Genomic DNA, 72,089 nt, shown 5'->3' with positions numbered 1-72,089 from the left:
AGCCGTGACTCTCTATAACATCATTTGATCTCCAAAAAGGAAGAATTCAACGTACCAACTGCTGACCATAGACAAATAAAATTCACAAAACCTAAAAATTACATAAGCTAAAACTACTACAATTAACATCCTAATAACTATGTGTACAAAAAACCAACAGACTAAAGCAAGTACAAACCATGTAACAAGAGGCTCTACCCACTGCCCATTGGGGACACTTACATATCCCAAAAACACCTTCGTATCTCCTTCCAGCTTGAGCCTCATCCCAGACTCAGGCCAAAAAAGGAGAAGAAGAAATAAAAAAAATTAAAATGGAAATTAAAAATACACACTCTACCCATCCCCAAATATACATTATCACTCATTAATATCAGGGAAATAAAAGTTCAGCAACATCTTCTTAAAAAAAGGGGAAAGAAGAAAAAGAAAAAAAAGCAACACTATTGTCCACATCCTTTAAGCCATCTGATCTATTTAAAGTATCCAAAACATTATTCACTTTTTTCTGAAGAGTCAAAAGAATGCACAGACCCATCACACATAAAGAGAAACATTACCGAGTACCTTAGGGAATACTGGATACCAAGGTCTCTCAATCTGCTCTTGCCTTTATCAAGGGTCTTCCTTTTATGAATTACAGTTGCAGGGAAGTCCTGGAAGGACTTAAGCTTAGAACTTTGATAAGTTAAGGTCTGTGGATCCTGTCCCTTTATTCTGCAGGACTCCATAACTTTAACGTTGTCCCTGTAGCTGTGGAGTTGCATTCGGACCACATGAGGGCATTGGTCTGAGCCAGGCTTGCGCATCAAGATTTGATGGGCCCTTTCAACTTTCACTTGGTCTGATGTGGTCTCCAGGCCCAGAAATCGTGGCAGCCAGCTTTCAATGAAGGTCTCTGGCTGGTCACCTTCTACTGTCTCTGGAACCCCACCACACAAACGTTCACCCGCTTACGTCTGTTTTCAAGGTCATTGACGTGCTCCTGTAAGGTAAGTACCTGCTTCTCCAGTACTCAAATTCACTCTTATAAGGAATCGATCTTGGTTTCCAAAACCACGGACCTCCTCTCAACTCGGCGTCCAAAGCCTTCCAGCTGCTCTTTGTGCTTGTAGAGCATGGCTGTGACTGGGTCCTGTCTGGTGCAGAACTTTTCTTCAATCGAAGACTCAATCATCTCTCGGAGTTTTGCAAACTCTGCAGGCAGGGCCTGGTGAGTGAATGACTCCGATGGGCTAGTAGAGGGAGCTGCAGCTGCAGCCGCGGAAGTCTCTGGCTGCTCAGGTGAGTGTCCCGGGTGTTGAGTCTTGCTGGAGCCTTTACCTTTTGTCGTATTTCCTTAATCAAGCAGACTTTATAACAGCATTTGAATAAGTCCAAAAGCTCTTTAAGTACCGAATTTTCATACAAGTAATTTATTTGGGGAGATGAGAGTGTGACTTTGCCTAAACCGAGATGCAGAGTTCAGCAAAGCAGACCTCTCAGATCGCCACCATCTTAGATTCCCACCACCGACAGAAGAATTGACAGAGAAGGCATTTTCCTGACAGAAGAATTGACAGAAAAGACGCAGAACATTCCAGATGACATGTAACCTGGCTGTAATTTCGAGAGACTAAATCCTGTTTCTATGTATGAGTGGGATTCATATTAATTGGAACAGCATATCATTAGAATCTTGCTTTTCTTCAGGAATAGTTAGTAGTTGGAAGGGATTTATTTGCTTTTTTAATAGTTTAGTTAATTTGTTCATTGTTAAGAGTTAGAGAAATAAATAGTTACTTGTTGATTTTAAAGTGAGTGTCAGGAATTTATGTTATTTAACCACTAGAAGTTGCTGAAAAGCAGGTTACACGATTATTCACACTCCTTTGGCAGATTATAGGGTGAGGTGCTCCTGGTTGGGTGTTTCGGTTTTAGTTCTCAGAAGGAGGTCAATCTCTACTTTATAACAACATATTCGATGTTATTCATTAGGTTGAGTGTACAGAAAATAAACAAAAGAATGCAGTCTTATGGGGGAAATAAAAATTATGGATTTTGTTTGAACATCTCATCAAATCCCCATCCAAAGAGGAAAAAGATAAAGTTTGCTCAGTGGAGGAAATGGTCAATTTGATGCCAACACGGTGGCTGGAGTAGGTTCCACACTCATCAAATTATCCTTCAAATTTCAGGTTACTGGAGAACGCCGAACAGGGTGGAAAGGAAGTGCTGTCACGGACAGATTGGACCAACTTGACATTTTTTTGCAGGATTGTATGTTCCATTGAAGCAGTTAGGCTGTGGCAGATATACACCGAGCAAAAAATTATCACAGTATTGTTCTGCTTCATAAGATGGCCATTCAGCCCAACAGGTTCTCCAAAGGGCATTATGATTTTGCCTTTGCTGTTGTTTCTATTTAAGCAATTATCTCATCTTGAGTGCCTCAATTGACTCTTTCACCCTTATACTTCTCAGCAGTGCACTCAATATCTGAATCACTCATGTGTGAAATTTTTTTTCTCACATCACATTTGCTTCTTTTGTCAATCACTTTAAATCTGTGCCCTCATTATCATTCCTGAAGACATTTTGTAAATCTATCCTATATTCTTTCCTATGCATTACAGCCTTTCAGCGCTGCGCACAATACTGCAGCTGCAGTCTAACAAATATATTGTGTACGTTCAGCATAGCTTCCTTGCTGTTTGTTTCCATTATCATTAAAACTTAGCTAAAAATCACACAACACCAGGGTATAGTCCAATAGGTTTATTTGGAAGCACTAGCTTTCTGAGCGCTGCTCCTTCATCAGGTGGTTGTGGAGGTTAAGCTGATAAGACACAGAATTTGTAGCAAAAGTTTAGAGTGTGATGCAACTGAAATTATATATTGAAAAAGACCAGGGTTATTTGTTAAGTCCAGGTCTTTTTCAATATTTAATTTCAGTTGCATCACTCTGTCAGCTTTTGCTATAAATTCTGTGACTTACAATCTTATACTTCACAACCTACTGATGAAGGAGCAGCGCTCCGAAAGCTAGTGCTTCCAAATAAACCTGTTGGACTATAACCTGGTGTTGTGTGATTTTTAACTTTGTGCACCCCAGTCCAACACTGGCTCCTCCAAATCATTAAAACCTAGGACACTTTATGCTTTATTAATTTCTTTCTCCACCAGTCTTGTCTCCTTCAGCGACCTATGCATGTGTACACCCAGATCTCTCTGCTTCTGCACACTGTTAAGTAATGTATTCCCCATGTTATATTGTCTGCTCATGCTTTTCTTATCAAAACCCATCACCGGCTTCTGGAGCTAGAAACTAAGAGTTCAACTTCCACACCGGAACTTGATGACCAAACAACCTGCACACTTGATGTGGCCAAACAGTTTGAGTATTTTCCCACATGTGCCAATAGCAGATGGTAAGGATGGGAGAGATTCTTGGTCGACCAGGTCCTAGAAAGAACATTGAAGCTTCTATTGTCAACTTCCATAGCTCCAGATTGCAACAGCAACTCAGACTCAGTGATCAATAACACACCACTACCAATGAGTTTGTGGCATTGAATTGTTTCAATTTTTACCAAAAGCAATACCATCCATGTTCTGCTCAATACCTGGTTATTGGCATGTGTCAAATGGGACATCTTTTTACTAGACATCCAGTAACAGCACTGAACTCACTCAAGTATAAAATATCAGATGTTCATTCAGAATAAAATTTCCTGTGGCCTGTCTAAATTACTCTATAAAAGATGCACCACTGTGACAGTTATCACTTCTTACACCAGGCATCCTTGTAACCCTTGTGTTAAACTGACAATTTAATTTCTCCACATGCTGTAAGATGTAATGTGAAAAAATGCACAGTCCAAAACTTAACAGAAACAAATACTGCCCTGATTATGATCTCTACTCCACTCCTCAGGATAATATTAGTTAGTATTAGCTTGTGTTTGCTAATCACTCGATATAATTTTCCTTTATGAATGCCGGACCAAAGCTTGAATTGTTTTGAATTTGAAGAAATAATGTACTTTGAGCCCCACTAGGGATTAGAATCAAATAGAGTGGTTAGAGCTCAGAAGGAGGTCATTCAGCCTGTTGGGTCTGTACTGGCTCTCTGCAAGTACCACTCACTTCGTTTCATTCTTTTCCCATAGACCTGCAAAACCTTTTCTTTTCAGTCAACTACCCATTTCTCTTTCAAAAGATAGACTCTGCCTCCAGGTCCTAAACATTTGCTATGTAATGACTTTCTTCCTCATGTTACCAATAATACTTTTGCCAATCACCTTAAATCTGTATCTGCTCATTTTCATTACTTCCACCAATTGGAACAGTGTGCCCCTATCCAATCTGTCCTGACATATAATTTTGAGGTATCTCAATGAACCTCTTAAGCGTCTCTTCTCCATGACAAAAAACCCCAGCATGACCAATCTGTGCACAAAAATTAAAGCTCCTCATCTCTGAATGTACTCTCTGAATCTTTTCTGCTTTCACATCATTTCTGAAGTGTCATTCCCCGAACTGAGTACAGTAGCCTCGAACTGCCAAGAGGAAGACAGTTACTATATTAGTGCAGAGGAGAGTTGCACATAGGAGCTATGCTGCAGTTATGATGCAGCCGACTCTGGGGCAACTATCCTGGCATTGAAACTTCTAATGGACAGTTATCCAATACTTAGATACCTTCAAACAAAGTCTCAACCTTCTGAGTTTGAGTCAGAGACTTCAGAGGGTTCTGACTGACCTAACTTAAAGTTTAGAGTTGAAACATGTGGCACTGGAAAAGCACAGCAGGTCAGGCAGCATCCGAGGAGCAGGAATGTCGATGTTCCGGGCATAAGCCCTTCATCAATCTGCAGTTCTCATTTTCTGGATTAGAGTGGTTCTGGAAAAGCACAGCAGGTCAGGCAGCATCTGAAGAGCAGGAAAATCGATGTTTTGGGCAAAAGCCATTCATCAGGAATACCTAGTCCTCATTTTCTCCTAACTTATAGTTTGCCCAAAAGAAGTTATAGGAATTAAAACCTGCTCTAACTCTTGGCTAACTATTAAACTGATCACCTGCCCCTGACTCACCATGTCTCCCCTCTTTTGACTCCCATAATCGGGCAGCCCTCAGTTAGAGCCAACCTAGACTCCCCACCCACCATGTCAAGTTCATTTGACCTCAGCACCACCTACAATTACCCCTTTATACCATATCAAAGCCAATATCTGATTTCCCCTGAGCACTGCCATACATGACACTGCCCCCAGGGAAGTCTCTCCTCAGTACTTCACAAGGGCATTAAAAAAGAAATGTAGGAACATAGAAACTAAGATCAGGAGTTGGCTATTCAGCCCGACAAGCCTGCTCCACAATGCAAGATGATCTTGGCTGATCCTCTACCTCAATGCCATATTCCTGCATTCTCCTCATAGCCCTTGATGACTTTAAAATCTAAAAATGTTTCTATCTCTATCTTGAATTTAGTCAGTGACTTGACCTCCACTTTAATCTTGCATCATATTAACCATTATCTCAACATACTCTACTACCTTTGTAGACTTGTGCAAATATATAACCAGCGCCCTCTGCTTTTGTACCCTCTTTACAATTGTACCCTTTGTTTAATCTGCCTCACTTCATGCTGCTCTGCATTAAATTTCATCTGTTATTTCTGTCTATTCTACGAGTCCCTGTGCTTTGAAATTCCAAACTATTCGCCCCACACTTAAAAGTTTTGTGTCATCCATTTCAAATTTGAGATTTCAACTTTGATCACCCAAGTCTAGATTGTTAATATATATCTAGGAAAGGCAGGGGCCCCAACACTAATACTTGGCAAACCTCACCATAAATCATCTGCTATTTAAAAAGCAACTATTCATATTACTCTCTGCTCCTTGTCATTTAGCCAATATTGTATTTAGAATGTCACTATCCCTTTCATCCAAGAGCCCTAACTTTGCTCACAAGCTTGTCATGTGTCACTTTATCAAATGTCCTTGCAAGGTTCAGGTACACTACATCAACCATATTACCATCATCTATCCACTCAGGTGCCTCTGCAATAAAACCTCAAACAAGTTACTTAAGCAGTCCGTGTTGATTTTCCTTAAAATCTGATTGAAGATTTGTAGCTCAGGTATCTGTTGTTGTGGTTCTGCTCGCCGAGCTGGAAGTTTTTGCTGCAAACGTTTCGTTCCCTGGCTAGGGAACATCATCAGTGCTGTTGGAGCCTCGTGTGAAGCGCTGCTTCAGAGAACAGCCAAAGAATTCCTAGAAGCATGGCATTCATCCCCAAACTCCATCAACAGACACATTGACCTGGACACCATATACAAACCACTACAGCTGAAACTGACACCCGGAAACGGCAAGAACATCCATCAACAGACACATCGACCTGGACCCCACATACAAATCACTGCAGCTGAAACTGACACCCGGAAGCGGCAAGAAAAAACCAATATAAATACCGGAAGAAACATCAAAGCAGCGCTTCACACGAGGCTCCAACAGCACTGATGATGTTCCCTAGCCAGGGAACGAAACGTTTGCAGCAAAAACTTCCAGCTCGGCGAGCAGAACCACAACAACATGATTTTCCTTAATTAATCTACATTACCCCAAGCAACTATTAATTAGAACTGTGGAAGAGTTACTGGACCCAAAATGTTAACTGTTTTCTCCTCTCAGATGCTGAGTTTCTCCAGCAATTTCTGTTTTTGTTTCACATCTCCAGCATCCACAGTTCTTTTTCACAACCATTAAAACTATTGGCCTGAAGTGGGCTTTCCCTTATGCCTTTTTTTTGAACAAGTCTGAAGATTTGCAACTCTCCAATCCTCTGGCACTACTCCCGTATCTAAGAAGGATCGGAAAATTACAATCAATGTAGCTGCAATTTCTGCCCTAATTTCCCTCAGTTTTATTTTGTGTATCTCACCAATCTCCTTGTCTTATCCAACTTTAAGTACAACCATCTTCTTTTGCTGTGACCTCGGCAGAATCATCTTTCTTTCTCCTGTACTACCTCAACCATGCCTTCTGTGTAAATGCACTTGGTGGACATCAAGAGTGGAGGGGTGCAATGTCAATCTTGTCTAGTCCACAGTCGCAGCAAAAAAATTAAAAAATATATATTTTTTTCAATTACCAAGATAACCAATTAAATACATTATTTGTGCCCAGTTATACAAAGGATAGTAGTAAGCTGGAGAAGGTTCTGGATATGGAAGGTTTGGATAGGCTGGAATTTCTTTCACTGGAGCATGGGAAGCTGACAGGTGACCTTTCACAGTATATAATACAGTGAGTGGTATTGATAGAGCTAATGGTGGTTGTCTTTTACCTAGGATACGGGATTTCAAGAGTAGAGGGGCACATTTTTAAGGAAGGGGGAGAGAGATTTAAAAAAGACATGAGGGGCAAAGTTTTGACACAGAGGTTGGTTCATGTGTGGAATGAACTTCCTGAGGAAGTGGTGGATGTGCGTACGATTACAATGTTTAAAAGACATGTGGATAAGTGCATGAATAGGAAAGGTTTGGAGGGATATGGGCCAGGAGCAGGCAGGTGGGACCAGTTTAGTTTGCGATTATGGTCAGCGTGGTCTGGTTGGACTGCAAGGTCTATTTCCATGCCATATGATTCTATGACTCAATGTTTTAAAGAATAAAATCTATCAACTTAATTTCTTAATTAGTTTATTAGTTACCATCAAATCAAATCTTATTCAATGAAAACACAGTTATTAGTTAGCATACACAGTCTGTAATGCAGAAAAAGAAATGCTTATCCCACTAAATAGCTCTAAGACATACAGGCAAGCCTCTTCACAAGAAAGGAAAGAAAAGAAATTAGCAGTCTCTGCAGAGATTGATTCTCTGAAACAAAACATTTTGACTAAAAGAGTTATTCAGGAAGGAAAAAGGATAAAATGTTAGGGTTAGGATTAAAATGTTGGTTGCTCTGATGTTGTGGTACTTGCATTCAAGGCATATACACAACTGCCTCTGGATTCTTGCAGATACAGATTCAGGAAACACAATATTGACATGTTCCTTCAATCACTCCTTCAATGGAGCAAATGGATTTCATCAGACAACAAAAGTGTATTCTTTACAAAAATACAACAGCAGCTGGAAAGATTGTTCTTAGCAGGCTTTCCTCAAACTGAATTAGATAAAATAAGAACCTCTCTCAGCTAGTTACTGTTCAAACAACTCCAGCAGGGATCTACAGCAAATCAAGCAGGTATCATCAGTCAACATGATCTCAAAGAAGCCTTGTTAAAACAAAAGCTTCAATGTCCACAATAATCTAATTTTAAAAAACCAGTCCACATATTTCTATAAAACTAGAAATAAATCAAATTAATGCTTAGGTCTTCCAAGCAATTTAACTATGAATGGACAACTTCATAACAATGTTTAGTTCCCTAACAGGGGTGACATGGTGGCTCAGTGGTTAGTACTGCTGCCACACAACTCCAGGGACCTGGGTTCAAATCCACTCTCGGATGAATGTCTGCGGAGTTTGCACGTTCTCCCTGTGGATTTCTTCCCATAGTCCAAAGATAAGATTTATGAGGATGTTGCCAGGGTTGGAGGATTTGAGCTACAGGGAGAGGCTGAATAGGTTGGGGCTGTTTTTCCTGGAGCATTGGAGGCTGAGGGGTGACCTTATAGAGGTTTACAACATCATGACAAATAGGATAAATAGACAAGGTCTTTTTCCCTAGGGTGGGGGAGTCCAGAACTAGAAGGCATAGGTTTAGGGTGAGAGATGAAAAATTTAAAAGAGACGTAAGGGCAACTTTTCATGCAGAGGATGGTGCGTGTATGGAATAAACTGCCAGATGAAGTGGTGGTGGCTGGAACAAATTTCAAAGGCATCTGGATGGGTATGTGAATGCGATGGGTTTAGAGGGAAATGCAGGGTTATCTGGATTGGTCTGCGTGGAATGCTCTTTGGAGGGTCAGTGTGGACTCAAAGGGCTGAATGGCTTGTTTCCACACTGCTGGGGTTCTATGATAATCATCACTCCTCATTTTCCAGCTTTTTACTACTGATATGCCTGCTGAAGACTTGTGGACACCTTTTTATGTTAACCGTACTCTCTCTTCACTTCTCTAATTTGTTTTTATATTTCTCCGCTGAATCATCCAATGGCTCTCAATGGTATTATCCAATTGTCATAAATCATATACATCTTTCTCGGCTTCAACTCACTTTTTAGCTTTTTTTGGATCCAAGGAGCTCTAGGTTTTTTGCCCAACCTTTCCTCCTCATGATAATGCATCTCTTCCTGAAAGGAAGTACATTATCCTATCATAATTTTGTCTGCCAATCTTAGATTGCATCTTGTCTGAGCCAGATCCCTTCTCTCCCAATGATATTTGCCCTCCCCAGTTTTCTTGCTCTGGATTGGTCCACATCCTTTTCCATGATAAATATAAACCTTATGGTGCAATTGCCACTATTTCCTAAATATTCTCTCACTTTTATGTTGCTCTAATATTTATAATGCAATCAACTCCTTGTAGTTCTGCTATTTGCCGCATTAAACAAAAGAGTATTTTAAATTAACCAATGCAAATAATGCTAAGTAAGGATTTACTGCCAAAATGTCTAATAATTCAAGCAATATAACTTCAAATTAACAGAGGCAGATTAACAATAAATTTGAAGTGCAAATTACCTTTCCTTTCAAAGTAATGAAAAATTGCTGTTTTATATTTTATGAAATCTTGTTGAGTTACGTGATTAATTGGAATGGAATTAAAAAGAGTTATATGTAATTAAAGTTTTCTTAAAATGATCTTAAGTATTTAATTTTGTTCCTTTGAAGGGGTGTTACAATGTGACTCACAAAAATGTTATGGAAGCATATACAACCATTGGAATGAAACCGTACCTAGTAGCCAACAGCTTTTTGGAATTGAGCAAGAAGCCTTAAGAAACTGATCCTTCATCTTGCTCATTACAATTGTCACAAGCTCATACATGATTAACTTTCTTCCACATACATTTGAAGGGTTAAAAATAGCAAGCTCACACCACACGATCTTATGGCAACTGCTGAATCACCATTGTTCAGAACCTCCTATACTCCAGTACGGAAAGTATCAGCCTATCCAGCCTATCCTTATAACTCAAATCCTGCAGTCCCAGCAATTTAATAATATTCTTCCTGTAGCAGGGCAAGTAGAACTGTACACAGTACTCCAAAAGAGGCCTCGCTCATGTCCCGTGCAACCTCAGGATGGTGTCCTGGCTTCTATACTCAATGGTCTGGGCAATGAAGGCAAGCGTGCTAAACATATTCTTAACTACCCTGCCTCCCTGTAACGCAACTTTCAGAGAACTACGTACCCGAACCCTTAGATCTCTCTGTTCGACAACACCACCCAGAGTTCTACCAATAATTGTGTAAGTCATGCCCTTGTTCACTTTATCAAAGTGCAACATCTTGCATTTATGCAAATTAAACTCCATCTGGCGCTCCTCGGCCCATTCACCCAATTGATCAAGATCCCCATGTAGTCTTAGATGACCTCCTTCACTGTTGACTCTACCACCAATTTTGGTGCCATCTGCAAACTTACAAACCACACCTCCTAAATTCTCATCCAAATCGTTTATATGAATGACAAACTACAATGGACCCAGGAACACTCACATGCCAAACAGCATAAGCATCAAGTGATTGACAGAGTTAAGCAATTCCATAACCAACTGATCAGATCTAAATGCTGCAGTCTTGCCATGTCCGGTTGTGAATGGTGGTGAACAGCTAAACAACTCATTGGAGGAGGAGGAGGATCTACAAATATTCCTATGCTCAATGATGGAGGTATCCAGCACGGCAGTGCAAAAGATATGACTGAAGCAAATGTGACAATCTTCAGCCAGAAATGTCAAGTGGATGATCCAATCCAGTACCCTTTGAACGCCCCCAGCACCACAAATGCCAATCTTCCGCCAATTCAATACATTCCAATTAACATCAAGAAATGGCTGAAGGTGCTGGACAATGCAAACGTTATGAGTCCTGATGACATTCTGGCAGTAGGACTGAAATATGGTTTGAATGTTCCATGATCCTAGCCAAGTTGTTTGAATACAGCAACAACATTGGCATCTACCTGACAACATGGAAAATTGCCCAGGTACGTCCTGTACACAAAAAGCAGGATAAGCTCAATCTAGCTAATTACCAACCTGTCTCTCGATCATCAGCATTGTGATAGGAGAGGGCATCAACAATACAATCACACAGCACTTGTTTAACAAACTCCTGCCTCGTGATGCTCAGTTTAGGTTCAGCAGGGGCCAGTCAACTCCTGACCTCATTACAGCTTTGGCTCAAGCATCAACTCACATTTGACAGGGGTAACATAAGACCATAAGACTTAGGGGCAAAAGTACATCATTCAGTGCACTGAGTCTGCTTCACCATTCAAGGACGCCATGACTGATCTGATCATTCTTGACCTCACTTTCTTACTATTCTCTATTGACCTTGATTCCCTTACTGATCAACTATCTGCCCATCTCAGCTTTCAAATACTTATTTACCAAGCCTCAAACGTCCTCTATGGTAATTATACTATTATTATTATTATTATTAGATTCATTATACTATGAGAATTGAATTTCCTCTTTGCCTCTGTTTTAGTTGCATGACCCATTATTCTGAGAGAAGGGTTTCAAAGAGCCCTAGCAAAATTAGGGTCAATAGGAATGGGGGGGGGGGGGGGGGGGTAAACTCTGACTGGAGACATACCTCGCAAAACGGAAGGCAGTTGTGATTATTAGAAGTTCATCATCTCAGGCCAGGAGCATCACTGCAAGAGTTCCTCAGAGTTGTGTCCTAGGCCCAACCATCTTTGGCTGCTTCATCAATGACCTTCCCTCCATCACAAAGTCAGAAATAGAGATGTTCACTGATGATCGCACAATATTCATCACTATTCTTGACTCCTCAGATACTGAAGCAGTCCATGCCCAAATGCAGAAAGACTTGGATGATGTCCAGCTTGGAACGACAAGTGGCAAGTACCATCCATAGCACGAGTGCCACACAATGACCATCTCCCTTAAGAGAGATGTAACTATTGTTCCTTGACATTCAATGGCATCAATATAAATGAATCTCTATTATCAGCATTCTGCAATTACCACTAACCAGAAACAGAACTGGACTATCCATTGTCATGCCTCAGTGAGATAGTATGCTGGAAATCAAGACTCACTATTCCCTGGGCCATCAAAACAGAGAAAAGACTTAGTCTTAGTATCCAATGTCTCAAATTTACCTGACTGATGAACTCACGTTAAAAGGAAACACTCACCAGGTTTCTGAACTTAACAAGAAATATGACTGTTTATTGTGAACAAGATATTGTAAACCAATGGCAATAAGGAAGTTTGAATTGCTAACATTTAACTTTATAACTCAAGTTCTACCCACTTTAAATTCCCTTCTTCACAAACAGACTGAAAGACAGACTAGGTTATTAAGTATGGAAAAAGAAAGCAATATTAAGGAAACACAGTTTGATAGCACCAGACTGGAATACAGGATTCAATGAGTTATTTTCTTTCTTTTTCTTTCAATTCTTTCAAGTTAACAGAAGGTTGTTTACACTCTAATGTTCAGTCTTACACTCACAGTTTCTGAAGGTGATTTTTCCCTTTCTCAATGGGAGATTTACATGGAAAGGTGAGTGGAAGATAGCCAACTGTTACTGCACGTTTTCTGGCACCTCTGCACTGAAATAAGAGACACAAAGACAAATTTCTTTTGATGCTTATACTTTGCAGGTTAAGTGGCTCTTTGCTGCATTGCTTCCACACAAGCTATGGTCAGCTGGTCAGGATCTAATCAGAATCTTGTTGTGAAGCAGTTGTCCCTTGGTTCCATGATGTCTCCTTTTGCTATCATTGTTGCATTGAAATTACACTGTATTCCAATAAACATAAACATCTTTTTGTGCAGTCTCCTTGGTTTAAACCATTATTTTCCTTTCTTAGTCCACGGTTCAAAACCAAAGGATATAAAAGTGCATGCTTTTTACAACATATAAGTTCAGTTTTTACACAAGTAGGCCAAAGGCTTGGAATCCTGCAGTGATGAATGCAACTCTTGACTCCTTAATGTCTGTCCACCATCAGGTATACCTACACTCAGATTGACTGCAGTGGTTCAAGAAGGTAGCTCATCACCACTTTCTCAATGGCATTTAGGGACAGGCAATAAATGCTGGTCCAATCAGTGAATCCCACATCCCAGAATAATATTTTTAAAACCATCTGTGACTCACAGGTGAGAGTGCGACAGAGTGAGCCATAGTTAACATGCCACTGTGTCAAACCGCACGCAAATTTGGCCTGATTGTTTACTGTTTGCTGAAAGAGTGGACAGCAGCCGAGAAAGTGTCAGGGAGTTCTCATCCCCTCCTCCAAATGAACCTCCACTGATTGTCTCACTGACTCTGCACTTTATGGACTGAGCTGTTACATCTCCCTGTGCACCTGAGACCGGCTGAGTGCCTGTGGCCAGTCACTCGTAGGCATTTTCTGTAAGTCTGTGATGTCATTACACAGTTCCATAGCAGGTGGGAGTTGAACCCAGGTGAATAGCAGGTGACTTTCACTGGGGTTCCACTTTCAAGACAAGGGGACATATTTTTAAGGTGAGAGAATTAAGATTTTAGAAAGACGTAATGGGCATTTTTTATTTTACACAGAGTGGTTTGTGCGTAGAATGAACTGCCAGAGGAAGTGATGGATGCAGGTCCAGTTACAATGTTTAAAGGACATCTGGATAAATACATGAAGAAGGAAGTTTTGGAAGGAACTTGAGATTACGGTCAGCGTGGACTGAAGGGTCTGTTTCTGTACTATATGACACCTGGCTCAGATGTAGGGATACAATAACAAGAGCCCCAGAGCAGATGGGGTTTGAACCTGGGTCTCCTAGCTCAGAGGAGAAAGTGAGGACTGTAGATGCTGGAGATCAGAGCTAAAAATGTGTTGCTGGAAAAGCGCAGCAGGAATCCTGAAGAAGGGCTTATGCCCGAAACGTTGATTCTCCTGCTCTTTGGATGCTGCCTGACCTGCTGCGCTTTTCCAGCAACACATTTTCGTCTCCTAGCTCAGAGGTAGGGGCACTATCACAAAGCCTAGAGCAGGCGGGACTTGAATAAGGTTTCTTGGCTCAGAGGTAGGGACAGTACCACAAAACCCTCAAGCAGTGGTACTTCTGTTTCCCAGTTACCCAGTGCCAAGGTAAATTAATCTCCAGCAGCAGCTGTCTTTTATATCCGCTGACAGTTGCCCATTCTGGCTAAAGTTGCTGAATCTTTGAATGTGCCTCTCCAGTTACCGAAAGGAAACCCTTTTTCCATTTCCTTGTGATTTGGCATTATTTGTAATGTGGCCGCGTTCTGTTGCTATGGGAGCAGATGTTGCTTTGGTTCCAAAGCCCTTTCATTCTATTGTGTCTCCTGCTTGCTGCCTCCAGGTCGGTGCTGTAGCTCCGGGGCACATTCCCCAACGAGCGCCCCTTTCAGGATTCCGGCATCCCCCACCCCCACATCCTCCTGTGTGTCTCTGGCAACTGCGGGACACCAGTAAGCGTTTCAATCTCCAGTTTCCACCACCGTCTCTCTCACTGGAGTTTCACTGCCGACCGGGTATGTTGCGTTCTAAAGACAGTTGAGAGACTCGGGATGAGGGCAAATTCTCCCTGAGCGGAGGCGAAAGCATTTGGAAAGTATGTAGCAAGTTATTTAAAGACAATGTAGCAAGTTGTTTAAACAAAATGTAGCAAGTTATTTAAAGTCAAAAGCAACATGCAAAGACTTTTTCTTTGGTGCTGGAAAGGGATACTGTTTCATTGCAACCTCTCAATGTTACATTGTTTCATTTTAAGTTTGTGTCCAGGAGGGACGTTGCAATGGCGAGATGACAAACATTGCAGAAGGACGCCTCCAGATCCTGCAGGTTTACAAACTCATCCAGTACGTCCGGCAGCGGAACAAAGCCGAGATCGAGAAGCTGCTGACCGTGGGGGTGCCGCACTTGGTGAACCTGAGTGAGCCCAGCCAGGGGGAATATGCCCTGCACTTGGCCGCGCTGGCCAACGATGTGGAGATCTGTAGGCTGCTGCTCTCCCTGGGGGCTGAGCCGAACGTGGTGGATAAGGATGGCCGCACCGCCGCGATGATCGCCGCTGAAGCCGGCCACGACAATGTCCTGGAGGTACTGGCTGACGCCAACACGGACATGACCATCGTAGACAAGAAGGGCAAAGGTAAAGTGTGGCCGCTAATACCCCTATGCCTCTGTTAAAACACAAAACATGCATTTATAAAATGAAAACCAGCAGGTTTGGGTCCAATTAGGTTCTCTCTCTCTATATATATATATATCACACATATATATGTTTATATATAAATATCTGTCTGTGTATATCTTGCAGTATATATAATTAGGTGCAATATACAGATCACATATAATTTATATATACATATATCTGTGTGTATATGGTGCAGCATATATAATTAGATGCTATACGTATTACACATATGTAGGTTTATATATATCCATACCCGTGTATCTACCTTGCAGTATATATAATTAGAGCTGAAAATGTGTTGCTGGTCAAAGCACAGCAGGTCAGGCAGCATCTCAGGAATAGGGAATTCGACGTTTCGAGCATAAGCCCTTCATCAGGAGTGTATATTTTATATATATATAATATATTATATATATATAATTAGATGCAAGATGTTTATATGTACATACATATCTGTGTGTATATCTCTTGCAGCATATAAATCACACACATATATTTATATAGATATATATCTGTGTGTACATTATAGTATAAATAGGTGCTGTATGTGTATATGTATCACCTATATATGTTTATATAGACATAAACATCCCTGTGTGTACATCTTGCATTGTATATAATTACATGCAATGTATATATACATATATATATTACACATACATATCTGTACCTGTATATCTTGCAGTATTTAAAATTAAGTGCTATATATCAGGTGACAAAGGTGCAGCGCTCCGAAAGCTTGTGATTTTAACTATAACCTGGTGTTGTGGGACTTCTGACTTTGTCCAGCCCAGTCCAGCACTGGAACCTCCTTATCATGGCTATCATACTTGTCTGATAGCAAACCTGAACTTAGTGGATCTTCAGTGTATAAGTACTGTACATGGCTGAACAAAAACCAAGTCACCATAGTCCCACTCTCTCACTAGGGAGAGAGCGAGACAAAGGACTGGAGGTGAATTTAATCTCAGGGTCACCCCACACCTCAAAGCAAGGGGAATCATAGAATCAGAGATTGCAGAAGAGACCTCTCAGCCCATCAAGTTAATATTGTATAAGCTACCCTAGTCTACACTAATTCCACCGTCCACCAATAAATTTTAGATTAGATTACTTACAGTGTGGAAACAGGCCCTTCGGCCCAACAAGTCCACTCCGACCCGCCGAAGTGCAACCCACCCATACCCCTACATTTACCCCTTACCTAACACTATGGGCAATTTAGCATGGCCAATTCACCTAACCTGCACATCTTTGGACTGTGGGAGGAAACCCATGCAGACACGGGGAGAACGTGCAAACTCCACACAGTCAGTCGCCTGAGTCGGGAATTGAACCCGGGTCTCAGGCGCTGTGAGGCAGGAGTGCTAACCACTGTGCCACCGTGCCGCCCAGCAAGGAGGTGTTGAGAAGGCAGGATCTTCATGGTTACCTCATCTGGTGTAGGAATTGAACCCACACTGCTGGCATCACTCTGCATGGCTTTCTGGTTCTCAGGAACAGCTTTGAAATGTTCCCTTCTAAAACATATTGGTAACACTTTAGTTCTAATGTCTACTGTATAACTATATCGAAAGCTATATATATATATATATATAGAGAGAGAGAGAGAGATAGCAAAAACACCACAGAAGCATATTTATACTTATTGAAGGTCTGGAATAAGCCATATGGTCATCTGCCCTATTATATTAAATTGGTGTGTTGCCATTTCTACAGTAACAACTTTAGATAGCAAGCTTCCTAACAGAAGTTTATGGGATCCCCAAATTTATTTTTTGGTTCCTCATGCATATGGAGGACTTCATGTAAACTAAGCTCATACCCTATCCATTTTTAGCTAGGATCATTTTTTTCTCTTGCTGCTGGTGCCATAAGTAGCTGTTCCCTCTCTGAGTCAGAAAACTCGGGGTTCAAGTCTGCCTCCAGACATGTAAGCACAAAATGCAGTTGAGTACAGACAAATGGGTGGCAGATGAATGGCTTATCTTGCAAAGAAATATTGGACATATTGGACCTATATCCATTGGTATTTGGAAGAATGAGAGATGGTCTTATTGAAACATGTTAGATTCTGAGGAGAGAGGATGGTGTGGATACTCAAAGATGATCCCCTTTGTAGGGGAGACTAGAACTAGGAGACACACTGAGAATATGAGCACATGCTGACTTTGTCTAGCACTTCCTATTAATATTTCAGGACTGATTAGCATTTCATTGACAATTATCATATCGTAAAGAAGCTACTTAATAAACATGACTTTCCACAACAAGATTACTGATCAACAAATGTACCAATCTAGCAAGATCTTTTAAGTAGAGCCATAGAGTCATAGAGATGTACAGCATGAAAACAGACCCTTCAGTCCAACCCGTCCATGCCGACCAGATATCCCAACCCAATCTAATCCCACCTGCCAGCATCCGGCCCATATCCCTCCAAACCCTTCCTATTCCTTTACCCATCCAAATACCTCTTAAATGTTGCAATTGTACCAGCCTCCATCACTTCCTCTGGCAGCTAATTCCATATACGTACCACCCTCTGTGTGAAAAAGTTGCCCCTTAAGCCTCTTTTATATCTTTCCCCTCTCACCCTAAACTTATGCCCTCTAGTGCTGGACTCCCCGATCCCAGGGAAAAGACTTTGTCTATTTATCCTGTCCATGCCCCTCACAATTTTGTAAACCTCTTTAAGGTCACCCCTCAGCCTCCAACACTCCTGGGAAAACAGCCCCAGCCTGTTCAGCCTCTCCCTATAGCTCAAATCCTCCAACCCTGGCAACATCCTTGCAAATCTTTTCTGAACCCTTTCAAGTTTCACAACATCTTTCCAATAGGAAGGAGACCAGAATTGCATGCAATATTCCAACAGTGGCCTAACCAATTTTCTGTACAGCCACAACATGACCTCCCAACTCCAGTACTCAATACTTGAATTAAACTCCATCTGCCACTTCTCAGCCCATTGGCCCATCTGGTCCAGATCCTGTTGTAATCTGAGGTAACCCACTTCGCTGTCCACTGCACCTCCAATTTTGGTATCATCTGCAAACTTACTAACTGTACCTCTTATGCCCATATCTAAATCATTTATGTAAGTGACAAAAAGTAGAGGTCCCAGCACCGATCCTTGTGGCACTCCACTGGTCACAGGCCTCCAGTCTGAAGAATAACCTTGAACCTTCACCCTCTGTCTTCTACCTTTGAGCCAGTTCTGTAAGCAAATGACTAGTTCTCCCTGTATTCCATGAGATCTAACCTTGCTAATCAGTCTCCCACGGGGAACCTTGTTGAACAATTTGGAGGCAAAGGGTAAGATTCCAATGTGCAAATTCTGGCCCATACCGCTGGGTGAATTGGAACCCCCAAAGTAATTTCCATATCAGATGAAATGTGAAAATATAAAATAAAGCTCAAATTTGACTCCATCTCACTCACTTCCAATTTTAACAAACCTGGGACAAGGAGGCAGGAAGTCAGCCTGCTCTAAGGATTCACTTTTTTTTATTATTAATTCACAAGATATGGGCATCACTGGCCAGGCCCACATTTATTGCCCATTCATAATTGGCAAGAGGGTAGTTAAGAGTCAATCACATTGCTGTTGGTCTGGGGTCACAAGCTGGCCAGACCATGCAATGATGGCAGATTTTCCCTGAAGGCCATCAGTGAGCCAGATAGGTTTTTTTTCCCCCTGACTGTTAACAGACTCTTAATTCCAGATTATGAATTGAATCCAAATTCCACTCTCTGCTGGGGCAGGATTTGAGCCAAGGTTCCCAAAGCATTATCAGGGATCTCTGGATTAAGAGTCCAGTGATAATACCACTAGGCTATTGCCTCCCATTGATTACATACCAGGCAATGTACCAGGCAAAGTGTCAGATCTCTCAGTGGGAGAGCATTTCAGTGATAGTGATCACAACTCCCTGACCTTTACTATAGTCATTGAGGGGGATAGGAGCAGACAGTATGGGAAACTAGGCAGAGGTGGGTACAGCAGGTGCTGGAGATTAGAGTCAAGATTAAAGTGGCGCTGGAAAAGCGCAGTAAGTCAGGCAGCATCTGAGAAGCAGGAAAATTTTTGTTTCGGGCAAAAACCCTTCATCAGGAATGAGCCTGGGAACCTCGGGGTTGGAGAGATAAATGGGAGGGGGTGGGGCTGGGAAGAAGGTAGCTGAGAGTGCAATAGGTGGATGGAGGTGAGGATAAAGGTGATAAGTCAGAGAGAAGGGTGGAGCAGATAGGGGGAAGAAAGATTAACAGGTGGGACAGGTCATGAGGATGGTGCTGAGCTGGAAGGTTGGAACTGGGGTAAGGTGGGGGAGAGGGGAAATGAGGAAACTAGTGAAGTCCACATTGATGTCATATTGAAGGGTTCCGAGGCAGAAGATGTGGCATTCTTGGTCAAGGCATCGGGTGGTGAGGGAGTGGCAGTGGAGGAGGCCCAGGACCTGCATGTCCTCGGCAGAGTGGGAGGGGTGTTGAAATGTTTGGCCATGGGGCAGTGGGGTTGATTGGTGCGGGTGTCCCAGAGATGTTCTCTGAAGCGTTCTGCGAGAAAGCATCCGGTCTCCACATCAGGAGACCACATCAGGAGCAACAGATACAATAAATGACATGTTTGGAAGTGCAGGTGAAACCTTGATGGATGTGGAAGGCTCCTTTGGGGCCTTGGATGGAGGTGAGGGAGGAGGTGTGGGTGCAGGTTTTAATTTGGGAAGGAGGAATAACAGTGCTGTTAGGCAGGAACTGTGGGGCATAAATTGGGAACAGATATTCTCAGGGAAATGTATGACTGAAATGTGGAGGTTATTTAGGGAGCACTTGCTGCAAGTGCTGAATAGGTTTGTCCCACTGAGGAAAGGAAAGGATGGTAGGGTGAAGGAACCTTGGATGACAAGAGATGTGGAAATTCAAGTCAAGAGGAAGAAGGAAATATACTTAAGGTGAGGAAGCAATGATCAGACAGGGCTCTCGAGGGTTACAAGGTAGCCAGGAAGGAACTAAAGAATGGACTTAAGAGAGCTAGAAGGCGGCATGACCACTAGGATTAAGGAAAACCCTAAGGCTTCCTACACTTATGTGAGGAACAGGAAGATGGCCAGAGTGAGAATGGGGCTTATCAGGGATAGTGGAGGGAACGTTTGCTTGGAGTCGGAGGAGGTAGGAGAAGTGCTTAGTGAATACTTTGCTTTAGTATTCAGTGGTGAGAGGGACCTTGTCATTTGTGAGGATGGCGTGAAACGTTGGAACAGGTTGATGTTAAGAAGGAGCATGTGCTGGAAATTTTGAAAAACATGAGAATAGATAAGTCCCCTGGGCCAGATGCGATATACTCACAGTTACTGCAGGAAGTGATGGAAGAGAGTTCTGTGCCTTTAGAGATGATCTTTGCGTCCTCACTGTCCACTGGAGTAGTACCAGATGATTGGAGAGTGGCAAATGTCATTCTCTTTTCAAGAAAGGGAATAGGGATAACCCTGGGAATTATAGACCAGTCAGACTTACATCAGTGGTGGGCAAATTATTGGAAAGGATTCTGAGAGACAGGTTTTATGATAATTTGGACAAGCATAGCTTGATTAGAGATAGTCAGCGTGGCTTTGCGAGGGGCAGGTCATGCCTCACAAGCCTTACTGAATTCTTTGAGAATATGACAAAACATATTGATGAATTTTGAGCAGTGGTGTATATGGATTTTAGTAAGGTGTTTGATAATGTTCCCCATGGTAGATTATTTCAGAAAATAATCTACCATGTGATACAGGGAAATTTGGCTATCTGGATACAGAATTGGCTATCCGATAGAAGACAGTGGGAAAGTATTCAGCCTGGAGTGCACTAACCAGAGGTGTTCCACAGGGATCTGTTCTGGAATCTTTGCTCTTTGTGATTTTTATAAATGACTTGGATGAGGAAGTGAAAGAGTGGGTTAGTAAGTTTGCCAATGATACGAAGGTTGGCAGAGTTTTGGATGTTGTGGCGGCTGTTGTAAGTTGCAACGGGACAATGACAGGATACAGAGCTGGGCTGAGAAGCGGCAGATGGAATTCAACCTGGAAAAGTATGAAATGATTCATTTTGGAAGGTTGAATTTGAACGCAGATTACAAGGTTAAAAGCAGGATTCTTGGCACTGTGAGAAATAGAGGGATCTTAGGGTCCATGTCCATAAATCCATCAAAGTTGCCACCCAAGTTGATAAGGTTGTTAAGAAGGCATATGGTGTGTTGGCTTTCATTAGCCTTGGGATTTGAGTTGAAAAGCTGCGAGGTTATGCTACAGTTCTATTGAGCTCAGGTTAGACCACACTTGGAATATTGTGTTCAGTTCTGGTCACCTTATCATAGGAAGGATGTGGAAGCTTTTGAGAGAGTGCAGAGGAAATTTACCAGGATGCTGCCTGGACTAGAGGGCATGTCTTATGAAGAAAGGTTGAGGGAGCTAGGGCTTTTCTCATTGGAGCGAAGAAGGATGTGAGGTGACTTGATAGAGGTGTACAAGATAATGAAAGGCAAAGACAGAGTGGATAGCCAGAGTTTTTCCCAGGGTGGAAATGGCTATCACGAGGAGGTATAATTTTAAGGTGATTGGAAGAAGGTCTAGGGCACATGTCAGATAGGTTCTTCACACAGAAAGTGGTGAATGTGTGGAATGCACTGCTAGCAATGTTAGTAGAGTCGGATACATTAGGGACACTTAAGCAACTCTTGGATAGGCACATGGAAGATAGTAAAATTTAGGGTATGAGGGTTAGTTTGATCTTAGAGTAGGATAAGAGGTCAGCACAACATCAAGAGCCATTGGGCTCTCTTGAGAATGCCCTGATGAGTACAGAATGAAAAGCTGTGACAAAATGATTTTTTCAGCAGTACACGTTTATGCTTATCATGTGGCAGTTATATAGTGATTATGCAGTATGTCACCTAGTCTTCTGATTTTCTATTGAAATGTATTTATTGTTGATGATGTAAAGACAGACTACTACTTGTGATTGATATTCTCAGGTCTTGAAGTGTGTTGAAATTTATCGTGCTATTCTAGTGATAATCTTTAGTGTATGCTCTCTTGTTACCAACTTGACAAGAAATGGAAACAATATTTGATTATGTATCAATGGATGTTTTTTCACAGTCTTGAAAGCCTCTGCTTGTTCTGTGTTTATCAGTGCACTGCCACAATCTCCCAATTCTGCTGTCAACCTAGTGAATTGTCATATATCCTATTTGTAGCCCGATACCCTCCCTATAAAAGACTTGCATTTATATGCGATTGTTTGCAATCTCAGGATGCCCCAAAGTGCTTTATAGGTCCATTAAGTGCTTTTTTGAAGTGTGGTCCCTGTTGCAATATAGGAAACACAGCAGCCAGATTTGACACAGCAAGCTCCCATAAACAACAATTTGATAATGATCATATTATCTGATTTAATGTTAATGGTGATATTTATTGAAGGGCATATATTCATTGGAACATTAGGAGTAATCTCCCCACTTTCATCAAAATGGTACTATGCACTCTTTTAATTGACATTGATGAGCAAGTAAGCAGATAGTCTCTTAATTAGAACTTCTTGCACAGAAGCACATCCTCAGTCAGTGTGCAGGTCTCCCTCGGTACTAGTACAGAAGCCTAGATTTTTCAGCTGAAGCATTTGAAGAGGGATTTAATTCCCATACCATTCTGACTGAGAGACAGGAACAATACCAACTGAATCACAACTGGTAGTGTTACCGTAGTCTACAAAGCTGCTTTCAATACTTAACTATGATCTAATCAATATACAATACATATTCAGTGCCTTTTCTTTAATATGCAATGCTTGTATGTTGAAAATAGTGAATGCCTTTTCACAGAGTTCTCTCGCTGCCCTGCCACCTTTGAAAGTCTACTTATACGCACTTTTTTCACATAGTAAAGAACCTTACTGTTTTAGATCCAATTCCTTTTCTCTCCAAGAATGTAATAATTTATAATCTATTTTTCACAATAAACTGGACATGCACCCAATGGCTACTCAATTAACTTGTTACTATATATAAGATCCAGTTACCTATATATCTGGACATTTCTACCTAATTCTTTTCTTAAATCTCTACGCATTTTTCATTCTCTATGTAACTCCATCTATAATAATCTTTTTTAATAGATATTTATATTGAAAATTTAACATGTTTTTACAAGCTTACAAATAAAAAAAACACAAGTACAAACACTAATATACAATTAAATATTAAATAAATAATAGACAAAATATGTCAAACAAAAAGAGATACAGAGAAAAAAAGGAAAAATCTACCTAATCCTATAGAAGTACAAATTCTTTCACCATTTATCCCAACAAATGCTGTTTCATATTTCACTACATTGAACTGTATCTTTAAACTATCTGCCTAATCTACCATCACTTGTTCTTACTGATGGCTGCACCCTCTAATTTTGTACCTTGGGATCCTTATTCAGTTAAAAAATGAGGTCTGCAGATGCTGGAGATCACAGCTGAAAATGTGTTGCTGGAATTCCTGATGAAGGGCTTATGCCTGAAACGTCGAATTTCCTATTCCTTGGATGCTGCCTAACCTGCTGTGCTTTAACCAGCAACACATTTTCATCCTTATTCAGTTGCAGATTTAAGGCAAGCAAACAGATGCAATTAGAAATTTGGTCCAACTCGTCCACACTGGCCAGATATCTTGTCCCATTAATCTAGTCCCATTTGCCAGCATGTGGCCATATCCCTCTAAACTCCTCTATACCCCTTTTAAATGTTGCAAAGATTAGAGATGATCTCTCCACTTTCATCAAAATGGTACCATCCAATATTTTAAATTGACATTGGTAAGCAGGTAAGCAAGTAGTGTCTTAATTAGAACTTAATGCACAAAAGCAGCACTTCAGTCAGTGCAGGTCTCCCTCGGTACTAGAACGGAAGCCTAGACCAGCTTCCACAACTCTTCATGCAACACAATTCATATATGCACCACCCTCTGTGTGAAAGAGTTGTCCCTTATGTCCCTTTTAATCTTTCCCCTTCAACCTAACCAATGCCCTCTAGTTTTGGACTCCCCAACCCTGGGAAAAAGAGGTTGGCTATTCATCTCATCCATGCCTCTCATGATTTTATAAATGTCGATGACGTCTCCCCTCAGCCTCTAACACACCAGGGAAAACAGCCCCAGTTTATTTAGATCAAACTCCTCAACCCTGGCATATTCCTTCAGTTGTACCAAAAGCTTGATGCACCAGAGTGCCTGTGTTCTGTATGGGTGGAGTTTCAGCTTAGCTTGTCGATGAACCCATTCAAACTCATTACTTTAAAAACAGGCAAAGGCACTATATGAATACAAGTTATGGCCAACACAGCAAGTAAGTGTCCATTGACCTGTTATTGCGTAATCAGACATTGAAATGGATGGAGACGGACACATTCAAAGCCGGACAAAGGCATGCACAAGCCAGAGATGGACACTGTTACAAACACACATACACAAAGTCATGAACAAATGCCAACTAGCAAAGCTATATACAGACAAACACTGTCACAAATGCCACATGAACTGATGCACTCTGTTAAAAATAAACATAAATGTTAGGCAACATGTGTTAAAACTTAACAAGTTAACACCTTAATAACAAGTCTTTTTTGATTTATTGTTGGGATGTGCACATCACTGGCACAGACTGTATTGCTCATGTCCCCTAATGGCCTTTGAGGAAGTGGCGGTGAGTCACCTTCTTGAGCTGCTACAATCCATGTGATGTAGGTGAATCCACAGTGCTGTTTGGGAGGATGTTTCTGAATTTTGACCCTGGAATAGTGAGGAGCACATTTCTAAGTCAGGATAGTGTACAGTTTGAAGGGGATATTGCGGGTGGTTATGTTTCCATGCATATGCTGTCCTTGTCCTTCCTAAATGGTAGAGTTTGTCGGTTTGGAAAGTTTTGTCAAAGAAGCCCTGGGAAATTTCTGGCTAATGCTTCCCATCTAGGGATTTTTTTTTGTTAATTGACAGATTGTCAAGAAGATTAACAAGGAACAAAAATAATCTGTCTGTTAATTAATGTTTCAAAGATAGCATCACTTCCACAGCAGCCAAAAATAGTATTGTACAAAATTGAATGAGATTTGTTTACACATTGTCATCTCTTTGCAGTGTTGCAGCTAGGGCCTGTTCCACAGACAAAGGCACATGGCACCCTGTATTCCTGCTGTGGACCCCAGTAAATTGGCCTTGTGCCTTGCTCTCCCTCAAGTAAATCAGCTTTTTTGCTGCTCTTCGCTGCTGCATTGATGACATTGCAATTGCATGGGTGGTGAAAGCAGCCCCTGCAGTTAGAGTGGCAATGAATGTAGCCCAGTTTTAAAATCAGCAACTTTGCTTTCTGTCAAATTTCCTGCGGCCCTGCTCTTGCAGAGTATTCGCGTCACCTGGATCACACCACATGCCGTTTGTAGGATCTTGCCTGTGCTCATTTCAGCTTCTGCATTTACCAAAATCACAATACGCAGTTAGAGGGGATGTTTTCACCAAGAGGATGGTGTGAATCTGGAACTCACTGCCTGTTAGCGTTGTGGAGGCAGAAGCTCGCATAACATTTAAGAACTATTCAGATGTGCACTTGCCATACCAAGGTGTACCAGGTTATGGGCCAAATGCTGGAAAATGGGATTAGAATAGTGTTATGGACCAGGCCAGACCCCCTCAAAACATTTCAGGTAAGTAGCCCAGACCCTAACTTTGCTAGTTATTTTAAGCAGGTTAATGTGGATATTCCAGGAAGGATGCAGATGGTCAAACCTCACAGTTTTAAACAAAACAGAGTTTATTTACAAGATTACCAAATGAAACACAAACAAAAGAGAACAAAATACTGAATAACGTAACCTGTCCGAAAACCCAGCAGATCATCCCAACTTAATGATGATGTTGCAAATACTTGCGACGATCCCCATAAACACCCTTTGGCACAAAAGGTAAAATCAAACATAGGGTCTTATAGGAAAGATGTCAGAGAGAAAGGGGGATCAGCCTGGACCTCCCTCTTTGGGTCTAGCAGCTTTTACAGCTGCCTGATCGCTTTATAGCCAGGCTGCCAAAAGCCAAATCAAATCAGAGAAAAGCTGAGCTGGAAGAACTGGCCACTCCCCTTTCATTGTACTGAGGCAGTATCTGTTAGCTATAATCAAATTGGCCCTAAAACCCTTCAACTTAGACTTTTTGGAGTCTGTGTCTTTTACGATCTCTCTGAAAAAAAAACAAGGGCACCATAATTTTGTTAAAGGAGCAGCTTCGTCACAATGGTTAGGTGATCGTTTTTGACTGGCACAGAAATTATGGGCTGAAGGGCGTTTTGCTGTGCTTTAGGTTGCAATGATGATATAAAATCTTGCCAAAAGTAAGCCCAAATACCCAACTCATTGAGCTTGCAGTAGGTAAGCATCCATTGCAGTCCAAAGACCAGTAACACACACGGAAAACCTGCATGTAGTTCTTTCAAAACCAGCATGTGGCTTATTAATTAACAAAGCAAAAGCTCTGCTGTCAGTCTCATGCAGTTTTGGTAAGTAACCAAGAGTAATTAATTGGTTGCAAATTATGTTTGGACATTGTAATATCATGAAAGTTAGTGCACAAATGAGAGTTCTTTCATTTTTTTGTTCAACATTTATCAGTGACCGCAGCATTAAATCAGGGAACTCCATTTTTGTGTTCTTGTGGCTGTATTACATTCAAAGGAAGAAGCAGATTTACCTGAGGGAGAAAAATGGCGATTATAATTGCATCTGTAACATTTAGACACCAAGATTCTAGAACCATAGAGTCCCTACAGTACAGATGGAAGCCATTCAGCCCATCGAATCTGCACCAACCTTCTGAAGAGCTTACAACTAAGAACCATTGACACTCCCCGAACCTCATAACCATGCATTTCCCATGGCCACTCCATCTAACCTGCACATCTTTGGATTATGGGAGGAAACCGGAGCATCCAGAGGAAATACACCTAGATACAAGGAGAATGTGCAAACGCCACATAATCATAGAACCCCTACAGTGTGGAAGCAGGCCATTCAGCCCATCAAGTCCGAAGAGCATCCGACCCCAGATCCACCCTATACCCATAACCTTGCATTTCCCATGGCTAACCTACCTAACATGCACATTCCTGGACAATACATAGCAATTTAGCATGGCCAATCCACCTAACTTGCCATCTTTCGAGTATGGGAGGAAACTGGAGTACCAGGAGGAAACCCACAGGGGGGAATTGAACCCTTGTTGTTGGTATCACTAATCTACCATCCAACCACTGACCTAACCTCCCAGGCAGCTTGTCATTTTATTTACTGCAGTCAAGTTTCAGTTTTTAAACCACTTAAACTTAATAAACAGACCATCAGAGATTATAGTTCACATGGGAGACTGTTGTGAAGTCATATCAGACTAGAGTAAGATCAGGGCCAGTCAAGGACAGTAGTGGATAGTTGTGCGTGGAGTCCGAGGAGATGGGGAGGCGCTAAATAAATATTGTTTGTCAGTATTCACACAGGAAAAGGCAATGTTGTTGAGGAGAATACTGAGATACAGGCTACTAGACTAGATGGTATTGAAGTCATAAGGACGAGGCATTAGCAATCCTGGAAAGCGTGAAAATAGATAAGTCCCCTGGGCTGGATGGGATATATCCTAGGATTCGCTAAGAAGCTAGGGAGGAAATTGCAGAGCCTTTGGCTTTGATCTTTATGTCATCATTGTCGATTGGGATAGTGCCAGAAGACGAGGATAGCAAATGTTGGCCCCATGTTCAAGAAGGGGAGTAGACAACCCTGGTAATTATAGACCAATGAGCCTTACTTCAGGTGTGGGTGAAGTGTTGAAAAGGATTATAAGAGACAGGATTTATAATCATCTAGAAAGGAATAATTTGATTAAGGATAGTCAACACTGTTTGGTGAAGTGTAGATTATACCTCTTCTTTAAGAAGGTGACCAAACAGGTGGATTTCAGCAAAACGTTTGCGAAGTTCCCCACGATAGGCTATTGCAGAAAATACGAAGGCATGGGATTGACGGTGATTAAGCAGCTTAGATCAGAAATTGGCTAGTTGTAAGAAGACAGAGGGTGGTGGTTGATTGGAAATGTTCATCCTGGAAAATTTGTGTACCGCAAGGATCTGTTTTGGGGCCACTGATGTTTGTCATTTTACAAATGACCTGGGTGAGAGTGTAGAAGGATGGGTTAGTAAATTTGCGGATGACACTAAGATCAGTGGAGTTGTGGACAGTGAGAAAGGATGTTACAGGTTACAGAGGGTCATAGTTAAGCTGCAGTGCTGGGCTGAGTGTTGGCAAATGCAGTTTAATGCAGAAATGTGTGTCATGATTCACTTTGGAAGGAGTAACAGGAATACAGAGTACTGGGCTAATGGTAAGATTCTTGGTAGTGTGGATGAGCAGAGAGATCTCAGTGTCCATGTGCATACTTCCCTGAAAGTTGCCACCAAGGTTGATAGAGTTGTTAAGAAGGCATAAAGTGTGTTAGCTTTTATTGGTAGAGAAATTGAGTTTCAAAGCCATGAGGTCATGTTGCAGCTATACAAACTCTGCTGTGGCTGCACTTGGAGTATTGTGTACTGTCCTGGTCACTGAATTATAAGAAGGATGTGGAAGCATTGGAAAGGGTGCAGAGGAGATTTATCAGGATGTTGCCTGGTATAGAGGGAAGGTCTTATGAAGAAAGGCTGAAGGACCTGAGGATGTTTTCGTTAGAGAGAACAAGGCTGAGAGGTGATTTATTAGAGACATACAAGATGATCAGAGGATTAGATAGGGTGGACGGTGAGAGCATTTTCCCTCAGATGGCGATGGCCAGCACAAGGGGACATGGCTTTAAATTGAGGGGTGATAGATATAGGACAGATGTCAGAGGTAGGTTCTTTACTCCAAGACTAGTAAGGGCATGGAACACCCTGCCTGCAACAGTAGTAGGCTCACCAACTTTCAGGGCATTTAAAGGGACATTGAATAAACATGATAATGGAATAGTATAGGTTGGACGGGCTTCAGATTGGCTGTACAGGTAGGGGCAACATTGAAGGCCGAAGGGCCTGTACTACACTGTAATGTTCTATGATCTATGGTTTCTGATGATGGACAATGTTCACTTTTGGTTATAAGCTACTCACTAAGGAGGGCAGCATTGCTCACCTAATGTGCATTGCTGCAGGTCAGTGCAGCTATAACAAATGGGAATAACTTCAGGAGGAACATCGTTTAAGGGTAAAGTACTGCGGATGATGAAAATCTGAACTGAGAACAGAAAGTGCTGGAGAAACTCAACAGGTCAGGCAGCAAAGTTCATATTTCAAGTTTGGTATGACTCTTCTTCAGTGAGAAGGATTAGGTTTAGGCTGAAGAAGACTCATATCGGTCATAAAATATTTCTCTCTCCACAGGTGCTATCAGAGCTGTTGAGTTTCTCCAGAATTCTGTGTTTGGTATTTTAAGAGTTTTGATTCTCTGACTCCTCTTCATCATTGGTGCCCCCTAAATTCCTGAATAAAATGTGCAAATGCTAAGTTTGAAAATGATTGAACCACCAGTAGTATAAGCAGACCACGAATCTTGAGCTTATCCAAAGCTCAGCTGCCTGTATCCTCAGGTAAAAAATGAGGTCTGCAGATGCTGGAGATCACAGCTGAAAATGTGTTGCTGGTTAAAGCACAGCAGGTTAGGTAGCATCCAAGGAATAGGAAATTCGACGTTTTGGGCATAAGCCCTATCCTCACTTCAACCAAGACTCCTGTTCGTTGGCTAGAATCGGTACTTACTCTGACAGGTATCTGATTTTAAAGCTCTCATCCCTGTTTATATTTGCCACTGTGACCTTGTCCTCCCTATGCCTGTTACCTGTTTCCTGCAATCCCATAACCTTCTGGGATTTCTGCACACCTCCAATTCTGGTTTCTTTAGCTTCCCTGATTTTAATTGCTTCACAGTTGGTGGTCAAGTCTTCAGCTGCCAAAGCCCTCAGCTCTGGCATTCCCTCCCCACATCTGTCTCTGCCTCACTGACTCTCTTTCCTCCTCAAAACCTATCGCGCTGATACCATCTTTTGAGGCTTGATGCCAAATTTTATTTGGTCAGGCAGCAGCCGAGGAGCAGGGAAATCGACGTTTCGGGCAAAGGCCCTTCATCAGGAATGAGGCAAGGAGCATCCGGGGTGGAGAGATAAATGGGAGGGAAGTGGAGCTGGAGAGAAGGTAATCAAGAGTACAATAAGTGGATGGAGGTGGGGATGAAGGTGATAGGTCGGAGAGGAGGATGGAGCAGATAAGTGGGAAGGAAGATTGGCAAGTAGGACAGGTCATGAGGATGGTGCTAAACTGGCAGGTTGGAACTGGGGTAAGGTCCATCCTCATGACTTGTCCTACCTGCCAAGCTTCCTTCCCACCTCTCCACTCCACCCTCCTCTCTGACCTATCACCTTCCTCCCCATCTCCATCCACCTATCGCACTCTTGGCTACCTTCTCCCCAGCTCCATTTCCCTCCCATTTATCCCTCCACCCCGGAGGCTCCTTGTCTCATTCCTGATGAAGGGCTTTTTGCCCGAAATGTTGATTTTCCTGCTCCTTGGATGCTGCCTGACCTGCTGTGCTTTTCCAGCACCACTCTAATCTAGACTTTGATCTCCAGCATCTGCAGTCCTCACTTTCGCCTTGTTAAATTTTATTTGGTTATTGCTGCCATGAAGCACCTTAAGACATTCCCTACGTTGCAATGCTATATAAATGCATGTTATTGTTGCTATTTGGCCCTGCTTTTCAACAATGCTTTAACAATTCAAATACCATTAGAATACTTTTAGGTTCCTTTTCATCTATCACACTTTTTAATGTAGTAAAGAAAAAGCCCAAGGTCCATAGACTAAACCAAGATGCGTAAGGAGGTTTTAGGACATTCAGTACATCCTATGAAGCACCTCGGCAGGAGGAAAGAGAGAAGTAGACAAGTCAGAAGGTTCAGGAAAGGAATTCCAGAGCTTAAGACCCAGGCAACTGAAGGTTTCGCCATCAGTGCTGGAGCAACAAAGCTCTGAGAAGTGCAGGGGACTAGTATTGGAGTGGAGGGAGCAAAGATCACAGTGAATCATGTGGAAGAATGAGTTAACTGTACCAATACTCTGTCAAGGGCTACTGAGCATGTGCATAAAGAGCTATGTTTTGATGACAAAGCAAAATACTGCAGATGCTGGAAATATGGAATAAATTCAGAAAGTACTGGAGGAACTTAGCGGGTCTGGCAGCATCCTGTGGAGAGAAAATTAAGTCTGGTATGACTCTTCTTCAGATTTTTTGATGACATTGGATCACATGGGGCTGAGTCCTGATGAAAGAAGGCATGAGCAACGCACCTGCTGTACCTTGTGTCTGTATGTATCCCATAAACAACAAATGTCAACAGCTTTATTTGGCATTGTGTTCAGTCCTCATCTCTCTCAAGCTCTGTGAATGGGGCTTCCCAAAGTGGGGATCGGGTGAAGGATCACAAGCTGAAAGTTTAGGGTCGCAAGCTCTGTGGCTACAAAAGCCACTATGGAGTTGTGACCAAATGATAACAGTTATATAACTGTGCTCCATCCCAAACAATCCTCACGGAGGGATTGGGACAATTTTCAAGCCTCTAAATCGCGTCACAGAGAAAACCTGTTTGGTAAGCTCCTGCCTTCAAAGCTACAGGTTGTTGGGCTCGAGGTTTTGGGGAGCAGCAAAAACATGGAAGAATTTCAAAGCCAGGATAAGGATGTTAAAATGGCATAGAGGAGCAATAGGAGAATATGGCAGGTTATGTGGATAAATGCATAGTACAAGAGGGAGAACTTCAGATGTTTGGGACATTGGCCCCAACTCTGAGACAGATAGGACCTAGTCTACAAAGCCAGCAGCATGAACAGTACAGTTTTCACAACAGCCCATACTCCAAGGCATTATTGCAGGTACAATTATTTTGTAATATAAACACAGCAAGAGGAATGTGCACCTGTGAAAACTGTAATTAAAGTAATTGCATTTATAGTGACAGCCACCAAGGTAGTAATCTGACCATAACATAATAGACTGTAATTCAAATGGCAATATAATCTTTTGATCATGTTGTAGCTACTATAACGACAACTTAGCTCCTGAATGTTTCACTGCCACAAAGAGTAGACATGCCTTAGCTTGTGGTGATGATAATCATCTAAAGAACTCGTTTATAAATAGAAACTTCTGAAGATCATAATAATGTGCCTTGGTGGAAGTCATTTTGAATGCACATTGGTGATTGCATTTGAAACAGCGAAATAAACTCTGTCAGAAATTTGTGAAATTTATTATTATTTTTCTTTGTTTGCATGTTACTTACACTGTTTTACGGGTTTGACCATATCAATGACAACTTCATGAAACAATGACTTTGTCATGTATTGACGAGCTGAAAAATCAAACATATTAATTTAATTATTTAATTCTGTATTACCGAGAGACAAGATTATTTATTAGTATTGAAATTACATAATTCTGTCCAACTGGTAGAACGCTTCACTAATTTCAGCAAGTAGATTTTGAAAGAATTATCTCCAAATGTGCAATCAACACCAAGTTATGTTTGCACCTTTGAATTACTGAGGATGCTAAACACCACTGCAGGCAGGTCTTGGTGTGTTGGGTGAATGGACCTGTGTTTGCAAATGATGTTTAGAAGTTTGCTGTTTCAATGGATTGCCCATGGCAACGACAACTTTACTGACACAGAGAAACAGTGGTTTTGTCATGTAACTGAAAAATCAACCTTATTCTTTTGACATATTAAATAGGCATTCCCTTTTCAGGGAACCAGTTGTAAAAGATTTACCAGGTCACTCTCCATAGGCTTACCTCCGCTGTCATGAAGCTGAAGCAAGCAGGTTTTAAGCTATCATATTATAACAGCAACAGAACTGTTTTTGGCCTATGTGTTTTTTTCTTTGTCTCTGATGCATTCTTTTTCAAACCATTTTGCAGGCATTTTATATTACTGTATTGCTCCCACTATCCGTCACCTTCATTGCTTAGAGATTTCTCTTGCGCACGGAGCTGATGTTAACAATTGCTCACATGATGGAAAGCCAGTCTTCTTGTTGGCCTGTGAACAGGCCGCAGCCTGCACCGAAATGTGTCTGCAGATATTAGAGAAAGGTGCTGACCCAAATTCCAAGTTTGAGGTAAGGACATGCTAACCAATCAACCTGAGTCTATCACCTACTCAATGGCATTGAGATGAACAAGGAAGTGACATAAGAAATTCGACTTAGATATTTTGGGTAACATGACATGGATGTATAAGATGACAAAATAAGCCATCAGAAAGTCCACTTGCTCCAAATTATTCATCTATCTAGAAGAATGAAAAACTTGTACATTCAATATAATGCAGGATGAAGCCATTCCACTCATAGTATTCGTTTGGTGGACCTATACAATTTATCATACACATCTGCTCTTTCCCTTAAAAAAGTTCTCTTCAAACACTTCACCAGTTTGATTGTCCAATTTAGAGTAGACCGCTGAACAGGGAAAGACATTTAAGAAACAATTAGATAAATGGAAATGGAGGAATTTTCAGGTTTTCTGGGTGGCTAACTCAAAATGGAGATGAATGGTCTTATTGATCTAATATATTTTAATTTTATACTTTTGTTATTTTCTTCCAATATCTACTACAAAACCAAACAAATAAGCAGGAGTGGGCATTTCACTCTGCAGAACCAGCTTCATCATTCAATAAGATAATGGCTCATCTGATTGTGGCTTCAACTCCACATGCCCACCTTCCCACAATAACCTTTGAGATCTATGTCAGACAAGAATCTATCTATCTTCGATTTAAAAACACACTCAATGACACTACCTCCAACCCTCTCTGGCGAAGAGAATTGCAAAGAGAAATGACGCTTTGAGCGAAGACACTTCGCCGAATTTCTGTCTTAGCTGGGACACCCCTTATGTTTGAACTGTGCCCCCTTGTTCTCGTCTCTCCCATAAGGGGAAACAGTTTTTCAGGATTTCATTTGTGTCAACAACCTTGCAATTATATGCTTTGAGTTTCTTCTGCCTCTGTCTTGTCCATTTCCAGGATTATTTTTTGATCATTTTATATTTGCTTGGTTCCTTTATCAGACTTCTCTGATTTTCTGACATTATTTATTAGCAGGAGTGCAATATTCATGACAAAAATAATGATGAACAACATTTTCAGTCATTTATTAATAACCACCAGTAGTTAATTATTAATTTTAATGGGTATGGTAACATCTGGACGAGTTTATCTACCAGAGACCTGGACTAATGACCCAGAGATGTGAGTTTAAATCTGACTATGGTAGCTGTGGAATTTAAATAATTAAATAAGTGCAGAAGAAAGCTAGTATTAGCAATGGTAACCATGAGATGACATACAAAAGAAAATGTAGTTCACAATTATTTTGGGAAGGAAATCTGCTGTTCTTTCCCAACTTTGGTCTTTTGGGACTCCAGATCCACAGTGATATAGTTATCTCGTGGCTGCCCTCTGGAATATTCTAGCAAATCACTCCACTTGTAGAGGGGTGAGCAATAAATGCAGAGCTTGGAAGTGACTATTCTGAATGAATCACCTTCAGTTATGCATCATAGCTGTTGGATTTTTTTGATATTGAAACATCAAGGTACAATTCTAGAAATCAAATTGATGATTTAACCAAAGGATATTAGCATTGGTATTCTGGCAAGCTAAGATCAAAATGGTTGAAGAATCTTCTTTATTCACAGTTGAATGGGATGACCATTGAACAAATGCTAGTGTCCTTCTTCAAACCAGCTCTAAGAGTATTCTCCTGCAAAGCCAACTGCAATGGACAAGATGCTGTGTCTCCCCACGTAGGCCTGTTTCCTCAACTCTCAAAAGGTCAGCTTGGGAGAAGCTGATTGAATTGGAATATGAAAGGCAGGAAGCAGAGCCGATTGTTTTAAGAAGTATGTTTTTGCCTCAGCCAAGTCAACAGAGCAGTAGTTAAGATAAGAGTCCTGAAAGTCCACAAAGGTTCTAGACTCTCATCTATATTCTGAAGGAAGAACAGTGGGGTCGTTCACCCCAACCCCAAGGAATAGTAGCCAGTAATTTTCAGCCATTGGTTCCATGTCCTGAGAGAATGACAGCTGTCCACCAGAGTTACAGATACCCAGGCAGTGCTATCCAGCAGCTCTGCAACAACTTGTTCACTGACACTCAGTTTGGTTCGATCAGAGCCATTCAGCTCCTGGCTTCAGTATAGCCTTCATTTAAATATGGACAGAACTGAATTCCAGACGCAAGGTGAGAGTGATTGCCTTTGACATCAAGGTTACTTTTAACTGTGTGATAAAAGGAACCCAAGCAAAATTAGATTCAATGGGAATCAGGGGAAAAAACTTCTCTACCAATTAGAATCATACCTGGCACAGAGGATGATGCTATTGTTGCTGGAATCAGTCATCTCAGCTCCAGGTCATCTCTGCAGGGGTTCCTCAGGATAGTGTCTTAGGCTCAGCCATTATCAACTACATCATCAATGACATTGTCTCCATCACAAGGTCCGAAGTGGAGATGTTTACCAATGATTGCACAATGTTCAGCATCATTCACGACTCCTCAGATACTGAAACAGTCCATGTCCGAATGGGACATTTTCCATGCTTGGGCTGACAAACAGCATGTAACATTTGTGTCACACAAGTGCCAGGGAATGACCATCTCCAATGACAGAATCTATTATTGGCCCTTGACATTCAATGGCATCATCATCACTGAATTCTTCACTATCAAAATCCTAGAGGCTCCCACTGACTAGTCAAATAACTACTGTGGCTGCAAGAGCAAGTAAAAGGCTAGAAATCTTGCAGTACGAGTAACTTACCCCCAACTTTCCAAAGCCTGTCTACCATCTGCATGGCACAAGTCAGGAATGTGATGGAGTACTCCCCACTCACCTGGATGAGTGCAGCTTCAACAACATTCAAGAAGCTGGACACTATATGGATTGGCACCACATCCACAAATATTCATTCCCTCCACCACCAATGCCCAATAGTGGTATTGTGCACAATCTACAAATTGCCTAGCAGTAACTTGCCAAGGATCCTTAACTAGCACCTTCCAAACTCCTAAGCACTATCTCTCGAATGAGGTAGTGGTTAGGAATACAGTACATGGGAACATCAACTCCTGCAAGTTCCCCTCCAAGCCACTTACCATCTTGACTTGGAAATATATCACCGTTCCTTCAGTGTCACTGGGTTGGCACCGTGGCTCAGTGGTTAGCACTGCTGCCTCACAGCACCAGGGTCCCAGGTTTGACTCTAGCCTTGGGTGACTGTCTGTGTGGAGTTTGCACATTCTCCCTGTGTCTGCGTGGGTTTTCTCCGGGTTTCCTCCCACAGTCCAAAAGATGTGCAGGTCAGGGTGAATTGGCCATGCTAAATTGTCCATAGTGTTAGGTGCATTAGTCAGAGGGAGGTGGGTCTGGGTGGGTTACTTTTTAGAGGGTCAGTGTGGACTGGTTGGGCCGAAAGGCCTGTTTCCAGGCTGTAGGGAATCTAATCTAAAAAATCCTGGAATTCCCTCCCTGAAGGCATTTGCTGTGTGTCCCTACAGCAAATGGACTGCCGTGGTTCAAGAAGGCAGCTCACCACCCATCTCCTTGAAGGCAACTTGGGATGGGCGATAAACACTGGCCTAACTAGCGATGCCCACATCCTGTAAATGAACTTTAAAATATCCTATCGTGTGATTAGTTTACTTACTGAATAATAATTTGACCTCATTACTGACCAGTGATGACAACGTTAAGTTCCTTTGTAGCTTGGGTTTGATAAATGTTTCCATATTTTTAATTACTTTTGTAGGCAACAGGACACACTGCATTAATGGAAGCATCAAGGGAAGGGGCAATTGAAGTTGTGTGTGCTATCCTGGAGAAAGGATGTGAGATTAATGTTCTACAAAATGAACGGTACAACGCTGCCCATTTTGCTGCCCAAGGGGGACACTTTGAGGTACAATAATTGAAAAATTGCAAATATCCACTGATGTTACTTTAGTCATTGAATTAACTCTAACTACACAATTAAATTGTGAAAACAATTCCCCGGATTTTGTACAACCTTTGCAGTCCACAGATGCAGAATTTGCTGTCAGTAATTCTAGGCATCTCCAGTGGATGTGCTGTTGAGCTGTCTTTGGACAGAGGCGAACAGGATATTACTGAACTGAAGGCATCTTTCATTCTTTACCCTCAGTCTCAGTGTAAACCCTTGCAAAGTTACAGCGAGCAGAACAAGATGTGACTGGGTGTTTGGCAGTATGCGCAGGTCATGGTGACTGATGAGCAGCCCCAAGTGATTTTTCTATTTGTTGAATGACAGATGTCTCCATTATGACAAGAATTTCACACTGTTAGATAATGACTAAGTGAATGATATTCTAGCTCATACCTTAATCCCATGTGCACATCTGAATCTTTAAGCTTGATATCTGTAAAATTTAAAATTAATGACAAAATTTAAAATTAACCATGGTGGCTCAGTGGTTAGCACTGCTGCCTCACAGCGCCAGGGACTAAAGTTGATTCCACCCTCAGGCAACTGTCTGTGTGGAGTTTGCATACTCCCTCTGTGTCTGCGTGAGTTTCCTCCGGGTGCTCCAGTTTCATCCCACAGTCCAGAGACGTGCAGGTCAGGTGGATTGGCCACGCTAAATTACCCATAGAGTCCAGGGATGTGCAGGCTAGGTGGATTAGCCTTGGGAAATGCAAGGTTACAGGGATGGGGTAGGTGGATGGGTCTGGGTGGGATGCACTTCAGAGGGTTGGTGAGGACTCAATGGTCTGAATGGCCTCTTTCAGCACTGTAGGGATTCTGTGATTCTTGAATGTTAATCTCAATCTCTGAGTTCTGGAGAAGAGTCATACCAGACTTGAAACTATCACTGTTTCTCTGTCTACAGATCCTATTAGGCTTCTCCAGTGTTCTCTATGTTTTGTTTTTGATCACAGACTCAATGGTCAAACATCCTGTGCTTTCCGGGGGAAAGAATTCCAATGATTCGCAACACCCTGAGTGAGAACATTTCTCCTCACCTCAATACAAAATGGCTGACCTTTTATCCTGAGGCCTTGACCTCTAATGTAAGGCTCTCCAACCAAATGGTCCCTCAAATCAGTTTGGTCAAGCCCCCTCAAAATCTTATACATGAGTCCTGCCATCACAGGAATCAGTCTGGGACTCTCAAAATCTTGCATTTCAATCAAATCATTGCTCATTCTTCTGAACTCCAGAGAAAGTAGGCAAATTCTACTTCTATGATGGTGGTAGGTAAGACTTAGGGGAAAGACAAAAAGGTAGCTGAAATCTTGCCACCCCATTACCCAACTGAAAGGAATCAAATCCTGCTCCAAAGATGTTTCAGCTGGTATTCTACAACTATACTGCAACCAATTCTTGGCTTTGAAACAATTGTAAGTCCCAAGTCTACACTTTATCACCTAAGTTGCAGATAGAATTGCTAAAAAAGACCTACTTAAGTATCAAGCAGTGGATGACAATATGATTGTTGGAATTGTATTGTACAACATTTGTGGCCTGGTATATCACTGGGGTTTTGTTGCAAATGTGGATTAATATTTTGTCAAAATGATGCTTCATGTAACTTTGTGTTGCTGCCTCTATCAGTCAAGTTGTTTAAAAAGTTGAAGGAAGTCCCTAGAAAATTCATTTCCTCAAATCATTCCAATTCGTCACCTATACTTGTAATTAACTTCCATGGTGCAATCATAAATGGTACATTCATGATGGAAAGAATTAAAAGTACAGTGGTGAGCACTGCTGCCTCACCTTGCCAGGGACCCAGGTTCAATTCCACCCTTGGGTGACTGTCTGTATGGAGTTTGACATTCTCCCCGTGTCTGTGTGGGTTTTTTCCGATGTTCCGGTTTCATCCGACAGTCCAAAGATGTGTAGGTTAAGGGGATTAGCCATAGGAAATGTGGGTTAGGCTAGGGGGGGTGGATATGTTGCTTGCTTACATGTGTGTCTTTATTTAGGTGATTCGTGCCTTGGTTGCTCATGACTGTGACATTGATGTTATCAATTTGGATGGAAACTCAGCTTTACATCTGGCAGCGTTGGGCGGCTTTGTTGACACTGCCAGGTTCCTGGCACAAAGAGGTACAGAAATGAAACTCTTGAGCTGAGGGAAATGCACAATCTAGACTCATCTGTTCTCATGGGGGAGTCTTAACTTTTTGATGCAGTGTGTGTACACCCAGTGGCTTGTTGGGAAATCCAGAAGTCTCTATTGGTGTTTTAACCATGCACCCCTTTAGAAACCAGGCCAATCACCCGTCTGACTCAGCCCGCTTAATACGCAAGGAAAGTGCAACACGCCCTGAACTCCAAACTGAATTCCAGGGGAACCAAAGGTTGCAGGAACAATGCAGGAACATAGATGTGAGGAATGTCAGCTCAACTATGATCCTAACGCATTGCAGCAGCAGGGGACAGAATGGCATATTCCAATCCCAATTTCTTTGGACTTATAAGGTCTGCCTGACTTTCATGGGCATATCGTGCTTGCAGGCCTGCATTGGTCCATTGCTTAAAGAGAGAGAGAGAGAGAATGGCACAAAGGGTGTCCATTTGGTCCATCATGCTCAAAAGCTATGCAGTTAGCCACACAGATGCTGAAAACTTTCTTCCTTCAAGTATTCATTTACTTTCCAGTTTGAGAGTTACTGTGGAATCTGCTTCCCCTGACTTCTCAGGCAGAGTATTCCTAATCCCAACATGTTGCCAGGGTTGGAGGGTTTGAGCTATAGGGAGAAGCTGAATAGGCTGGGACTACTTTCTCTAGAGCCTTGGAGGCCGAAGGATGGTTTATAAAATCATGAGAGGCATAGATAGGGTAAATAATCAATGTCTTTTCCATAGGGGAAGGGAGTCCAAAACTAGAGGCCACAGGCTTAAGATGAAAGGGGAAAGATTTAAAAGGGATCTAAGGACAACTTTTTTAAGCAGAGTGTGGTGCTTGTATGGAATGATCTGCTAGATGAAGTGGTGGAGGCTGGTACAATTACATTTAAAAAGCATCTGATTGAGTATATGAATAGGAAAGGTTGAGAGGGATTTGGGCCAAATGCTGGCAAATAGGACTGGATTAATTTAGGATATCTGGTCAGCATGGACAGGATGGACCGAAGGGTCTGCTTCTGTGCTGTACATCTCTATGATTCTATTACTTTAAAGCAGGCAGGAACAGGAGTTAGGAAGCAGGCACCCACCAGAGATCCAAAGAAATTGTCCCTGACTTACAATAAGTGCACCAGGGTTGGGGTGGGAGGAGTTTCAGTTTGGCAGGGGCTGGGACAAGAGAGGTTCTGGAGCACAGAAGAGCTCTCTTGTTTCTCCTAGATCCCAAGTTAGCTTCCCAAGTTCTAAAATATATCACTTGCCTTGACCTCTGCTGCCACTCTCCACCAGGTCCCTGCAGCAGCTTCAATAGCTCGCCACAACTTTAAGATGCAAATGCAATTTCAGAATTGGCAAAGGTGAGAATGCTGCCTGGTGTGAACACAGTTCAACCCATTGGGTCTGTGCTGACTCTTCCAAAAAGCTGTCCAAATAGTCCCAATCTCTGTTCTTTCTCTGCCATCCTGCAAATAGAGGTTTATAAAATCATTCAGAGTATAGATAGGGTTCGTGGTAGATGTCTTTTCTCTGGGATGGGGGATTTCAGGACTAGAGAGCACATTCTTAATGTGAAAGGAGTGTGTTTTAAAACAGAAATAAGAGGAAAAGTTTTTACAGAGAGGGTGGTTTGCGTGAAAATGAACTTTCTCAGCAAGTGGTGGATGTGGGTACAATTACGACGTTTAAAAGACATTTGGATAACTACATGAATAGGAAAGGTTTGGAGGGATTTGAGCCAAGTGCGAGCAGGTGGGGCTCGTTTAGTTTGGGATAATGTTTGACATGGAGTGGTTGGACCGAAGGATCTGTTTCTATGCTTATGACTCTGTAAGGAGGTATTTCCAGTTCAAATTTCAGATCAGTAAGTCACCTATCATAACATCTCCCACGCTCTGTTCCTGATGATCAAGGTTTAAATTGACCCTCTATCTCGATTTCAACAGGACTCCTTTAGAGCAGGATAAAAGGTCTGCCAGATGATGGCACTCAGCAGTAAAGTGGTTTTGATACAGCCACAGCTAAGGATGGTTAGAAAATCCTGCAGGGGCCCTTAAATTTACAATTTACAGAGTTTCCAATATGTGTCATCAGGTGTGAATTCCTCAAACACATCTGACTGAATTGTCAAGAAGGAACATTATTGACCCTCAGTATGTTAGCCAAGTGCGCAGGGGTGGAGTAGTAGCGTCATAATGTCCTCCTGCAAGATGGAAAATGGCCCGCTCAGCCTACTTTACTGACCGAAAAGAAAACGCTGTTAAGTTTTTAGCAGGGCACAGCTTGCAATTCCTTTCTAATTTGATCTCTCGGCTTTCTTTCCCCTCAGGGAGCAACCCCAAAATGAAAAACCTGCAGCAAAAGACCCCAACAGCTGCCGCAAAAGCCAACGGTCATAAAGCTGTGTCGAAGGAACTCCGCAAGGTTGAGCGCCTCCTCACCAAGTACGCCAAGCCCGACGTGAAAAATCCCAATGCACCCTGGGCTATCCGGCTCTATGACTGGTCGATGTATCACGAGCTCGCACTTCGGAATCTATTTGCCACTGTGGACAGAGGTGATGGCACCTTGGCGAGGGAGGATTTTGCCGCCATCCTTATGGAGAAAAACGCGCCAATGGCAGAAGAAGAAATAGCTGCCCTAATATCCGCCCATGACAAGGGCCGGACCGGAGTCATCGATATCAACGAGTTCTTCAAAGGCACAAAGTACCTCGAAAAGGTTTTCCTTATGTCTTCATATGAGCCCAAGAAGAAAAAGGGAAAGAAGGGAAAACGTGGGAAAAAGGGAAAAGTCGTGATACCCATACCGATTTGCACCCTTCCTGAAGAACATATGATTCGGCGGGAGGATGGGGGCCCACCAGAGTTTATGATCGAAAGCCACAAGACATTCACGGATAGAAATCGATTCAGTCGTGATAATCCACCCCAGCATCCTCTGCAAGATGACTCTGCATGGTACTTGGACAAACCAGAAAAGGTCTACACAAATATTAACTATGCAGCGAGAGCGGAGGATATGCAATCATTAAAGAAAGCATTTATCCAGGGAGTGCCAGTTGATGTGCAGGACAAATTTTTTACCACTCCACTTATGGCAGCCTGTGCGGAAGGGAATTATGCACTTGCCAAATACCTCATCGAATCAAAGTATGCCTGACTCCTTTTCTAGCTGCTGTTAAAAGTAATCTGGCATTGATTTTATTGAAGCAGTATTTCTGCACACTTAATTTGATGGTTGATTTCACCAAGCCTTTGAGGGGAACAGATGGGCAAATTGAGAGAAACTAGATTGTGGCCCACAAATTGTAGCGACGTTCAAGTAGGAGATCGTAAAAGTTTGGAACATCCTTCCACAAATGACAATTGGTCCGTCAATTTGTTAATTTTGTATCTGAGATTGATAGACTTTTGTTCACCAATGATATTAGAGTGATGAGGGCAAAGCCAGGCATGTGGAGTCAGATTACAGATCAGGTTTGATCTGACTGAGTGGCTGAGTAGGCTCGAAAGGCGAGATGAAAATGTGTTGCTGGTTAAAGCACAGCAGGTCAGGCAGCATCCAAGGAATAGGAAATTCGACGTTTCGGGCATAAGCCCTTCATCAGGAATGAGGAGAGGGTGCCAGGCAGGTTAAGATAAAAGGTAGGGAGGAGGGACTTGGGGGAGGGGCGATGGAGATGTGATAGGTGGAAGGAGGTCAAGGTGAGGGTGATAAGCCGGAGTGGGGTGGGGGCGGAGAGGTCAGGAAGAGGATTGCAGGTTAGGAGGGCGGTGCTGAGTTGAGGGAACCGACTGAGACAAGGTGGGGGGAGGGGAAATGAGGAAACTGGAGAAATCCGAGTTCATCCCTTGTGGTTGGAGGGTTCCCAGGCGGAAGATGAGTCCGTGTGGGATCAGTCGGTTCCGTAGGCAGGTGCTGAGGAAGGAGATGTGGCTGTGATAGCGAGTCCTCTTGCAAGGATGCCTTCCTTCTGCGAATCCTCTTGCAAGGATGCCTTCCTTGAAGAAGCTCTCTTCCTCCCTCTACAAGGATTTCAGTGAGTCTCTCTCTCACTGCACCCCCCAGGTCATCTCCTCTGCACAGAAACTCTTCAGCCACGTTCTCAAACAGACTCGCTATCACAGCCACATCTCCTTCCTCAGCACCTGCCTACGGAACCGACTGATCCCACACGGACTCATCTTCCGCCTGGGAACCCTCCAACCACAAGGGATGAACTCGGATTTCTCCAGTTTCCTCATTTCCCCTCCCCCCACCTTGTCTCAGTCGGTTCCCTCAACTCAGCACCGCCCTCCTAACCTGCAATCTTCTTCCTAACCTCTCCGCCCCCACCCCACTCCGGCCTATCACCCTCACCTTGACCTCCTTCCATCTATCACATCTCCATCGCCCCTCCCCCAAGTCCCTCCTCCCTACCTTTTATCTTAACCTGCCTGGCACCCTCTCCTCATTCCTGATGAAGGGCTTATGCCCGAAACGTCGAATTTCCCATTCTTTGGATGCTGCCTGACCTGCTGTGCTTTAACCAGCAACACATTTTCAACTGTGATCTCCAGCATCTGCGGACCTCATTTTTTACTCGAAAGGCGAGATGGCCTACTTGTAGCCATAGAGTCATACAGCATTGAATCAGACCCTTCAGTCCAAACAATCCATGCTGACCATAATCCCAAAATGAATTGGTCCCACCTTTTTGTGCTTGGCCCATATCCCTCCAAACCTTCCCTATTCACGCACTTATCCAAATACTTCCTATGCAATGTTCCTGCAAATGCATTCCAGATGGGTATGCTGTGGATTGGGTGATCAGCTCACACACACTGACACACATATTAAGACTCCTCGCACTGGGTCTTTCCAAGACCAAGAGTCACCTTCTTCCTAGGGACTACCATGCATACATGTACGGAAAGAATATTTGTGAAAAGATATGAAAAATACAGATGTATCCTATGAATAGGGTGAACAGTCAAGGTCTCTTTTCCAGGGTAGAGGAGTCCAAAACTAGGGGGCATAGGCTTAAGGTGAGAGGGGAAAGATTTAAAAGGGACCTTCTTGCAGAAGGTGGTGCATGTATGGAAAGAGCTGCTAGAGAAAGTGATGGAGGCTAGTACAATTACAATATTTAGAAAATACCTGCATGGGGACATGAATAAGAAAGATTTAGAGGGATATGGGCCAAATGCTGGCAAATGGGACTGGATCAGTTTCGGAATATCTGGTCAGCATGGATGAGTTGGACCAAAGGGTCTGTTTCCATGCTGTACATCTCTATAACTCATTGACTATCATATATAAAACTATTCATTGATTGCAATATGTACAGTTGAATCTATAGCTAATGTTTTTTATTTAGATTTTTTGTTTCCTCTTGTACTGTGCGAGGCAAACAGTCCCAGTAACTTTCCTTCCCCACTGCAAAGTAAGACAAGTGAGCCACCAGCAGTGGAAACGATACTGGGAGCCCACCAAGAGCATGTTCATGAACCTGACACCAGGAAATCAGATGACTTAACTTTCCTTTAATTTCCCCCATGGTCTGTCTATGATAGCTAGGCCTCCTAATTTTTATCTTTTATTGTTTACCCTGAGCTGGGGACCAGAAATCAGGTAAAGTATGTTGAAAGCAAGTATTCATTTTGTGTCGATGTTGTTCTTTTTATTTTAGTCATTGAAATTTCTTGAAAAAGCAAAGATGATAAAAGTTTGCTGTTACTTTCATCAAATAGGGCAGCAATGAGCATTATCTGTATCCTTGATTGCTCTTTCTGTATGAATCTTAATATGACTACAGTATCTGGATGCGATGCAGATAATTGTGGATGTACTTTGCATCCTTTCTGACAAGTAGAGAAGAGATGAGGAACCATAAATTGGGCTCCATAGCACCTGTACTTTAAGTGCTACAGATCTATAACATAGCGTCCATATTATTCATGTACAATTCCACTGCAGTCTGTGTTGGAGGCCATAGAGTTAAGGGCCAAAGAGAAAGACATTCTTTATCCATATTGGATAAAGGGCCTAGGCCATTAACATAGGCAAATCAGGAGCCTTAATCCTACTTCAGCCCCCTTGAATAACACTGTCATGCATCAAAACCTCCTCAGAGCTCCCCATTTCATGACAGGCTATTAGCATACTGCAAGTGAAATGCCACAAAATAAACACGACTGAAGTTTGGCAGGTTCCTCTGCCGAGCGAGAGTTGGGGCTTAATGTCTCCCAGTACTATTTTGTTAATTCACTTAGGTTTTATGTTCAGTCTTGTCATTGGTTGCCAGAATTAGTTTGAGATTCAATCTGATTTGGACTTGTTTTTGATTATTTCCTGAAGTGATTTGTATTATTTGCCATTGATATATTTTGATTGTTTAATAATGTCAAACAATTCAGGACTGATGAAATATTTGTGTTGTAGTAAGACATAAGATATAAGGTTACATCACATTCTTTACAAAGGTTTATCAGGAAACCCCTTGTAAATTACTACAGCAACGGTCTTTTCAGGAGGTGTCATATTGTACATTATCTTCCTAAACCAGCATTTTAACTGAGTTAAATATGTCCACTTAGACTAAGCACGTACAAGTAGTGAACAGCTCTGCTAGAAACTAGATATCATAATGCAGCTATGTTGTAATGTTTTGTGTATTCCTAGGGCTAATGTAAACGCATATGATAATTTACTGTGGACACCTCTTCACCATGCTTGCCATTCAGGAGAGCAGGGCATTGTTGAATTGCTACTGAACGCTGGTGCGTCGGTTAATGCAGTTTCCATTAATGGAGCCACACCTTTAATGAGAGCAATAGAGAGCTGCAAATTGGAATGTGTAACATATCTGATTAACCATGGAGCTAGTGTTGACATGGAGAACAATAAAGGTATGCTAGCGTGGGTGACAAAATTGAAAGAAAAATAGTTACTGTAAAAAGAATTGGGGGGTGAATTTTGACTTGACTAGAAAGGGTAAGGTGATTGTGAATCAGCGACCAGCTTTGCATCTCTCAGCACTTTCTTTCGTTCCATCACGTCCATGACAATAAATCAAAGATTTGATTCAGTGGATCCACATTTTCCAGTTAATACTTTCGGAATGTTAAAAAGAATCCAAGAGGGAAATGAGTAAAATAAGAGAACATGCTTAATATTTCAAAAAGGTAGAGGCTTTGTTTGCACGTGTTTAGCTAGCAATGCTGTCTTGTGGTGCCTGCAGCATTATGGGCTCAGCTGCAAGTGATGTGATTCCCAAGCTTCATCTGTGCTCATTAAATAAAGACAAAAAAAAAGCTTGTCCTTACATAATGTCCTCAAAAGCTTCAGGTGCCCTAAAGCTCTTTCCAACCAGTACAGTACTTGTAAGGGTAGGGTCCCTGCTAACATCACCATGCATGTATATTATTGACAAGTTCCATAGCTGGTGTGCCTGTGCATCAGTGATGGCCTATATTAAAATTACTGTTCTACTTGCTGATATCCTGTGATCTCTCCTGCACCTTATTGACAAGGTCACTCTACATCTTACTGCTAAAGTCGCTCTTACATCTTACTAGTAAGATCCCTACACCCTACTGGCAAGGTCTCTCCTGCATCTCACTAGCAGGGTCTCACCTACACCTTATTGGCAATGTATTTCCTGTGTAATGTTAGAAGGGTTTAACCTACACCCGAATGGAAAAGTCTCTCCTACGCCTTACTGACACGGTTTACCCTACACCTTGTGAGCAGGGTCTCCCTTACAAATTGTCAGTAGGGTCTCTCCTCCACCTTACTGACAGGGTCTCTCCTACAACTTACTGACAGGGTTTATCCTACACCTTACTGAAGTATCTCTGGACATTGGAGTCATCTAAGAAAAATTAACAAACAGTGCAATTCAAAGTTGACCTTGGAGAAGCCTATGTGGGTGAACTCACAGACGGGAGCAGTTAAGTCGCTTTTTTAAGTGAAACCCGACTTTTTTTTGTGTAAATCTCCAATCATTGAATACAGTAGGTTCCCTTTTGCTTATATGCTTTATCGAGATGTGTAACTTTAAAAATATAAAACGTAGATATTAAGTTAACCTGGAGCAGTATTTTTAGACCAGTATCACTGTGCTATTTTCTAGGTCTGTACGTTATTAAGGTGCAAAAATGGCCTTCAGTAGAGTGAGGTGCTCTTCCTGTCAGATGTGGGAAATTACAAAGAGTTTCAATGTTATTGATGATTATGTTTGCAGTAAGTATGTTTGGTTGCAAATTCTATCAGATCGTATGGATCAGTTGGAGAGGCATTTAGAGGCCATGAGGAATTTACAGAAGCTAGGGGCATTTGCAGGAAGGAAGATAAACTGAAGATACTGTCAGGTAGGTAGGGGACCTCCAGGAAAGATAGGAGAGGGAGGCAGGTCATGCAGGAGTCTCCTGTGGCTATCCCCATCTTAAACAAGTTTTGGAAAATGTAGGGGGTGATGGCCTCCAGGGGAATTCAGCACTGACAACCAGGTTTCTGATTCCAGGACTGGCTCTAATGTAATGAGGATAACGTCAGATTCCAAGTGATTGATTGTGTTAGGGAACTCTCTAGTTTGAGGCACAGACGGATGATTCTGTGGCCGACAGTGAGATAGCAGAATGGTGTGCTGCCTTCCTGGAGAGGATGCAGAATATTCTCAAAGGGGAGAGGGACCAGCAGAAGGTTGCTGTACACATCAGAACTAATGCATAGGAAGAGAAAAGGATGAGATTCTGAGGAGAGAATATGGGAAGTTAGGCAGGAATTTAAAAAGGAATTCCACAAGGGCAGTAATTATTCCTGGAGCGAGCCAGTGAGGGTAGGTATAAGAGAATAGTGCAGATGAATGCATGGCTGAGGAACTGCTACAAGGTACTATAGTGAGAAGGAAACTGAGAAACAAATCTGTAAGGTGATCTCAGATATCTGTAAGAATAATTGGTTGGTTATGGTTGGGGATTGTCCAAACATTGACTGGCATAGTGTTAAGTGCTTGGATGGAGAGGAATTTGTTAAGTATGTACAAAAAAATCTTCTGATTCAACATGTAGATGAAAAGGTAGAGAAGGTGCAAAACTTGGCCTACTCTTGGGAAATAAGGCTAAGTAAGTGACTGAGGTGTCAGTGGGGAAGCCCTTTAGGGCCAGTGACCATAATTCTATTAATTTTAAGATAGTGATGGAAAAGGATAGACCTGATCTAAAAGTTAATGTTCTAAACTGGAGGACGGCCAACTTTGACGGTATTCAAGAACTCTCAAAAATTGATTGGGGGCAGATGTTTGTAGGTAAAGGGACAGCTGGAAAATTGGAAGCCTTCAAAAATGAGATAATGAGAGTCCAGAGACAATGGTAGGTATAGGGAATGCTGGGTAACTAGAGAAACTGAGGTTTTGGTCAAGAAAAACAAGGAAGCATCTGTCAGGTATAGACAGCAGAGATCAAGTGAATCCTTAGAAGAGTATGCAGTAGGGGAGTATACATAAGAGGGAGATCAGGAGGGCAAAAGGGGACATGGGATAACTTGGGCAAATAGGGTTAAGAAGAATCTAAAGGGTTTTTACAAATACATCAAGGACAAAAAGTTAACGAGGGAGAGAATGGGGCCCCTCAAGGATCAGCAAGACAGCCTTTGTGTGGAACTGCAGGAGATGGGGGAGATACTTAAATAGTATTTTGCATTAGTGTTTGCTGTGGAAATGGAAAAATATAGGGAAATAAATAGTGACATCTTGAAAAATGTCCAAATTACAGAAGAGGAGGTGCTGGTCAGGTTAAAACGTATAAAAGTGGGTAAATCCCCAGGACCTGATCAGGTGTACTCTCGAACTCTGTGGGAAGCTAGGGAAGTGATTGCTGACCCCTTGCTGAGTTATTTGTATCAGCGATAACCACAGGTCCGGTGTTGGAAGACTGGAGGATGGCTAACGTGGTGCCACTATTTAAGAAAGGTGGTAAAGAAAAGCCAGGGAACTATAGACAGGTGATACTGACATCGGTGGTGGGTAAGTTGTTGGAGGGAATCCTGAGAATATACATGTATTTGGAAAGGCGAGGACTGAATAGAATATAATGAGGGCTGAGCTATGGATGTGATGAATATGAACTTCAGAAAGGCATTCAACTGGTTAGCAAAGTTAGATCACGTAGAATGCAGGGAGAACTAGCCATTTGGATACAGAAACTGGCTCAAAGATAGAAGTTGGAGGGTTGCTTTTTAGACTAGAGGCCTGTGACCAGTGGTGTACTACAAGGATTGGTGCTGGGTCCACTGCTTTTCATCATTTATATAAATAATTGGGTGTGAACATCGGAGGTATAGTTAGTCAGTTTGCAGATGATACCAAATTGGAGGTATACTGGACAGCGACGAAGTTTACCTCAGAATACAATTGGATCTTGATCAGATGAGCCAATGGGCTGAAGAGTGGTAGAAGGAAAGCATATTGGTTATGCATATCTTAGTTTGCAGTGAGCCCCATTTGCCTCTCACCCCAGTACTCATTGACCTGGCTCCTGGTCCAATAATGTCTCAACATTAAAGTCTTCCTCTTTATGTTGGAGATCTTCCATTCCTCACCCACATCCAACCTGAATTCAGAATCATCAGTGCCATGCATAATCTAAACCCATGGGTGTGAGTCAGTGCTATGAAAAGTATTGACCTGATGGGAGTTTGAGCCCTGCCTATTCTCTGGAAGTAGTCGTGTTGGTGTTGTAATTGCCCATGCCTGTCTGACCCTACCTGTATTCGATTGCACCATGCAGTGACTTGGAGTTACTACACAACAGACAGGACCAAACTATCGTTTGATCCAATTTTATAAGAAAACACTATAATTTTTAAATCCCAGCTACAAACTACTGGGCACGACCTGTCCTCCAATCAGAAATTTGTTCCAACTCAATTGCAGTACAAATAAATATTATTGGGTCTGAAATAAATAGTGAACATGTCCAAGGAGCCAAATGGCCTACTTCTGTTCCTGTTTCTTACAGTTTTAGTTATGGTACTGAAATCATATACTGTCCAGGTCACATGATGGTTGGCTCATAATGCCTTGGTAAACATATTAACATAACAATCCAGTCTTTGCTGTATTCGCATCAGTTACACAATTTTTAACAATGCATTTTTAACCTTCATACATTTGCATTTGTGTCATTATAACGGAAATCTCCAAATCCTTATCAACAAACCATAGGCAGAGCAGTTCCAATGGGTATATGATAGTCAATTGTTTAAAACTCTGCCCCAAGACATAGGGAGCTAGGCAGAAAATGTCCTCATTCCCCCAGACCAAAATAGGCCACTGATTTTAAACAGGGCAGCAAACTGGTGGATCTGGGTGGGGTTTTCACATTTTAGCTTCTGTGCAGCAACCTGTTCATCCCAGGGGTCAATATTTCAGTGCTTCAGCATTGTTAAAATTTTGTTTAAAAAATTCTGAATTCCAAATTATAGGATTTACAGGAGAATTTAATATGTTTTAAATGAAGAGCATGGGTCAGGAGAATTGGGAAGGCAGATGTAATGCAAATGTAATGGTTTATTTAAACACATATAGAGCACATAACTGGAAGATTTGAAAAATGGAGAGTCCCTGAGTGTAAGCTGGGAGAGTCAAGAGATTCAAAAGGTTTAACTTTTTCATTTTTGTCGTGTTTATGTCCTTGTGAATGCTATGCATATTCATGCACTTTTTTTTAATCCAATCTTTTTTAAGTTTCTAAAGTTTGCAGTATTTTTGCTCAATTACGTTGGAGAAATTTGATTGGCATTGACTAATGAAGCTGTTTCTTTGGTGCAGTACATTTGTTAATGGAACACCTATCGCATGGCCATAAATTTAAGAATGTCATCAGTGTTTAATTCAGTTCTCTTTAGGTTCTCTAAAGCAACATTCAGTGTAAAATTAAAGTCAAATAATTCTGTTCACCACAATCTTTTGATGCTCCTGCTCACCACATCTACCACACCATGTTGCCGTATGTAGGAATTTCTCAGATACTCTGCACTGTCAGAATTGATGCTTTTGAATAAATTATTAAAACATCTGCAGTCTCAATTGGACACAAAAGACGTCCCATGCCAATAGTTGAAGAGAAACAAGGGAGTTCTTACAATATTCCCGTCAATATTTACACCCTCAACGAATACCAATAAAAACTGGTGAGCAGTTTATCCAATGCCTATTTGTATCACCTTGTTGTACACAATTCAACTGCTGTGTTTGCCTACTGTAAAGCAGTAGATACATTTCAAAAGTGCTTGGCTGTCAAATTATTTATGATTTCTTGAGAAATTAGAGACATATGCATTTTTTTGTTCTATATCTTAGATGTTTCTATGGACTGGGCCTTTTTTTGCTCAATTATGTTTGAGACTGATGGAGAAATTGGTTTGACACTGGCTGATGACACGATTACTTTTGTGTAGTATATTTTACAACATGACACCAAAGCCATTTTTTTTTGGTTCCATTTAAATTAGGGCAAAATGCGTTGGATATTGCAAATGCCTATGCAGACGTAAGGATAACTCAAGTGGTCAAGGAGAAACTGGATAGTCTTCCCAAGAAAGAGAAACCCAAAAAAGGTGGGAAAGGTGCAAAAGGAGGCACTTCGGTTTCTTCAAAGCTTCAAGCAACTCTAGCTGGAACTGATATGATGGTAAACTAGCACCTCCTGTCTCTTGTTCTTGAGGGTGTATTGATAAATTACTTTGAAGATGTAGCCTATTCTATGAGCTGGTGAATATGGGGTGCAGGCATCCGTGGAGCTAGACTTCCATTCCTTGCCTGAGAGTGGAACATGAGCTCATCCTGGCTTTCCAGCACTGACCTAGACACGTCATCAGTGACATCACTGTGGGGCAGCTGTCAGACACCTTTCCTGACGCCCCCACCCCCAACACCTCGCAGGAAATCTAATTCCTCTACTTAGTCAGAGGTAGGGTAGAAGTAGATTCCAAATTTGGAAAGAGGGTGCAGTGGTGGAAAAAACTGTAAGAGAAATGAATTTTAGCCTGCCACCTTTTGCAGGTTCATTCGGATTCATTAAGAGAAAGAGATTCATTTAAGAAATAAAAAGAAAAACTAAAAAGAAGCCTGAAACTTTCCAGAGATAAGGGGCCAGCATTCTAGGCAAACCCAGGGGCTTTGCCTGCCTGAACAGTAACTAAAGACCACCCAGCAGAGGAAACACCCGATCACCCATCCCCCTCAACCACATCCACATCAACCATCATCACCATCAACACTTGAAGCCTCACCGTTGGAACTTTTAAAGTCTATGCTATCAAGAAAGTTGGTGAGAGGGCGCCTTTACTGTGAAAAGCCCCTTCTCAATTATTTACTAGTCTTTGCAAGCAGGAAGGCTTCTGACTGGCTTTCCAGCTTCTGAAAGTCCAGTTTGCCACTCTCAAGGGGTCAGGGGATTCTGTTTTGTGCCTTCTCAAGGGGCACCTCCAGGAAGATGCCAAAGTGGGACTGTTTTGGGTTGGTGATCCAGTAGCAGGCCCATCCCCTGTATTCCAGCCTCAGGGCCTCATAGAAACACATTCCTACACAACTCAAATGTCATGCTGTCCACTATTCAACATCATTAGGACAGACTGGCCTAGAAAACCTTATGGCCATTTCACCAGATGCCTGCTAATATAGAGCCCATTAACACCATCAAAAACTGAACTATAATCCAAGGGTACATTTCTTTCTTAGTGTCAGGGACAGTAATTTGGCAAAAGGTCATGCGAATGAATTGCATGTGTTGAATTCATTGAGGTCAGCACTATATTCTATCACCTGATCTTGGGAGTGTATTTTCAGGGGCTTTCCCCTCATGATTTGAATGCAACCACACCACATGGACTGCAGTGATCCAGAAATTCTAGGACAAGGAGGAGGTCTTCTGGGATAATGGTAGTGTCCTGACCTCTGAGTCAGAAGATCTAGGTCAAGTCCCACTTGTTCCAAGATGTTAAAACATGACCGAAAATATTTATATAAAAACATCCATTTTTTAAATCTGTGGATTTATTGTTGCAAAATTAATGTTTAAATGAATTCTGGAGCATGCATATTCTCTTTGATGCAGTTTGATTGATAAAATCCCACTTGAAATAAATACTCACTTTTTACTCTCACGCATTTATATTTTAACAGACACCGTTTTCGACTCAGCCTCACGCATTGAAATCACCAAAGAGAGAGTTTCCCAAGGATAGCATAGCAAAGAAAAGTGAAATGCTAAACAGTGGTATTGCCAAGAAAATTGACATTACGTTTGTACCAAAGACTGTAAGTACAGGATGCTCTGCAAAAGCATTTTCTCTGCAACAAATTGTAAATAACCTAAAGGTCTGAAAGTTTGCAAGGTTCCTATGAATTTCCTAAGAATACGTTAGCATGCCATGGTGCCTGAATTCTAGAGGAAGATTGCATGGAAATGGCATAATAAAAGTAAAGTCAAATTCTGTTCTATGGGAACTCAATGGCCCAGATCTTCCATTTTCCAGATGTTCAGATTCATGTTTAAGGATATGCATTAAGAGTCTTCGGAAGTCCCAGAGCACTGAGTCCTTGGAATTGTTCGGGAAGTTCAGACATGTAATGAGCAATTCCCCAGCCTCCTGGGACCCTGCACAAATATTTTCAAATCTATTAAGTCTCAGCTGGCTGGACAGTTGGTTTGTGATACAGACAGAGTAAAACCAACAGTATGGGTTCAATTCCTGCACCAGCTGGGGTTACCATGTAGGGCTCTCCTTTACAACCTCCTCATTTGCCTGAGGTGTGGTGACCCTCAGGTTAAACAGCCACCATTTGTATATCTCTCTTTGCCCCTCTAATAAAAGAGCACCCTTATAGTCGGACTGCAACTGAAGCAGGACTGCAACTTCCCTTTATATTTAAAACTTGGGAGAGATATGACTTATTTACCAGGATTGTTATCTAGGAAATGTTAGTAGGTTAAAAACTGTGTCCAACTCCTGGGTAATAATACCCTATCCAGCTCCCCACTGATCTTCAACCTTCCAACATCCTGATCCACTGAACCTCCCACCTGAACCCCAACCTCCAATGTCCTTCTACTGACCTCCCTTCCCTATGTCCTGTCCAATTGATAAACTTGGCTTTCCTTCAGCTTGGAGTTGGACACCACTTAATTTCACTTCTATCAGTAGCCTGATCGCCACACAACTGCTGCATTCACCAATACTCCACATTCTGGACGTCTTCTAATGATGCAAAACTAATTCAATATCAAAGTAAATTTTCATGTGTTTTTTTAATGTTTGATCATTCCTTTCAATCCAGCATTAAACTCCCTGAATATTGTTCACCCCGACCTCACCCTGGTCACTATGAGTAATTTAGCATGGTCAATCCCCCTAACTTGCACATCTTTGCACTGTGGGAAGAAACTGGAGCAACGGGAGGAAACCCATGCAGGCACAGAGAGAATGTGCAAACTCTATGCAGACAGTAACCAAAGGCTGGAATCAAACACAGTGCCTGGCACGGTGAGGCAGCAGTACTGACCACTGAGCCACCATGCCACCCCTTTCCCAACATCATGTGAGTTAGAGATATAGTATCATTTTCTGATATCTACACTTCCACAACAATGGTGCAAATGCAAGTTGTTTGAGGTCACATTCCCAACTTTTGTGTGTTACATGCACAGATCTTGCATACTCGGGATTGCAGTGTCGTACAAACAGTACCACAACATAAACAGATCATGGGAACGGAATCATGTGCCTTGAAAACCTATTCAGTCAAAGTGGTTCTGTAATTTAAACTGAATGTAACAAATGGAGTTGCAGGTAGATAGGATAGTGAAGAAGGCATTTGGTATGCTTTCCTTTATTGGTCAGAGTATTGAATACAGGAGTTGCAAGGTCATGTTATGGCTGTACAGGACATTGGTTTGGCCACTTTTGGAATATTGCATGCAGTTCTGCTCTCCTTCCTATTGGAAAGATATTGTGAAACTTGAAAGGGTTCAAAAACGATTTACAACAATGTTGCCAGGGTTGGAGGATTTGAGCTACAGGGACAGGTTGAATAGGCTGGGGATGTTTTCCCTGGAGTGTCAGAGGGTGAGGTCTGACCCTATAGAGGTTTATAAAATCATGAGGGGCATGGATAGGATAAATAGACAAAGTCGTTTTCCTAGGGTAGGGGAGTCCTGAACGACAGGGCATAGGTTTAGGGTGAGAGGGGAAAGATATAAAAGAGACCTAAGGGACAGAGGGTGGTACATGTATGGAATGAGCTGCTAGAGGAAGTGGTGCAGGCTGGTACAATTGCAACATTTAAAAGGCATCTTGGTGAGTATTTCAATAGGAAGGGTTTGGAGGGATTTGTGCTGGGTGCTGGCAAGTGGAACTAGATTAGGTTGGGATATCTAGTCAGCATGGACAAGTTGGACTGAAGGGTCTATTTCCGTGATGTACATTTATATGACCTCATGACTCTAGGGAATTAGGAATTCAGGGAATTAGGAAGTTTACCAAAATGAAGACATACTCCACATCATCTCCCCCACCACCAAAATGTTGCAAACGAAGTCCCTGATGATGGATCTCTATCAGAGAAACAAGTAAATTCAACACAACTTGTACTTTTTGTTTCTCTTTTCTATAAAGAATAAGAAGGTCACAAATGTGACTTTTCTCTGCATGGAAACAGCCAATTTTCACTATACTATCTGAATTTTGATGGTTTGAGAGAATTTTACATTTCATTGCAGATATGGACCACCCCACCAACAACCGAAGAGCTAATTCAAAGGAGAGTACAAAACCGGGAGAAATTCACCTATGAAGTGGATTTTAATGCTTACCTAATGCCTTTCAAGAGAAATATCAAAAAGAAATTGGAAGAAATAAATAACTCCTCTTCCAAATAGGCAGGACGTTTGCCACTGCAGACATTTGGGATGCTTGCATTGATCAGAGGAATGTGAAGGAATAAAAGACACACACAACAGAATGGCTCTTTGTTACAATGGCTTTCACATACTTATTATACATAGGCTTGTGTAACTCTTAATGTCTCATTGGGAAAGGCTGCAAGATGTAAGCAGTTTTATCAAAAGTGATCCTGCTTTGGTTAATGATATTATATATTAATTAAACACAAAACTTCTTTATTTCTCTATTTTGATTTTTCTTACAGTGCACTGTGGGCACCATGTTTCTTGAAGTATGAGGAAATGTTTTGCTTAATTCATTTTTTAGCAATAGACTGGTGAGACACATAGAAATAGACACAGAAAAACATAGAATTACATAGAAATCAGAACACAGAAACTGACAAATCATCCAGCCAACTACTATTAGCTGCTCCCTATAAAAGGACATAATCCTAATCACATTCAGCCATCTCACTCCCAATCATTACATTGATCCAATCTAGCATTGAATGTTGACCTCACCTTGCTTCTGTCTCTGAAGGTGAAATAACACATCCCCATTCCCCATGCTGTGAGGATGGTAGTGAATGGAAGCTGGTCAGAATCATTAGGGCTCAGGATGGAACCTCAGCTGGAGGGGAGTTTCAAAGGCGAAGCCAAGCAAACCTAGAGGAGAGACATCAAGATTGGTAGGTGGTGCTGGCCAGACAAGAGATGGAGTGGCTGCCAGAAAAACCAAAAAAATTGTGTTTAAAATGGTAGGAACAGCATGTTTATGTCTCTTCGTGGTAGTGATGGCGAGATGGGAAAATTAATACTCCAAAGATAAAAGTAGCCAAACTTTGTGATGAAAGATCAGCCCAGGTTGAACATGAAAACAAGATTTGGAATCAGAGACTGCAATGGAGATGATTTTGAATCAAACGAGTTAACTTTGGAATCTGGAAGCAGTGATTCCAAATTTGCTATGAGGATCTAATCCAGTGTGGCATCCTCTACAGGAGATCTTTAGTACTGCAAGCAGGTAAAGCAGCAAGCATAACTCTTCAATCTTTCAGATTACAATATAGAAAATTAAAGAAAAAGGAAATACAAACTACATTTAAGCCATTATACAAGGAGTGAAATGAGAATGCCACAACACACTGGATTAGAGTGAATAAAAGAGAGTACAACTTTGCAGCATACATGACACCAGATTATAGTCCAGCAGGCTTATTTGGAGCCACAAGCTTTCAGACCCCTGCTCCATCCTCAGGCATCTAATGAGAGAGAGAATACATCTGAAACAGTATTTATAAGTAAAAGATCAGCGGGTCATACAACTTATGCAAATATATTGAACAAACCTAGATGGCTATTAAGTCTTTAGAATGGAAGTGCCAAGAGTACTCACTGCCCCAAGATTACTTCAGGGTTTATCAGAATAAAGGTGACACCTCAGGTCAGGTATGGGACATTGGCAAAACCAAGCAGCCACTATGGCAATGATACTTCTGAGTGAATGAGAGTGCAAACTTATAAAATGGTTAGTCAGAAATTATTTTCACTTATTATGCTGTTGACAGCTCAGATACTCCTTTTTGTATAGACCCTAAAATTGTCATCAGCCTGCAGGCAATACAGGTGGGTGATCACCACATATTCATGCAATTATAGAGGTATTTGTATAGATTCCAGCCAATCTTGCTCAGATGCTCAGATTTTTGTTTATGCAACTATAGAAGTCAGACATTGATGTCAGATTTTCCCTGAAATAACAGTGAGCATTGAAAGACTACCTATGACACAACAAAATCTGGGCTATAGGCTTTATTCTTGCTGCTTCTTACTTAGATAAACCAGAATCTTTTGATATCTCAAGCTGAGATTACATCATATTACATTGCTGGCAGTTGAGTGCCCTTTACTGTTTAGTTTTGGTTGTAGTGAGTGAATGACTGAGAATGATAAAGAAACAGATTATCTGAAGACTAACCACAAGCTATCTAGAAGCAAAGATTCCAAATTTGCTGTCAGCATCTAATCCAGTATGGCATCCTCTACAGTGGATCCTTGGTACTGCAAGCAGGTGAAGCAGCAAGCAAAGTTCTTCAACCCATCAGATTACAATGTTGAAAGTTAAAGGAAAAGAAGATATAAACTACACTTAAACCATTATGCAGGGAAAGAAATGAGAATGGCACAACACACTGGATGAGTGTGCCATCAAACTTCAGCATTTCTTGCTTATTCTCTTACAGCATTTCTGCCTTGTCCTGCTTCTTATTCATGAAGAAGAAATTAGAGGTCCTCCAGATCACATTGCCTCCTCCTGTTGAACCCATACATAACATTAATGGGAAGACACATGCAAATTCGTAGGGATCAGTTCACAATGAAATCTGATGCTAGAAGCATGCAGGTATGGTACATGGAAAGATTTCTGTACACGGACAGCAGTTGAAGATGCTACAGAAAAGTGGAGAAAGGAACAGACATGAAACATACTCTGTAGCACAATAGGACTCACCACACAAACACAGAGGCCATTAGAGCAGGTCAGAGGCTAAGAACACTCATCTGACTCACCAAAGCCTGTCCCACGATCAACAAGGCACAAGTCAGGACTGTGATGAAATACTTCCCACTTACCTGGATGAGTGCAGCTCCAAAGGCACTCAAGAAGATTGACACCATCCAGGACAAAGCAACCCACTGGATTAGTATCACATCCATAAGCATCCACTCCTTCCACCACCGATGCTCAGTAGCAGAAATGTTTATTATCTACCAGATGCACTGCAGAAATTCACCAAAGGTCCTCAGACAGCACCTCCTAAATCCACACTGACTTCCATCTAGAAGGAATTAAGCAGCAAATACGTGGGAACACCACGACCTTCAAATTCCCCTCCAAGCCACTTATCATCCTGACTTGGAAATATATCACCATTCTTTCAATGTCACTGGGTCAAAATCCTGGAATTCCCTCCCGAATGGCATTGTGGGTCAACCCACAGCAGGTGGACTCAATCACTTCAAGAAGGCAGCTCATCACCTCCTTCTCAAGGGTAACTGGGGACAGGCAATAAAAGCTGGCCAGGCAGCGATGCCCAAATACCACAAATAATTTTTTGAAAAAGTGAGACAAGAACTTACACCATTCAACCAATACGCTCTTAAATAGAAAGGAATAGTTAGGTCTCTATCTTGCGACAGCAGTGAAAAGGTGATTTTATTGTTTTATTTCCTCATAGACCAGATGAGACATAGGTTTCTTTGCTTAAACAAGTTATTCATGCATCTGTAAACATCAAGAAAATGGTCTACAGTTCAAATTATTATTGCAGGAACAAAGATTTTATACCATTCTGCAGATTTGACTATTCTTACAGATAGCAATTTCCAATCAGAAGGTTACACATTTACTCACCCTTATCTCTACCCAACCATGTTTGTATAGTTAACAATCCAAGCTAAGATACACGACTATATTATCCAATCATATTCAAACTAATATACCTGATTAAATTATCCAACTATGTCATTTCATGTCCAAGTCTCTTAGCTGCAGTGCATACTTGTGATTGCAGAAAGTGTACACAGTCTATTTCTCACCCTAAACCTATTGCTTCCTGCTACCTCTTGCTACATTAACGTCACTCAAAAGATAAACATTTGGGAAAGGTAGAAGCTTCCTCCTCTGCCACACTGGAGAAACCCGTGTATACAATAATCTCCAGAATTATCCATGGGCATTCTTGATGGTTTACAGCAGCACATTAATGTTCATTGGCCAACACTCAAGGATGGCACTCGAATGAGAGGAGGACAAAGGAAGCCTTTCAAAGACCCCTGAAGGTTTCCTGCAGGAAAGACAACATAGGTGTCCATGCATGGGAGGCCCTCATTCAGAAGAAACTGATTTGGAGGAACCTCCTGAGATCACCCGTCGGCAAGAAGAAGTATGGGAAAGAAATCAGAAAAAGTAATGCCAGTGATCTCAAGGCCAAGGACCAATTCCACTTCCCAGAATCCCCTGCCAAACGTGTGGTGGGAGATGTGGTTCTAGGATAGGGCCCACAGAATCCAGGACCAGTGACATGGAATTTCCTAGATGGACTAATGTGCACATTAGTGACCGATTGCTAAAGCCGCTGCCAACGTCAGCAATATTCCTTGAGATTTAGACTTCTAACCCACTAATGGGCAAGTTACTGATCAGGGGCTTTCATTGCACCCAGTACTTCCCCACAATATGTTCAGCTGAAGCTGTGAAACATAGGTGGGTTTAGTAACATCATTGTTCCACAAACATTACATTGGATTTTCTGATTGTGAATGAGGTGTGGGAGGTGAGATGGAAATGGAGAGGGCAACTCACTCCCACTCACACGCCAGCTCATACAATCAAGCATCAGATGGCCAGTCAGTGACCATCTCATGGGGGATTGTGACTGATTTAAAGGGGAGGTTAGTGCCACAATAGACCATTGCAACAGGTTTAATGACACCCTGCTCTCAGAATGTCTCTGTAAATTTAATCAAGAGCTTAAAAATGGAAGCTTAAAGATGAATTCCAAATGAAACACACAATGCTGCCACCTTGCCCCACAGAATCCTCTGCTACTCCCGGCCATGGTCCCAGTGACAGGGCCTGCTCCCCTGCTCTCGTATCACTATAGCTATTTACTACAGGTGCTAATGCACAGGCCTGTTCTGTGCTGTACAGTTCTATGTTCTATGAAATGCAGCAGAGAATTTCTGACAACAAGGTCATTAATAAGCACAAGTTCATTAGTCATCTCAAAATGGCAGTGGCAACTGATCTCCATACCCAGGTCATTTTCTGTCATTTTGGAGATGGTTATGATGATGTTATGCGAACCTCACGTTTTGAATCCAGTGTGACGCTTTTTCAGAACTCACTTGATTTTCTCTTTTCGCGAATGTAAGCTTTTTGATGCTCTTTGATAAGGATCTCATAAAAACCTATCAAATTCTAACAGGACTAGATTGGTTAAATGTTTCAATCACCAGGGACTCCAGAACCAGGATCACAGTCTAAGGATACAGTCTAAGGACCATTTCGGACTGAGATGAGGAGGAAAATTTTCATTAAGAATGTGGTGTTATGGATTAGGCCAGACCCCCTCAAAACATTTCAAGAAAATTGTCCGGACCCTAACTTTTCTAGTTGTTTTAAGCAGGTGTAAAGTGGATATTCCAGGAGTGATGCAGCTAGCTTCACTCCTTCATTTTAAACAGGACAGAATTTATGTGCAAGATTACCGAATGAAACACAAACAAAAGACAACAGGATACCGAATAACTTAAACTATCTGAAAACCCAACTGATTATCTCAACTTAACATTGCTGTTACAAATTCTTGCAACAATCCCCATAAACACATCTTGGCAAAAAAATGTAAAATGGAACACAGGGTCTTAGAGAGAGAGATGTCAGAGAGAGGGAGGATCAGCACGGACCTGCTTCTTTGGATCCAGCAGCTTCACAACTGCCTGACTGCTTTATCTGAACAGCCAGATTGCTAAAACCAAACCAAATAAGAGAAAACTGAGTTGGGAGAACTGGCCACTCCCCTTTCATTGTACAAGTTATTTTTTGAAATTTGAAAGCTTTTTTCTTGAGGTGGTATCTGTTAGCTATAATCAAATTGGCCCTAAAACTCATCAAAACTAGAGCTCCCAGAGTATTTGCATTTCTGACCTCTCTGATAAAAGACCAAGGACAATATAACCTTGTTAAAGGAGCAGCATTGTCACAGTGGTGAGACTGTGAAATTCTCTGCCACAGAGAGCAGTTGAGGCCAAAACATTACATGTTTCAAGAAGGAGATAGTTCTTAGGATGAAAGGGATCAAAGGATATGAGGAGAAGGAGTTAAGATCCACACCCCCCACTAACCCAATCTCCACTCCCGGCACCTTCCCCTGCAACCGCAAGAAATGCAAAACTTGCGCCCACACTTCCCCCCTCACTTCCCTCCAAGTCCCCAAGGGATCCTTCCATATCCATCACAAATTCACCTGCACCACCACACACATCATTTACTACATCCGTTGCACCCGATGTGGCCTCTTCTACATTGGGCCGCCTACTTGCGGAACGTTTCAGAGAACACCTCTGGGACACTCTCACCAACCAACCCAACCGCCCTGTGGCTGAACACTTTAACTCCCCCTCCCTCTCCGCCAAGGACATGCAGGTCCTTGACCTCCTCCATCGCCAGACCATGGCAACACGACGCCTGGAGGAAGAGCGCCTCATCTTCCACCTAGGAACCCTCCGACCACAAGGGATGAATGCAGATTTCGCCAGCTTCCTCATTGCCCCTACCCCCACCTTATCTCAGTCCCAACCCTTGGATTCAGCACCGCCTTCTTGACCTGCAATCTTCTTCCCGACCTCCCCGACCCCACCTCCTCTCCGGCTTATCACCCTCACCTTAACCTCCTTCCACCTATCGCATTCCCAACACCCCTCCCCCAAGTCCCTCCTCCCTACCTTTTATCTTAGCCTGCTTGGCACACCTTCCTCATTCCTGAAGAAGGGTTTATGCCCGAAATGTCAATTCTCCTGCTCCTTGGATGGTGCCTGACCTGCTGTGCGTTTCCAGCAACACATTTTTCAGCTGTGATATCCAGCATCTGCAGTCCTCACTTTCTCCTATATATATGTTTGATGCCAGTATAAGACTATGCCTGAGTTGCAGAGTCCAACAACTTACTGACTGTGAGGAGATCAGAGATGCCTTGCAACAGGAAAAAGGAGAAGCACGCGACAGGTGAGACTTATATAGAGGAACCTCGATTATCCAAAGGGGAGTATTTTGTTCAGTTGATCGAATGCTGGATGATCGAATGCGGGATAACATAGTTTAGCCAAGCATTTGGACCCTGCGATCTTGCCTGGGTAATCTGAAATTCGGATAATCAAATGCAGGATAATGGCGGTTCCTCTGTGTATTGTGTTCCTGAGGTCTCCTGGATGCATAACGAATGGTTGAAAAAAACCACTTGAATTGTTCTTAAGCTTTTTATAGCCCTGACTACTCTTTTTGCTGGGCAGGCTGCTTGGGAAAATCAAACAGACCCACCATATCCACAATCCACAGGATAAAATAGCAATCAGGGCCCATTGGTGCCAATGGACACTTATCTACTTATTTAAGAACTCCAACCAGAGTCTGTCTCAGAGAAGCAGTTTAAAATGTAAAAGAAAAATGTGGAATTAAGAGTCAAATGATGACCATGAATTCATTGTTGATTGCTGCGAAAAGAAAACTCATCTGATTCACTAATGTCCTTTAGGGAAGGATGAGGTCAAAGTCACTCGACACTAGGTTATAATCCATCACGTTTAGTTGAAACTACAGAGACCTATTATTTGGCCTGTCGACATTCCACTCATATCACTTGCATGATCTTTTGATCTCTCTGATTGTAAAGTCTGTGCCTGGGTGCTCTATTCACCCCCTGCCAAAGGGGCAGCACTCCGATTGCTTCTGATTTCAAGTACACCTGTTTGACTATAACCTGGTGTCATGTGACTTTTGACCTTGTCCACTCCAGTCCAACACACCTGGTACCTCCACTTTGGGAAGGAAACTGCCATCCTTACCCGGTCTGGAATATATGTGACTCCATATCCACAGCAATGTGGTTGACTCTCAATTGCCCTCTGAGATGGGCAACTGGATGTCCGCTGGATGCCCGCTAGCCTAGTTAGTGACGCCCTCATCCCATGAGCGAATTTTAAAAAAAATAGATCACTGCCAGTGGAAGTGGTGGAGGCTGGTACAGTTACAACATTTGAAAGGCATCTGGATGGGTATATCAATAGGAAGGGTTTGGAGGGATATGGGCTAAGTCCTGGAGAATAAGACTAGATTAGGTTAGGATATCTGGTTGGCATGGATGAGTTGGACCAAAGGGTCTGTTTCCGTGCAGTACATCTCTATGGCTCCATGACAGATTTCAATAGAACCTTATCCAACAAATCCCATGATAATTTTAACCAAATAGACAAGGTTAAAATTATTGCTGGCATTTGAAAATACTGAAATCTGCTAAAATTCTCCCTCACATGGGCATGCAGTAAGCAACATATAAGATATTATGACCAATTGAGCTGTTCAAATAACAATATAGTTTCTTGTTCAAATGGTTCAAATTCACTATTTGATTTAACATAGAAAGTGCCACATTTGGTTTTAATAATTATTTTTAAAAATTTCCTTCCTCTATTTACTTCCTTCACATCTCGTCCAATTCCAATCTGCTCTCAAGGCTTGTGACTCACTGAAACTTCATCAAACCTTATCCTTTATCTAGGTTCAGAAACCGTTCATGGCATTGCAGCTGTCTTCACCAACGGTGTACCGAGTAAGGGGCCCAAAAAAAGAACAGCCAAGTTTTTTCTGTTAAATGGAGCGGAATTCTCCCCACACATTGGGATTTTCAGTGAGTTTCACTGAGGGTTTCTCTCCATGAGGTTCATCGAGCTCCCCCACAAAATTATCTGTTGTTCATCTCGTTATGCATGACACCAAGCCAAGGAAATTGAGGGTCCAAAGGAGCAAAGTTAACATAAAGAAAGCATGACAGAGTTTGCAACAAGCTAATCAATGGGAATTAAGTCCAATATATACTACATAAGGCATTGAATATGGAAAGTGAAATATAAGACACATGCTCTAAGTAAGAGCACAGCTTGGCAAAGGGAATGGTGAAAAAGATCTAATTTACAGTAACTGGCTGTCACACACCACAGCTCATTGGCACTAAAGATTAATACCTTTGCTAGCCCTCATACTGCAGGTAATTTGTGTATCACAAAAGAAAAGAAAATCAGAAGAGAGGCAGGAGTCTCCTGCTGAATACAGTAAACCAATAAAACCTTCCCTATTATTTTGAATATCACCTAATTTTGTTTAAAAAGTAGGTACATGATAGAAACGTCTGTGTTATTGCTTCAGACCAATGGTCTGTACCATCCTAACTGTGTTAAAAGGTACTAAAAATCAAAATAGCCTTACATCCCCTCAATGTTTGTTCTTCTATTCACACCATATACATTACTTGCCAATAAACACCCGTAGAGAATGTGAGGACTGCAGATGCTGGAGATCAGAGCTGAAAAATGTGTTGCTGGAAAAGTGCAGCAGGTCTGGCAGCATCCAAGGAGCAGGAGAATCGCCTTATCAGGCATAAACGTCGATTCTCCTGCTCCAATAAACACCCGTACCCATCAGCTCAGCTTTTATCAAGTGTAAATAAATCAATTCCATACCCACATAGAATTACAGATGTCAAGCTATCATTGTTTGTATGATATGTATGATATTTTATTGATATATCTGCACATTCAATCGTTTTATACTACTTTCCATGACGGAGGAATTTAATAGATTCGAGAAGGCCAGTGTAAAAAGCCAGCTCCCGTTAATGCAAATGTAATGACTTAACTAAAAATGTGATCTGACCTTGTGTCCTGTAACAACAGAGCAATTCAATGGGGCAAACACGCTTTTAAGAACTGGTTAATGCCAAATTAAAGCTAATCATATTACATTAGCAAATGAATAGAGTCATAGAGATGCACAGCATGGAAACAGACCGTTTGGTCCAACACGTCCATGCCAACCAGATATCCCAACCCAATTTAGTCCCACCTGCTAGCACCCAGTCTGTATCCTATTCATACACCCTTCTAGATGCCTTTTAATTGTTGCAGTTGTACTAGCCTCCACCACTTCCTCTGGCAGCTCATTCCACACATGTACCATCCTCGACATGAAAAGGTTGCCCCTGAGGTCTCTTTTATATCTCTCCCCTTTCACCCTAAACCTATGGCCTCTAGTTCTTGACTCCCCCACCCCAGTGAAGTGACTTTGTCTATTTATCCTATCCATGCCCCTCATGATTTTGTAAACCTCTATAAGGTCACCCCTCAGCCTCCAACGCTACAGGGAAAACAGCCCCAGCCTATTCAACCTCTCCCTGTAGCTCAAGTCCTCCAAGCCCTGGCAACCATCCTTGTAAATCTTTTCTGAAACCTTACAAGTTTCACAACATCTTTCTGATAGGAAAGAGACCAGAACTGCACACAATATTCCAAAAGTGGCCTAACCAATGTCCCATATAGCCGCAATATGACCTCTCAACTCCTGTACTCAATACTCTGACCAATAAAGGTCACAAACCTTGCAATAAAGGAAAGCATACCAAACACCTTCTTCACTATCCTATCTACCTGCGACTCTACTTTCAAGGAGAGATGAACCTGCACTCCAAGGTCTCTTGGTTCAGCAACACTCCCTAAGACCTTACCATTAGTGGATAAGTCAAGATTAGAGTGATGCTTGAAAAGCACAGCAGGTCAGGCAGCAACTGAGGAGCAGAAAAATCGACATTTCAGGCAAAAACCCCTCACCAGGAATTAAGTGTATAAGTCTTGCTAAGTTTTGCTTTCCCAAAATGCAGCACCTCACATTTATCTAATTTAAATTTCATATGCCACTTCTCAGCCCATTGGCCCATCTGATGTATATCCTGTTGTAAACTGAGGTAACCTTCTTCGCTGTCCACTACATTTCCAATTTTGGTGTCATCTGCAAACTTACTAACTATACCTCCTATGTTCAAATCCAAATCATTTATAGAAATGACAAAAAGTAGTGGATCCAGCACCGATCCTTGTGGCACTCCACTGGTCACAGGACTCCAGTCTTAAAAACAACCCTCCACCACCACCCTCTCTCTTCTACCTTTGAGCCAATGCTATATCCAAGTGGCTAGTTCTCTTTGTATTCCATGAGATCTAACCTTGCTAACCAGTCTCCCATGGGGAACCTTATCAAATGTCTTATTGAAGTCCATATTGATCATGCCCACCGTTCTGCCCTCATCAATTGTCTTTGTTACTTCTTCAAAAAACGAGACATGATTTCCCACGCAGAAAGCCATGTTGACTATCCCTAATCAGTCCTTTCCTTTCCAAATACATGTACATCCTGTCCTTCAGGATTCCCTCCAATAACATGCCCACCACTGATGTCAGGCTCACTGGTCTATAGTCCCTGTCTTGTCCTTACCACCTTTCTTAAACAGTGGCGCCATGTTAGCCAACTTCCAATATTCCGGACCTCACCTGTGACTATCAATGATACAAATATCTCAGTAAGAGGCCCAGCAATCACTTCCCTGGTTTCCCATAGAGTTCTTGGGTACACCTTTTCAGGTCCTGCGGATTTATCCACTTTTTTGTGTTTCAAGACATCCAGCACTTCCTTCTCTATAATATGGACATTTTTCAAGATGTCACCATGTATTTCCCTACATTCTATATCATCCATGTCTTTACACATTTGTGCATAAGCCTCTGTCCACTATTCTAAAGAAGCCATCCATCCATTAAAAGAAAACATCATGCAATAATATGAGTTTTTAACAATGGGGGAATAATGTGCAATTTTTTTCACTGTACTTTCATTTGGAGTGTACATCTGGGGGAAGGCCAGCATTTGCTGCCCATGCCTCATTGGCCATGGACTGAGTGGCTTTCCAAGTTATGTCAGGGGGCAGTTAAGAGTCAACTACATTGCTGTGGGTTGGAGTCATGTGTGGGCCAGACCAGGTAAGGATGGCAGATTTTCTTCCCTCAGATTATTAGCGAACCAGATAGTTTTTCCACAATTTGCTACTCTGATGGGATTTGAACTCACATTACAAAAACACTCGTTCTGGCCTTCGGATTACTTGTCCAGTAATAGCATACTATTCTTCTTCCTACTTTCAATGAATAAGAGTTGAAAAGTGTGGCGCTGGAAAAGCACAGCATCCGAGGAACAGGAGAGTTAACCTATCGGGCATAAGCCCTTCATCAGGAATAATCCTTATAATGGTACAGATCATTAGAAGAAAACATCATGTTAATTTGTGAGTTTTTAATAATGGGGGAATAATGTGCAATATTTTTCACTGTACTTTCATTTGTAATGTACATCTGGAGGAAGGCCAACATTTGCTGCCCATGCCTCATTGGCAAAAAGCCAATAGTTAGAACATAGTTCTAGGAGAATCTCATTGTTACAAAGTCTGTTGTTTTGAATGTTTATGCCACATTTTACATTAAAAAAACGCATTCGAGGCAGCATCAAAGAGGCAAGCAAACATAAGTTTAAGAATGAAAAGAACAGCCAAACCACCAATAATGTAATGTTTCTGAGGTTTTTATGATCATAGGGAATCCTCGATTATATTAGTAACTTCACTAGCATTTTCATATGCAATGATGAAGTATTCCTGCTGTGCATCAATGCTTTCACATACTCTTTGCTGTAGGCAGCCTTTTGCAGCATCACTCAATCTGTCCCAGATTGACTTCATCAGCTGTTTGTATAGATACAATGCTTGTTGAAGTTGAATAGTTGCCAGGCTTGATGACGTTGACTTACAGGAAGCAATTGCATTTACAGTATGCAATTCAGCTTCACTTTCTCAAAAATAACACAAACAAAATCTGTTGGTATCAAAATCATCGTGCACCTTCACTTCTAATTTCTTCATTTCAATCCTTAAGTGATCTGCAATAGCTTCTAATCCTCTCTTTGAAATAAAAATACTGGCTGCCCCATGGAAAGTCATGAGATGCAAGCATAGGAAAACAATGCGACCTAAAAGGTATTAGAGAATCAAAGACATTCGTGACAGCTTTGGAATAATTTATGGTGGATATTCTGACTTTCAGGCAATAGTCTGAGACAGTGCAAGATAGCAGACGATGACTCATCCCTCCCAAATCGTCTCAATGCCTTCTATGCTTGCTTTGAGCAGAATTTCGGCAGAGAGGTAACATCAATTCCAACAAGTCCTGACGAACCTATCCAACAGTCACTGCACCAGATATCAGATCAGTTTTCCTTTGTGTGAATCCAAGGAAAGCGATGGGACCAGACAGAGTACCAGGCCGTGCATTCAGAGAATGCACAGAACAATTCGCAGAGGTCTTCTCAGACATCTTCAACCTCTCCCTGCAGCAGGTCGCTGTCCCTGCCTGTTTCAACAGGCCAACATCATCCGTGTGTCTAAGAAGGCTCATGCAGCATGTCTCAATGACTTCCGCCCAGTGGCCAAAACTTCAGTGGTCATGAAGTGCTTTGAAAGGCTGGTCGTGGCATTAATCAACTCTAGCCTCCCCACTACTCTTGACCCACTCTAATTTGCCTATCAGACCAACAGATTCACGTCAGATGCCATATCACTTGCCCTTCACTCCTCCCCAGAACATCTTGACACCAAGAACAGCTACGTAAGAATCCTACTCATTGACTACAGTTCAGCCTTCACCACTATTATCCCCATCGAGACTGATTATTAAACTTAGCAATCTCGGACTTCGCCCCACTCTCTACAACTGGATCCTCAGTTTCCTGACCCCCAGGCCACAATCAGTGAAGATTGGGGACAATATTTTATCCTCACTATCACTCAACATTGGAGTCCCCCCAGGGATGCATACTCAGCTCCCTACTGTACTCACTGTATACCCATGACTGCATTGCCGAATACCAGGCTAATGCCATTTACAAGTTCGCTGATGACACCACCATAGTTAGTCGAAACTCAGATGGCAACGAAACAGACTACAGACGATCTGTAAAAATGGTGCACTGAGAACAACCTAGCTCTTAATGCCAACAAAACCAAGGAACTCATTACTGACTTTCGGCGCGATGTTATTCACGCCCCCTGCACATTAACAGCACACAGGTGGAATAAGCGGAGAGTGTCAAGCTCCTGGGAGTGGTCATCCACAAAATGCTTTCTTGGACTCTTCATGTGGACGTACTGGTTACAAAGGCCCAACAATGTCTCTTCTTCCTCAGGCAGCTGAGGAAATTTGGCATGATGGCAAATACCCTTGCCAACTTTTATAGGTGTGCCATCGAGAGCCTTCTGTGTGGATGTATTACTACCTGGTATGGCAAATGTACCACTCAGGATCAGAGATGGTTACAGAGAGTGGTGAACTCAGCCCGGACAATCACAAAGGCCAACCTCCCATCTATAGAAACCATATACCAGGCCCCCTGTCAAAGAAAGACCGTCAGCATTCTCAAAGATCTATCTCACCCTGGCAGTGTTTTTCTATAACTTCTACCATCGCAGAGAAGGTACAGAAGCTTGAACACACACACGCACAAGCCAGTTTCGAAACAGATTCTACCCTGATGTTGTTAGAATACTGAAATGGATTCACAAACATTCACCTGTACCTGTGTTTTTGTTTTTGCTGCTGTTTATCTATTATTTACTTATCTACACTACTTAATTCTGTGATCTGCCTGTACTGCTCGCAAGACAAAGCTTTTCACTGTGCCTCAGTAAATGTGTCAATGAATTCAATTCAAATTCAAATAGTCAGTTATGAAGTGGTATTGTGCCTTCACAGTTGCCAGTTTTGAGAAGAAGCCATCCTCTGGTTGGTAAAAGGTTGTAAATGATTAAAAAGATTGCAAGTTGTGACGTTTGGTTCCATCATACCACTGCGGCTGGCATGGTGGCTCTGTGGTTAGCACTGCTGCCTCATAGTACTAGGAACCTGGGTTCGATCCCAGCCTCGGATGACTCTCTGTATGGAATTTGTGTGTTCTCCCCATGTTTGCTTGTACTTCCATCAAGTGCTCTGGTTTCTTTGCACAGTCCAAGGATGTGCAAGCTAGGTGGATTAGCCATGCCAAATTACCCGTTCAGGGATGTTTGCATTAGATTTGGGTGGAATGCTCTTCAGAGAGTCAATAGGGATTTGTTGGGCCAAATTGGACTGAGTGGTCTGTTTTCAGATTGTAGGGGTTCTGATGAGTGAACTCCAGGTGTTCTTTGGAAACAAAATCTCATCTATGTCTTCTGTGCACATTTCCAATGTGGCCTCAATTATGTGTTGAATTCATTAATGACTTAGATGATGGGAAAGAAAACTAAATATACATACTTGCTGACAACACAAAGGTAGGTGACACTTAAACTTTTTGGATGATGATTGTCGATGGTTTAGCAGAATGGGAAAAATTGTGACAAATGGATTTCAGTTTACAGAAATGTGACATCACCCACTTTAAAGCTAAAAAAAAATTTTAAAAAATGAAAGCTCCTAAAGAGCTTGAAACAATTATGGACCATTAAATGTCATGAACGAGTACAGAAAATGACCAAAAGGATCAATGGAATCCCCTCCTTTCTGTCTAGAGAACTAAAATACATGGGGCAGAAGTCATGCTTCAGCTATACAAAGCCCTAGTTAAATCACACCTGGAGTACTATGAGCAATTATAGGCATTACACCTTTAGAAAGGCCTTGGAGGGAGGCAGGGTAGTCTTGGTCATAGAGTCATAGACTTGTACAGCATGGAAACAGACCACTCAGTCCAATTTGTCCATGCCAACCAGATATCCTAAATTAATCTAGTTCTATTTGCCAGCATTTAGCCCATATTCCTCTAACCCCTTTC

At 42.0% G+C, this 72,089-nt stretch overlaps 1 protein-coding gene across 1 annotated transcript; it reads left to right on the top strand.

Annotated features, from left to right (window-relative positions):
- Positions 1 to 14,962: 14,962 nt before the first annotated feature.
- Positions 14,963 to 56,566, top strand: ankef1a (ankyrin repeat and EF-hand domain containing 1a). The gene is made up of 9 exons (XM_060831167.1): positions 14,963 to 15,311; positions 33,408 to 33,607; positions 37,305 to 37,454; positions 39,500 to 39,623; positions 41,971 to 42,793; positions 46,308 to 46,534; positions 52,140 to 52,318; positions 53,812 to 53,946; positions 56,408 to 56,566. The coding sequence occupies exons 1-9, from the start codon at positions 14,963 to 14,965 to the stop codon at positions 56,564 to 56,566; spliced, it is 2,346 nt and encodes a 781-aa protein (XP_060687150.1).
- Positions 56,567 to 72,089: the final 15,523 nt, after the last annotated feature.

Source organism: Hemiscyllium ocellatum, chromosome 10 (genome assembly GCF_020745735.1).
Source record: "Hemiscyllium ocellatum isolate sHemOce1 chromosome 10, sHemOce1.pat.X.cur, whole genome shotgun sequence".
Classification (NCBI taxonomy): domain Eukaryota; kingdom Metazoa; phylum Chordata; class Chondrichthyes; order Orectolobiformes; family Hemiscylliidae; genus Hemiscyllium; species Hemiscyllium ocellatum.
The sequence above is the reverse complement of the archived record's forward strand: the minus strand, read 5'-3'. Positions and strand labels throughout refer to the sequence as shown.

Bases quoted from the DNA above. Each gene is read 5' to 3' on its own strand.
- ankef1a (XM_060831167.1), top strand. From the start codon at position 14,963: ATGACAAACATTGCAGAAGGACGCCTCCAGATCCTGCAGGTTTACAAA. The intron at 39,624-41,970 runs GTACAGAAATGA...CTTTCCCCTCAG, and splicing joins CAGGTTCCTGGCACAAAGAG to GGAGCAACCCCAAAATGAAA. The intron at 46,535-52,139 runs GTATGCTAGCGT...CATTTAAATTAG, and splicing joins TGACATGGAGAACAATAAAG to GGCAAAATGCGTTGGATATT.